Below are 60948 nucleotides of genomic sequence, written 5' to 3'. Positions count from 1 at the left end.
CAGGTCTCCAAACTTTTTGAATCTGCGAGCACTTTTGGAATGGGCACAACCACAAAATGGCTGCCACAAGAGGCACTGTATCGGCAGCTGCAACAGCAATGGAGAAACCATGCAAGCCTACAAATACACTAAATCAGAATTTTCAACTCTTCTTTTCAAAGGCAGTTTAGGCTGGCAAAAGAAAGATAAAAATTGTGAAGCTGCACATATTTTCATAAATTTTTATGTCTTCTCTCTGTATAAGGGTCAACAAAATACACGTGTATCAAATTTCAAGCATTTGGTGTAAAAATAGGGTTTTTTGTAAGGTTCAATATTACAATGGTATTAGATACCATACTTTTACTTACCAGACTTTTTTTTTATAACTTCATACTACTAGAGCAAAAAGGCAAAAATTATGAAGTGACATTTCAGAACCAACAGTTCTACTTGTCAGAAAACCTTCTGAGTTCTTTACTCCAACTTTTATAAATTCAGAGATGTGGGCTTATTCACAGTAGATATATTTGGGTATGGCTGAAGTCCCATCTGCTTGTTGTCTTTCAGTTTTTGCACTATAATTTTAGCAACTTCCTCTCCTTGGCTATCTGTAGTATCGAGCAGTTGCCTGACCCTTGATGTCCTTGTAGGTTTGGTGCTGATAAGTTCATAATCCTCTTTCAGGATTAAATCCCTTGATAAGAGGGCATCCAGGCACTGGTTAAGACAAGCTTCAGTCATCTGGTCGACAATTTCCTCTCTTTTATTTAGAATCCACTGATGAGCAATACCATGGCGCACAGTCCTCAGTATAAGATCTAACAAAAGAGTTAACACAAATGAAGGTCTGCAACAATACAAGTAACACTAAAAGCCAATAAGCTACTTGAACAGAACTGTCTACTTTTCAGAATTTTAAATGCTACTGTACAGTTATGGGTTGGATCCAATGGATCTGTTCTGCTAATAATGCTTTCTTTTGGCACAAGGGATTTTCCATTTGTTGTTGCATCACAGGAAGGCTCGTTGAGTGGGAGGGAAAAGGTCCAGAACAGATCCACAGGATTCAACCCTTTATTCTTAAAGTGAACCAATCTGCTTTTTAGATTAAAATGAGCTCCAGAGTAGATTCTCATTTAGATCTTTATGTGACAATTAACAGTACTTCCTTCAAAGAGAGTTTGCCTTTGTTTATCTGTCAGGTTCTCAAAGAGAAATCTTGACCGGCCAGTAATTTTGCAATGATATGCAAAGTGCTGCAGTGCACATTTGAATCTATGTAAGGGCCAAACTACACATAGTGTTGGGAGTTACGATGGAGTTGCTGACATCCTAACCCTAAATTTGTGCCAAGCCTTGGTATGTACTGGAGCTGTAGAGCTGGTCAAGGAGAATCAACTCTTCATGCCCCTTGTCATTTTCCAGTCAACCCCCACACCCCAAGGAAAAAAGACAGGAACCTGTAATGTATCAGTCATTTTGCTACAGGTCAAAGCAATTTGGGGAGGAATTTTGTATTCTTTTGGAAGAAACCCCCCTCATAGCACTACAGCTCATATCTACATTGTCCCTCTTCCCCACTGCCACTTACAGCCAAAAAAAAATGTTGAGAGATCAATAGTATGCTCCTAAGCAGAGTTACACCTTCTACAACTGACTTCGATGGACACAGAAAAGTTAACGCTGCTTAGGATTGTACTGCAAGTCATGTGTTGCTTGGCCCTACAAGTTCTACTGAGAGCTCCAGAATAAGCTAAGGGAGAAAAAGGAAATGTTCAGGAAATGGAGAGAAGGACAGACCTCTAAGGAGGAGTATATGAGGGTTACTAGGTACTGCAGATCAGCCATCAGAGAGGCCAAAGCTCAGTATGAGCTGCGTCTGGCCAGGAGGGCTCGCTACAACAAGAAAAAACTTCTACAGATATGTGAGAAGCAAACGCAAGGTAAAAGAGGCAATTGGACCACTGTTGGGAGTAGATGGAGAAACTCTGATGCAGGACAGAGAAAAAGCAGACAGGCTTAATGACTTTTTTGCCTCTGTTTTCTCCCTGAAGAACTCAGGCACATCTAGAGATAGTAGAAAATGTGGCAGGACACCTGAGTGGCTAATTGACATTGACAGAGAAGTAGTGGAGAGGCATCTGGCTGCACTGGATGAATACAAATCCCATGGGCCAGATGGGGTGCACCCAAGAGTGCTGAAAGAACTTTCCAGAGAACTTGCAGAACCCCTGTCCATCATCTTCAAGGCCTCCTGGAGGACTGGGGATGTGCCACAAGATTGGAGAAGAGCGAATGTTATCCCAATCTTTAAGAAAGGGAGGAAGGATGACCCGGGAAACTACAGGCCAGTCAGTCTGACTTCTGTTGCTGGGAAGATGATAGAACAGATTTTAAAGGGATCAATCTGTAAGCATCTGAAGGACCGCTCAGTGATCCGGGGAAGTCAGCATGGTTTTGTTCCTAACAGATCCTGCCAGACCAACCTGGTTTCCTTCTTTGATCAAGTGACCAGCTTACTGAATCGGGGGAACTCTGTTGACGTGATTTATCTGGATTTCAGTAAAGCTTTTGATAAGGTCCCCCATGACATTCTGATGGGCAAACTGGAAGACTGTGGAGTAGACTATAGGACAGTTCGGTGGATAGGGAACTGGTTGGAGGACCGCACTCAAAGAGTGGTGGTCAACAGCGTTTCATCAGATTGGAGGGGGGTGTCCAGTGGAGTGCCGCAGGGCTCGGTTTTGGGCCCGGTACTTTTCAATATTTTTATCAATGATCTGGATGAAGGAGTGGAAGGGCTGCTCATTAAATTTGCTGATTATACCAAATTGGGAGCGGTAGCAAACACCCAAGAAGATAGAATTAAAATTCAAGAAGACCTGAATACTCTGGAGAAGTGGGCAGCTGTGAATAGGATGCAATTCAACAAAGACAAGTGCACAGTATTACATCTGGGCCACAAATATGAGAAGCACAAATACTGGATGGGGGATACACTTCTGGGCAGTAGTATATGTGAAAGGGATCTTGGGGTAAGAGCGGACAGTAAACTGAATATGAGCAGTCAGTGTGATGCGGTGGCAAAAAAGGCTAATTCAATCCCGGGTTGTATCAAAGGGGCCATAGCATCGAAATCGCAGGAGGTCATAGCCCCTCTCTATACTGCCTTGGTCAGGCCACACCTGGAGTATTGTGTGCAGTTCTGGAGGCCTCACTTCAAAAAGGATGTGGACAAAATCGAGAGGGTGCAGAAGAGAGCGACGAGGATGATCAGGGGTCTGGAGACTGAGCCCTACGAGGAAAGGCTGAGGGCCTTGGGAATGTTTCGTTTGGAGAAGAGGAGGTTGAGGGGGGACATGATTGCTCTCTTTAAATATTTGAAAGGCTGTCATTTGGAGGAGGGCAAAGAGCTGTTCCAGTTGGCAGCAGAGGGTAGGACGTGAAGCAATGGGCTAAAACTACATGCACAAAGGTACCAACTGGATATTAGGAAAACCTTTTTCACGGTCAGAGTAGTTCAAAAGTGGAATCAGCTGCCTAGGGAGGTGGTGAGCTCCCCCTCACTGGCAGTTTTCAAGAAGAGGCTGGATGAATACTTGTCAGAGATGCTTTAGGCTGATCCTGCACTGGGCAGGGGGTTGGACTAGATGGTCTGTATGGCCCCTTCTAACTCTATGATTCTATGATTCTACTGTGTTCAGCGTGACTACCTTTCACTGAACCATGACTTTAGGATGATTAAGAGCTTGTTCCCACATCCCAATCATTACATTCCCATTTTTAGAATTCTTACAAGTGGGGGACCTGCAAGGACTTGTGGGGGACATCTCATGTTTTCTTCCTGCACTATGTCTTCTCTCCCTCCACTGCCAACCATAGCCTCTTCCTGCTTCCGTTTCTCCTTTCCACCCACCTTAGTCTGTTCCTGTTTTCACCTTTCCCCTTCCACTCCTGGCAGCTTCTCCCCAGGCCCAGTTGCAGGGTGGGGAACCTGCAAGGATTTGCAGTGGGTATTTCACTTTTCCCTGTATCCCCTTCCTCACACTATTTCCCCTTTCTGTCTTCCTGGCAACCCCCATATTCTCACCTTTCCCTATCCTTCATAAACCCTATCCTTCACAAACCCACTAAACATCTTACAAAACATCTTACTTTTATCTATACCATCTTCATCTATATTTTCTAATTTACTTAATTTACATACTGCCTTTCTCCACAATGGGAACCCAAAGCAGCTTACAGCATGCTTCTTGCCTCCATATTATCCTCACAACACCTCGAGAAGTAGGTTAGGCTGTGTGACTGGATCAAAGTCACCCACTGAACTTCCACAGCAGAATGGTGACTCCAACCTGGGTCTCCCCCATGTTACTCTGTAACTCTAACAACTACACTACACTGGCTTTAGAGGTGGCTGCTGCTGAACAATAGCAAGCAACTAGGCCTGGATGAGTCATGCAAGTCATGAGGCATCAAGTCATGTGGTAATTGTTTCTGGGTCTGGTCCCAGTCCCAATGACTTCGCCATCAACGGCCAAATCAACCTTGGAAAGGGCCCTGCCCCCTCCCCTTTGCCTTTCCCTCACACAAACCACGCCTGGAATAGTAGCTAAGCTATTATGGTTGCTTAGCAACAGACACCCAGGACATCTGGTTAAAGCTACAGGAGACCCTTTAATAATTTTTTTAAAAACCAACATTTTATTTTATTTTTTAGATTTCAGATTCTTCTGCAAATTCTGGGGTATTTTTCAGGGGTGCAGGAAGATCTATCTTGTCCTTTCATGTCTCCCATCTCCAGATTTAAGTCTCCACAGATCAGACCACTTCATTATTAGTACATAAGACTGCTTTAAGCTGCCTTGCAGATATTTGTACAGATAGTTGGGATATCAAATTTTTAATAAGTACACTGATTTTTTAAATCAGAATGTGGTTTGGTGTTCCTCGACATATCTGTCTGGTGCTTTTCGACAAGAAAACTTCACTGGTGTGTGTGCGTGTGGGAACCCTGCATAGTTATGTGAAATATGAATAATAGGTAAAGGTATTAATTTGTGCATTTTGTGTCAGTGGGTAGATCCTATCCCACCATTCCACTGAACAAATTTTATTTTTTAATTTATTTATTAAAATATTTAAGCCCCACATTTTCTTTTTGGCACCTGTTTGAAGCCTTCCTCCACATTAAGTGGCTCTTCCACTGGAGGAAGAACCACTTAAGTTGAAGGAATATTACTTGGAAGATGGTTAGATTTGTCCTATTAAGATACATCTATCATCTTACTAATAAATACTCAAATTGCTCATAATTAGTGGTATGAAAAAAATGCACCACTGTACCTGAATTAATTCCTGACGGCTGGAGCATTTGCAACGAAGAATTTGATGAGTTAGAACTGGCAGATGAGGAGCAGCTTTGTTGAGAGATGGAAGAATGAGTACTTGGGGACAGTGAGTTATTTTTCTTCAAGCTAACCAGAGAGCATGGCCCACCAGCAGGATCGTGACCACCTGTATGAAGAAGAAAAACTGTTCAAATAAAAACATGACAACCACCACCCCCTTCCTCCTCCCAACATGTTATTTTGCACATACGGGCTAGGAATCAAAGAGTATTGTTGACTTTCCATAAAAGTCTTGACTCTACTCAGGGGAACTGCTGACATCCTCAGACTGCTAGGTGGGAGGAAGTGGGGATAGGTTCTAATGGAGAACAATAAGCCTGGAGGCTCCTTTGGCTCATTTAACTAGTTTCATATTTCTTTGGATCTTGGCCACAATATGCCCTACATCCCTATTTTCTCACCATAAAATATGCACTGTTCACCAATCATTCTTAAAAAGGCGCTTTTTCTCTCTTTCTGTTAGTAGAATATTGCCAGGTAGGATTAATGTTATTGGTTGTACTCTCTTCTTGTAACAGAGTTTAGAGATATCCCTCCATGTGCCTCAAGAGTCAAAGGCTCAGAATATAATACAACTTAGGCTCTGAGTTATAGTACAACAAAGCAAAAACTCTAGCAGTCAGCCTGCAAAATCACCTACTCAGGTTCTTCTTTCCAGTCTCGGCCAGAAACCGGATAGTCCTTAGGCCCAACATTAACTCTTCATTAACCATATAATACTTTTGAACATTCTTTATTTCATTTTCCATTGAGGAGATGGAGGACAAGATGCTGAAGGGGAAAAGCAACAGCTTTGGCACGACAGTTTTAATTATTTTTTATGGCATAGTGGAACAATACCCCCTGCAAGACAGAGGACTTTGTTGAAGACTGATTGAGAAGATATTCGTTGTTGTGTTTCATGATGTATCTAGTAAACTACTACTGCTACAACTACTACTGCTGCTGCTACTACTATTACTGAGGTCTGCTAGGCATTGGGTGGCAAATGGTAGGAGGCTCAGAGGAACAGAAACACATGGGAATGGCATCACACTATCCCACAATGTCACTTGCGGGTTTTTGGCCAGAAATGATATTGCAGCATTACGTGACGCCACTCTCCCCTGACTGAGCACTGGCAAGGGGATGTGGAGTTCTGCCAGGGGTGCCCTTAACAGAAGTGGGAAACGGGCAACATCAGCACCACCACTACAACTACAGCCTGCTTTTGCCTCCAATTGTGACCCCAATTATTTTCCCCTCCTGTACCCTATCCTCACAACAACCTTATTAGGTAGTTTAGGCTGAGTGTCAGGAGCTCAATGTCATGTGATGAGCTTCCAAGGCCGAGTGAGTATCCAAACTTGGTTCTCCCAATTCCTAGTCTGACAGTCTTAACCTTTATTCTACACCAGCTTTATAGACTCTAGAATACTGAGCAGAAAGAGTAAGAAAAGCTGCTCGACTCTACCCAAGAAAACATCTTTCCCATTTTGAGAAAGCAGAACGGGGATTTCTGCCCTAGTTCAGGCCTTCTGATCTCTAATTCACTGACTGCAAGATGACTAAAACAGACACTCTTGCATTATAGTTGCATCAGATTGCACAGGAAAGCCCCTTTGTGAACATTACTTAAGGTTCCCTCATTCCAGGACTAAAGAGTCTGGAAAGGGTCAAACAGCTACAGAGCCCTTGTTCTCTGCTAGCTGTTTTTGCCTCAGGGTGAACAGGAACAAAACATCTTTGTGTTGGTATCCAGACCAAGAATCAGCACTAGTACAGTAGGGGCTTTTAATGCATGAATGGAAGCTGAAAGCAAAGAAGGGCATGTAGAAATGCTCTACCGGCTCCATGATGCTTGCAGAGTATGAGACAAGGGACGTATGGGACCCACACACATGCAAACACCCATACAAATGAATATTACATTAGGACCTCCCCCTTTCTCAAGCAAAGTATTAAGAAATACGTTTTGTAAACATGCATTTGTCCCGGGATAGTGTCCAGCAAAACTCCACAGTGGCACGTGGGAAGAGTATGGCATTCTGAAGACTAAGTTGCTGCTGATGGCCCAGACCCTTGTTCAAAAGGCTGGACGGAGAATCCAAGCCTGCACCCCAGCATCCCTTGTAGTCCAGGGTACATCTGCACGCTATTTTAATGATACCTCTTAAAATATTATGGCCTTAAGCTAGCACAGTCACATTCTAAATTTTTGGGGTTGAAGGAATGTTAAGAGTAAACCCTGTAGTTCTTTACGGGTGGTGGGTGTTTGCCATTCCTGAATCGCTTGTATTTTGGTTGGATCCATTTTTAAACCAGAACTCGACTGTTCTGACTGGGATTGTCTTGCATGAGGGCTCTGTCCAAAAGTCTCGGGTTAAGTCCTTGTTTGAACAGAATAATCTTGGTGGACTCCTCACACCTAGGGCACTTGGCTGCTAACTGCCGGAATTTTGTGAAACAGTCTCTTCCAGTGGGAATGCTGCCTGGGAACTGGTGCACCTGGGGAGAAAGCACTTAGACACTAGAAGCATTAGAAAATGGAGTCAGTACAGTTTAAGTATACACTGGACCTGACATTCTGCCCCCCTTAAAACAGATCCCCCCCTGGTTTATATGGGTAGCGAGTATGAAAAGCTTTGGTTAATCTAGGAGCATGAACATGTGCAGAGTTCACCCATTCATCGTAACCAGAATCAAAGTCCTTCCATCTAATGAGGTAAAAAAGCTGATTTCGCTTGAGTTTAGAGTCCAAAATTTGTTGTACCTCATAGTGTATTTGGTCGTCAATTAAAGTTGGAATGGGTGGAGCTTTGAGGTGCCATTTGTTGTCGGTGGGAGCCCTCTTTAAAAGACTGACATGGAACGTATCATGCACATGGCGCAGGTTCTTGGGTAAAGTTACAGCAACAGTCACTTTATTTATTATCTTGCGCACAGGAAAAGGTCCCAGGAACTTCAGAGCGGGTTTGCGGCTTGTCTGAGCTAGTTTCAGGTTCTTTGTGGAAATATACACATGATCTCCAGGTTGTAATTCCCATTCGGCCACACGATGGCGATCAGCATATTTTTTGTAATCCAGTTTGGCTTTTTCAAGGTGTTTCTTAATAAGAGTCCATTGATGCGCTGCCTCCCCCCACCATGAAGACACATCTGGTAATTTGGAGGAGTGGAGAGGGGGAGCGTCCAACGGGAAGGGATTGAAGTGGGTTCCATAGACAATTTTGAAAGGGGCCTCTCCCGTTGATGCGTGTACACTGTTGTTATATGAGAATTCGGCTAGATAATTGGTCCACCCAATTATCTTGTTGAAAATTAATGTAGCAACGAAGGAACTGTTCTAGTATCTGGTTTGTTTTTTCGGATTGTCCGTCGGTTTGTGGGTGGTGGCTTGAGCTGATACCTTGCTCAATATTCAACATTTTCCAAAGCTCCCGCCAGAAGTTGGCAACGAACTGTCCGCCGCGATCCGAAATCACCTTGGACGGAAAAGAATGTAATTTTACGATGTGTTTTAAAAACAAATCCGCTAGTTTCCGAGCGGAGGGTATAGCAGTACAGGGGATAAAATGAGCTTGTTTGGAGAACAGATCTACCACAACTAAAATACAATTATGTCCTTTGGAAATGGGTAGATCAGTGATAAAGTCCATAGATATTATTTCCCAGGGTCTGTTTGGCGTTTCCAATGGTTGCAGGAGACCCGGAGGTTTTCCTTTCCTGGTTTTGGCGCTGAGGCAAACGGGGCAGGAACTAACATATTGGGAAATGTCTTTGCGCATGCCCGGCCACCAGAATTGCCTTTGGATTAGATGCAAAGTTTTCAGATACCCATAATGACCGGCAGTGGGAGCATCATGACAGCGCTGCAAGACCTCCAGCCTGAGGCTGTCTGGGACATAAAATTTGCTCCCAGCTAGCCAATCCCCGTGTGGGGATTGGGTCAGTTTGTTTCGCGGAGCTTTATCCCCCTCCTTCTCCACTTCAGTTTTAAGTTTCGATTTCCACTCCTGGTTGGCCGGGAGGGGCGGCTTGGCACGACTGCGAGTAGTCACCACGCCCCCAAGTTGTGTAGGCGAGAAGACCGTGTCGACAGTCTCCTCCCGTTTGCTCTTATGTTGGGGCATGCGCGATAGGGCGTCCGCCAAAAAGTTAGTTTTGCCCGGGAGATAATTTAGAGTGAAGTTGAATTTGGAAAAGAATTCCGCCCATCGCAATTGCTTGGCATTCAGTCTGCGTGGGCTTCGGAGGGCCTCTGTCCAAACCTCGAAAGGGTATCGCGCCCCCTCCAGCCAATGTCTCCAGTTACTAAGGGCTGCTTTTACTGCAAAAGCCTCCTTCTCCCACACATTCCAATTTCTTTCCGCCTCCGAAAATTTCCTAGACAAGAATGCACAAGGCCGCAATCTTCCATCCTCCCCCTTCTGTAGTAAAACCCCCCCTATCGCCGTATCGCTGGCGTCGACTTGTACTACGAAAGGGGATTGTTCGTTGGGGTGGGAGAGGACGGGTTCCGTTACAAATTGCTTTTTTAGGCATTCGAAGGCAGTTTGGCAATCGGGGGTCCATTGCAGTTTGGAGGAGGGTTTTTTAGCTTGGTCCCCTTTATCTTTTGTTTTCAGCAATTCTGTTAAGGGGAGTGTGATTTGGGCGAAGTTTGCTATGAAGTCTCTATAGAAGTTGGCAAAACCCAGGAAGGATTGCAGTTCTTTACGGGTGGTGGGTGTTTGCCAGTCTTGGATCGCTTGTATTTTGGCTGGATCCATTTTTAGACCCTCTTGGGAGATACAATACCCGAGGTAAGTGAGTTCGGTTTTATGGAATTCACATTTGGACAACTTGATGGGCAGTTTATTCTTCATCAAGGTGGCCAGGACCTTTTGTACCATTTGAATATGTTCTTCCTCAGTATCCGAATAAATTAAAACATCATCAAGGTACACCACCACCCCTTTGTACAGAAATTCGTGTAGAACTTCGTTTATCATGGACATGAATACAGACGGGGCTCCCGTCAATCCAAAAGGCATAACTAAGTATTCATATTGTCCGAGGGGCGTATTAAACGCGGTTTTCCACTCATCCCCTGCCTTGATACGAACGTGGAAGTAAGCATCTTTTAGATCTAATTTCGTAAAGATCTTACCTTGGGCCACGACGTTGAGAAGGTCTCGGATGAGCGGTATAGGATAGGCGTTGTTGGTGGACACTGCATTCAGTCCTCGGAAATCCGTGCACAGTCGGAGTCCCCCATCCTTCTTTTTTACGAAGAGAACTGGAGCGGCGTGGGGGCTAGTGGCTGGACGGATGAACCCTCGTTGGAGGTTGGTGTCGATGAATTTCCGGAGCTCTTCGCGTTCATGGAGACTCATGGGGTAGAGTCGTCCTTTGGGCAGTGAGGCTCCGGGCAAAATTTCCACCGCACAGTCCGTTCGTCGGTGCGGGGGTAGAGTATCAGCTTCCTCCTCAGAGAAAGCATTTAGAAAAGGCCAGTACGGTTCGGGTATTTGGTTGACTTCTTCTTGGGTGAGAAGGGCCTTTTCATTATGAGTTGGATCTTCGCCCCAGTTTTGATTCCAACGGTGATTTGTACAGTTGGCATGACTGAAGGTAATACATCCTTGTGCCCAGTCTATGTAGGGATTGTGATCACATAGCCATTTGCTGCCTAGAATTAACGGGTACTTGGCAGTAGAGCTGATGACGAAGGACCTCTTCTCCCAATGTGGTCCCATGCCTGTAATCACTGGGATGGTTTCAGATGTGACAGGGTTCATGCTGGTACCATCCATTTGCTCAAAGATTACTGGATTTTGTAAATCCCGAGTTGGTAAAACTAGTCCATTGACTAGAGCTGGGGCGATGATGTCTCTCGAACAGCCTGAGTCAATAAGGGCTTGCACCCGTATGTGCATCTTCCTCTCTGGGTTGATTAGAGTCACTGGCATAAATAAGATGGACCCAGGCGGCCGGTTCCGTGCAGGAACTGGCTTGGGGCGGATCTGTCGCTTGGGCCCTTTTACGACAGATCCATCTCGTTTCCCGACTGGGGACTTTCTGGATTGACTTCTGCGGTTGGGGAAGCGGGGTCGTATTCCATAACTTCTTCCGCTTCTAGCCCTCTCTCTGAGGCTGGCCTTTGGGAAGCGCCGCGGCCTCTATTCGCTCGTGGTGCGGGAATCGGACGTTGGAGATTAGGAAACGGAGCAAGGGTTGGACGCCGTAGTTGAAGCGGAGGTCTTTGCACAGGCCGGTAGGGGCATTGTGCTGCAAAGTGACCAGCTTGTCCGCATTGCAAACACAGCCCTTGTTGCCATCTAGCATCTCTCGCTCCACGGGTGGCGTAGCCAGCTCCCCGTCCTCCCTTCTGTAAAGTCAAAGGTTTTCTTTGTCCCGTTTGTTGTTGTTGTTCAACCAAACGGACTTCTAAAATGCGATTCTCCACTTCGCACACAAGTTGGATCCAACCCAACAGCGTGGGGGGATTGTCTTGCATGAGGGCTCTGTCCAAAAGTCTCGGGTTAAGTCCTTGTTTGAACAGAATAATCTTGGTGGACTCCTCACACCTAGGGCACTTGGCTGCTAACTGCCGGAATTTTGTGACATAGTCTCTTGCTGACATGCTGCCTTGTTTGATGGCTTGTAATTCTGTTCGGGCCCGGGTTTCTTCTAAGGGGTCTTCATATTGTGCTCGGATAGCATCCACTAACCCCTGGAGAGTATCGAGTTCTGGGGCCCCAACGTTATATAGTCCTACATACCAATCTGCTGCCTTGCCCTGTAAGCGAGATCCAAGATGTTCAATTTGACTGGCCTCACTGCCGAAAAGGTGTCCCCACCGGTTGAAAAACTGTACCACTTGCACCAAGAAAAATCCCAGTTTGGAGGGATCCCCATCGAAGGTGGCTTCCAGTTTCACCCAGCCCATCGGGAGTTCTTGTCTCGGAGCAGGTGCTGGGTAGAAGTCCATCGGCAGTCTTAATTGCGCCTGGGGCGCGGGAGGAGGTAACTGGAGTCTCGGTTGGGGCAACGGTGGCGGCTGTACTGGCGGCGGTTGAACCGGCGGAGGTTGGGCCGGCGGTGCTGGCGGAGGTTGCCGTGGTTGAGCTGCCGGGGGTGGTCTCGGTTGGGCCGGAGGCTGCAGCAACGGTATGAGCTGCGGTCGAGGTGAGAGGGGCCGCAGCGGCGAGGGTTGGACGGGTGGAAGGCCGCGCGGGCTTGCCCCTGCGGGCGTCGTTATTCTGGGAAGTAAAGACTGGCTTCGTAGCGCTGGTAGACCGTCTCCCGAAGGTTGCCCGACGGGAACAGTTTCTTGCGGTTGACGAGGGGCTTCCTCCTCGGATGGAGCCGCGTGTGCTCCCGATTGGTCCGGCCGGACCGTTATAGAAGAAGTACGGGGGGGTATCACCGGTGTATCACTTGGCTTTTCTTCCCCTTCCGTAGGCCTCTCAACGGTCCAATCCAAGTCAGACTGTGGCTAACTAAGGCTCTCACTACAGGGTTCCCTTTAGAAGCAAACACAAGTCCATTGTTTGAAAAAGGAAACTTTACTGCAGAAAAGGTCCATTATAGTCCACTGTCCTGAATAGGAGACTCAGGATGGTACATGATCATTGTTACCAATGAAGAGCAAGCATAAGGTACAGAGTAACAATACCCATCTGGATTAGCCTCCCCCCCACAGTTCTCAAAACAACATCTCTCAGTCCTGGGAAGCTGCTCTCCTTCAAGGCCAATGCTTGGTGGAACGGTGTTAGACAAAACAGTCTCTTCCAGTGGGAATGCTGCCTGGGAACTGGTGCACCTGGGGAGAAAGCACTTAGACACTAGAAGCATTAGAAAATGGAGTCAGTACAGTTTAGGTATACACTGGACCTGACATTCTGCCCCCCTTAAAACAGATCCCCCCCTGGTTTATATGGGTAGCGAGTATGAAAAGCTTTGGTTAATCTAGGAGCATGAACATGTGCAGAGTTCACCCATTCATCGTAACCAGAATCAAAGTCCTTCCATCTAATGAGGTAAAAAAGCTGATTTCGCTTGAGTTTAGAGTCCAAAATTTGTTGTACCTCATAGTGTATTTGGTCGTCAAATAAAGTTGGAATGGGTGGAGCTTTGAGGTGCCATTTGTTGTCGGTGGGAGCCCTCTTTAAAAGACTGACATGGAACGTATCATGCACATGGCGCAGGTTCTTGGGTAAAGTTACAGCAACAGTCACTTTATTTATTATCTTGCGCACAGGAAAAGGTCCCAGGAACTTCAGAGCGGGTTTGCGGCTTGTCTGAGCTAGTTTCAGGTTCTTTGTGGAAATATACACATGATCTCCAGGTTGTAATTCCCATTCGGCCACACGATGGCGATCAGCGTATTTTTTGTAATCCAGTTTGGCTTTTTCAAGGTGTTTCTTAATAAGAGTCCATTGATGCGCTGCCTCCCCCCACCATGAAGACACATCTGGTAATTTGGAGGAGTGGAGAGGGGGAGCGTCCAACGGGAAGGGATTGAAGTGGGTTCCATAGACAATTTTGAAAGGGGCCTCTCCCGTTGATGCGTGTACACTGTTGTTATATGAGAATTCGGCTAGAGGGAGAAGGTCCACCCAATTATCTTGTTGAAAATTAATGTAGCAACGAAGGAACTGTTCTAGTATCTGGTTTGTTTTTTCGGATTGTCCGTCGGTTTGTGGGTGGTGGCTTGAGCTGATACCTTGCTCAATATTCAACATTTTCCAAAGCTCCCGCCAGAAGTTGGCAACGAACTGTCCGCCGCGATCCGAAATCACCTTGGACGGAAAAGAATGTAATTTTACGATGTGTTTTAAAAACAAATCCGCTAGTTTCCGAGCGGAGGGTATAGCAGTACAGGGGATAAAATGAGCTTGTTTGGAGAACAGATCTACCACAACTAAAATACAATTATGTCCTTTGGAAATGGGTAGATCAGTGATAAAGTCCATAGATATTATTTCCCAGGGTCTGTTTGGCGTTTCCAATGGTTGCAGGAGACCCGGAGGTTTTCCTTTCCTGGTTTTGGCGCTGAGGCAAACGGGGCAGGAACTAACATATTGGGAAATGTCTTTGCGCATGCCCGGCCACCAGAATTGCCTTTGGATTAGATGCAAAGTTTTCAGATACCCATAATGACCGGCAGTGGGAGCATCATGACAGCGCTGCAAGACCTCCAGCCTGAGGCTGTCTGGGACATAAAATTTGCTCCCAGCTAGCCAATCCCCGTGTGGGGATTGGGTCAGTTTGTTTCGCGGAGCTTTATCCCCCTCCTTCTCCACTTCAGTTTTAAGTTTCGATTTCCACTCCTGGTTGGCCGGGAGGGGCGGCTTGGCACGACTGCGAGTAGTCACCACGCCCCCAAGTTGCGTAGGCGAGAAGACCGTGTCGACAGTCTCCTCCCGTTTGCTCTTATGTTGGGGCATGCGCGATAGGGCGTCCGCCAAAAAGTTAGTTTTGCCCGGGAGATAATTTAGAGTGAAGTTGAATTTGGAAAAGAATTCCGCCCATCGCAATTGCTTGGCATTCAGTCTGCGTGGGCTTCGGAGGGCCTCTGTCCAAACCTCGAAAGGGTATCGCGCCCCCTCCAGCCAATGTCTCCAGTTACTAAGGGCTGCTTTTACTGCAAAAGCCTCCTTCTCCCACACATTCCAATTTCTTTCCGCCTCCGAAAATTTCCTAGACAAGAATGCACAAGGCCGCAATCTTCCATCCTCCCCCTTCTGTAGTAAAACCCCCCCTATCGCCGTATCGCTGGCGTCGACTTGTACTACGAAAGGGGATTGTTCGTTGGGGTGGGAGAGGACGGGTTCCGTTACAAATTGCTTTTTTAGGCATTCGAAGGCAGTTTGGCAATCGGGGGTCCATTGCAGTTTGGAGGAGGGTTTTTTAGCTTGGTCCCCTTTATCTTTTGTTTTCAGCAATTCTGTTAAGGGGAGTGTGATTTGGGCGAAGTTTGCTATGAAGTCTCTATAGAAGTTGGCAAAACCCAGGAAGGATTGCAGTTCTTTACGGGTGGTGGGTGTTTGCCAGTCTTGGATCGCTTGTATTTTGGCTGGATCCATTTTTAGACCCTCTTGGGAGATACAATACCCGAGGTAAGTGAGTTCGGTTTTATGGAATTCACATTTGGACAACTTGATGGGCAGTTTATTCTTCATCAAGGTGGCCAGGACCTTTTGTACCATTTGAATATGTTCTTCCTCAGTATCCGAATAAATTAAAACATCATCAAGGTACACCACCACCCCTTTGTACAGAAATTCGTGTAGAACTTCGTTTATCATGGACATGAATACAGACGGGGCTCCCGTCAATCCAAAAGGCATAACTAAGTATTCATATTGTCCGAGGGGCGTATTAAACGCGGTTTTCCACTCATCCCCTGCCTTGATACGAACGTGGAAGTAAGCATCTTTTAGATCTAATTTCGTAAAGATCTTACCTTGGGCCACGACGTTGAGGAGGTCTCGGATGAGCGGTATAGGATAGGCGTTGTTGGTGGACACTGCATTCAGTCCTCGGAAATCCGTGCACAGTCGGAGTCCCCCATCCTTCTTTTTTACGAAGAGAACTGGAGCGGCGTGGGGGCTAGTGGCTGGACGGATGAACCCTCGTTGGAGGTTGGTGTCGATGAATTTCCGGAGCTCTTCGCGTTCATGGAGACTCATGGGGTAGAGTCGTCCTTTGGGCAGTGAGGCTCCGGGCAAAATTTCCACCGCACAGTCCGTTCGTCGGTGCGGGGGTAGAGTATCAGCTTCCTCCTCAGAGAAAGCATTTAGAAAAGGCCAGTACGGTTCGGGTATTTGGTTGACTTCTTCTTGGGTGAGAAGGGCCTTTTCATTATGAGTTGGATCTTCGCCCCAGTTTTGATTCCAACGGTGATTTGTACAGTTGGCATGACTGAAGGTAATACATCTTTGTGCCCAGTCTATGTAGGGATTGTGATCACATAGCCATTTGCTGCCTAGAATTAACGGGTACTTGGCAGTAGAGCTGATGACGAAGGACCTCTTCTCCCAATGTGGTCCCATGCCTGTAATCACTGGGATGGTTTCAGTTGTGACAGGGTTCATGCTGGTACCATCCATTTGCTCAAAGATTACTGGATTTTGTAAATCCCGAGTTGGTAAAACTAGTCCATTGACTAGAGCTGGGGCGATGATGTCTCTCGAACAGCCTGAGTCAATAAGGGCTTGCACCCGTATGTGCATCTTCCTCTCTGGGTTGATTAGAGTCACTGGCATAAATAAGATGGACCCAGGCGGCCGGTTCCGTGCAGGAACTGGCTTGGGGCGGATCTGTCGCTTGGGCCCTTTTACGACAGATCCATCTCGTTTCCCGACTGGGGACTTTCTGGATTGACTTCTGCGGTTGGGGAAGCGGGGTCGTATTCCATAACTTCTTCCGCTTCTAGCCCTCTCTCTGAGGCTGGCCTTTGGGAAGCGCCGCGGCCTCTATTCGCTCGTGGTGCGGGAATCGGACGTTGGAGATTAGGAAACGGAGCAAGGGTTGGACGCCGTAGTTGAAGCGGAGGTCTTTGCACAGGCCGGTAGGGGCATTGTGCTGCAAAGTGACCAGCTTGTCCGCATTGCAAACACAGCCCTTGTTGCCATCTAGCATCTCTCGCTCCACGGGTGGCGTAGCCAGCTCCCCGTCCTCCCTTCTGTAAAGTCAAAGGTTTTCTTTGTCCCGTTTGTTGTTGTTGTTCAACCAAACGGACTTCTAAAATGCGATTCTCCACTTCGCACACAAGTTGGATCCAACCCAACAGCGTGGGGGGATTGTCTTGCATGAGGGCTCTGTCCAAAAGTCTCGGGTTAAGTCCTTGTTTGAACAGAATAATCTTGGTGGACTCCTCACACCTAGGGCACTTGGCTGCTAACTGCCGGAATTTTGTGACATAGTCTCTTGCTGACATGCTGCCTTGTTTGATGGCTTGTAATTCTGTTCGGGCCCGGGTTTCTTCTAAGGGGTCTTCATATTGTGCTCGGATAGCATCCACTAACCCCTGGAGAGTATCGAGTTCTGGGGCCCCAACGTTATATAGTCCTACATACCAATCTGCTGCCTTGCCCTGTAAGCGAGATCCAAGATGTTCAATTTGACTGGCCTCACTGCCGAAAAGGTGTCCCCACCGGTTGAAAAACTGTACCACTTGCACCAAGAAAAATCCCAGTTTGGAGGGATCCCCATCGAAGGTGGCTTCCAGTTTCACCCAGCCCATCGGGAGTTCTTGTCTCGGAGCAGGTGCTGGGTAGAAGTCCATCGGCAGTCTTAATTGCGCCTGGGGCGCGGGAGGAGGTAACTGGAGTCTCGGTTGGGGCAACGGTGGCGGCTGTACTGGCGGCGGTTGAACCGGCGGAGGTTGGGCCGGCGGTGCTGGCGGAGGTTGCCGTGGTTGAGCTGCCGGGGGTGGTCTCGGTTGGGCCGGAGGCTGCAGTGGCGGGCGAGCAGGTGGCGGCAGCCTTGGTCGGGCTGGTAACACGGGAGGCGTTGGCGGTAGCTGTCGAGGTGGAGGAGGCTGGGGTGGTTGAGTGGAGATCGGCCGCTGAGGAGGGGGTTGGAGGTGTCGTAGTGGTGCAGGCCTTCCCGGTTGATTCGGGGGTGGTAAGGCGGGCTGGTCCTGTGGCTGCTGCAACGGTATGAGCTGCGGTCGAGGTGAGAGGGGCCGCAGCGGCGAGGGTCGGACGGGTGGAAGGCCGCGCGGGCTTGCCCCTGCGGGCGTCGTTATTCTGGGAAGTAAAGACTGGCTTCGTAGCGCTGGTAGACCGTCTCCCGAAGGTTGCCCGACGGGAACAGTTTCTTGCGGTTGACGAGGGGCTTCCTCCTCGGATGGAGCCGCGTGTGCTCCCGATTGGTCCGGCCGGACCGTTATAGAAGAAGTACGGGGGGGTATCACCGGTGTATCACTTGGCTTTTCTTCCCCTTCCGTAGGCCTCTCAACGGGAGTCTCGTCTGGCGGTACATCCCCTCCCGAGTTAGGGGGTTCGGTGGGAGTCCCTCCGGGTGGCTCAACCGGGTTATCGCCTCTCGGTGGAATTTCCTGCTGTTTGGGAAATTCCTTGGGTTGTTCTTCCAATGCGCCAGAGTCGGTACCCCCCTCGCCGGTAGGTGACGACCGTTGCTGGACTTCCTCCACCGGATAGGAGATGACACTTTGGAGGGTAGCTATCTGTATCGCCATCTCTTCAGGAGACAGTCTCTCTCCTGCTCCCATTGCAGAAATTAAATGAATGGCATGAGCCAAACTTTCTTCCATATCCATCAGTTTAGCTTCTAACTGTTGCATCCGACTTGGCCCCGGTTGCTCGCTCATGGAACCTCCATTCGTTGCACTCACCGGGGAAAAGGGGCCCCAAGGAGGAGGGTCCCCTTGAACGACTCGCGATCTCGCAGCTAGGATTCCCTTGGCCATACCCGTCACTGCCGAGATGCTGGTATCTACCGCATAGGTGCGACCTTGTATCTGCTCCCAACTTTGTTCAGGAACTTCCGTTGGCTCTTTCCACGGAGCAAGTTCGGAATAATCCCAGCTCAGGACGCCGTGGCGGGACGTGTCCCCCTCCGTCTGCTCGAACGTCCTGTTCCAATATCGCCATGGTTGGCTGCTATCTAGCTCAGGGACGGTTTCCAGGCTTCGGCGTCCGTCCATCGAAGCTCGCGGATGTAGTCCACCTGCCCGGCGCTCTCTCGTTTCTCGGGGTCTGGCTCCCCACTCCGACGGGGTGGGTACCGAGATCAAGGGGAGAGCGGTCGCTTTCGGCCTTGCCCCGAGGTCGCCTTCGGTCTCGCCCCGAGCACTGAGGTCGATGAGAGGCGGGGTAGAAGTGGAGGCTCCGGTCCCGTTCCCGGCTGCTCCCAGCTCCTGGGAGTCTTGGGCTTGCACAGGTTGATTGTCGGGAGACGCATACGGATCAAACAAAGGATCCCTGTCCGGGACAACCTTGGATTCCGCTGGGCCCGACTCAGACATGATTGGTAACAAAATGTCAGACTGTGGCTAAATAAGGCTCTCACTACAGGGTTCCCTTTAGAAGCAAACACAAGTCCATTGTTTGAAAAAGGAAACTTTACTGCAGAAAAGGTCCATTATAGTCCACTGTCCTGAATAGGAGACTCAGGATGGTACATGATCATTGTTACCAATGAAGAGCAAGCATAAGGTACAGAGTAACAATACCCATCTGGATTAGCCTCCCCCCCACAGTTCTCAAAACAACATCTCTCAGTCCTGGGAAGCTGCTCTCCTTCAAGGCCAATGCTTGGTGGAACGGTGTTAGACAAAACAGTCTCTTCCAGTGGGAATGCTGCCTGGGAACTGGTGCACCTGGGGAGAAAGCACTTAGACACTAGAAGCATTAGAAAATGGAGTCAGTACAGTTTAGGTATACACTGGACCTGACATTTAGATGCACTGTAATGAAACCTGATCCATATAACTCAAGAGGTAAACAGACAGGTCAAGCCTGCTTACCATCCCCTCAGGGCCCCTAAAGTTTTCCCTTGAACTTCCACCCTTGTTTAACCAGTTTGTATGCTTTTATTCATTGCTTCCTATGCACTTACCCCCTTCAGGATAATGAACTAATGTCCCTTTGTGCTATGCTTCACGAATTTGGCTCAGTGCACCTATTCACTATTCATATGTATTTATTCAGCACAAATAGACTAGGCTTGAGAATATTAACTCAAACAGAGCACAGAATATTTCAGATTGCCTGCCCCGTAGGCCTGCAATCTGAAAGAGCAATTATCCTGAACAGGCCTATGCAGAAATCTGCTCAGGTCTATTCTGTGAGGCTTGCTCTCAAGAAAATGTTCCTAGGTTGGCACCGTAAGTAACTTATCCTGATCTGCATGCTGCACGTTCATCCCTTCTTTTTTTCTTCCTTTGGTTAATTTCCTACTATCAATTCTATCCAAAGTTCCATAGGCTAAGAATTTAGTTACCTATTTAGAAATTTTTTAATGCTGGCTCTCTAAACCTGACTGAGATTGCTCACAACTAAAACAACAAAGCAAAAACCAATCAAGACAATAAAAAGAATAAAACAAGTCAAGCCAAGTAAATTAATGAATAAAAACTAGACAAAAAACAAGGTTGCCATTTGCCTCACACCTGCAGGCAGAGGCACAGAGAGCAGGGCTTAAGGAAACACCTTAACTCATGAGCTGGACAATATGGAAAGAAGCAGTCCTTTAGGTACATCACTGCCCTTCACATCTGTTTAAGCATTTATAGGTATGAACCTGCCCTGAAACAGAGGGACAGCCAGAAACATTTCAGAAAGTAAGCAAGATATGTGTCCAAAGCACCATGTTCTTATGAAGTTTGCTGGGTGATCCTGGGTTTCTCCCCCAGACTAGCTTACATCACAAGGTAAATTGTGGAAATAAAATGGAGTTAAAGAGAACTGGGTACCCTGCCATGAGATCCTTGTGGAAGTTCAGGGTAAATGTGTATTTAATGGACAGAGAGAGAGCCATTTAATACGTAACACACAGAAGGCACACTAAAGACAACTATGCAACTTAATTTTCAAGGAAATGATCAGCAATAACTGAAGTGTCAAGAGAGTATTACCTTCTGAGAGAATATTGTACTGTGATGTAGGGTAAAATTCTGACGTTTCTGGGGAAATGGTTCGAAGAGAACGTCCATCATTTTGGTATAAAGAATCACATCCTTCCTGTAACAAATGTAATCATACACACACTTAATAATGCCTGATGCATCTTTCCCCAGTGGGAGCTTCGAGTGTGTGTTGGAGCATGTTGCTCTCTGCACTGTGTATCTCTTTTTTCTGAATGTAGATTTGATAACAAAATTTCACTTTATTCTTTCTCCTACTTACAGGAGGTCCAACTGAAGAGAATAAAATGTCTGAAAAGCAATGGTTTATATTCAAGTGCTCTTGAGTATATCTCAGCCCCATGAAAAGGAGAGAGACGGTGCATGTTAAGTACTTTAGAGGATTCCAAATGCTAAATAAAGGCTAAAATGTTACTGCAGTTATTAATAACAAATGAAAATGCTGCTTTACCTGTAGTGAACTAGGATTCACTGGGATATTAAGAGATATTGACCCATCACTGGACATTTTGCTTGGTAAGTGAACACATCGCCACTCATATTGTGCCTGAAAGAAACATTAGCAGGCTTGCATCAAACACCCCAACGTTCTGAAGACACACTCTCTGTGTATGTAATTTTAAACTTCAGTTATATGGTAATCATATTTCTTTTAATGGACAGATAGTTCTCAGATATTGTTGTTAAGTTACAATTGTTAGGTTGTTAGCTTTTCTTGTTAGGTTATAATTAAAGCTTACTTACTTTGGCTCTCTTTAATTGTAACACTGCCTGAAGCATAGGTATCTCATCAAATGTTCTCAATACTGGTTCAAGCTCTATTAAGCATTCTAAACAAGAAAAAAAAGGACCCTCAGTTCAACAGGAATAGATCTGGAACAGTAATTACTGCACTATCAAAATGCACTGCTGAAAAATACTTAAGAACGAGTCTGCTGTGAAGATTTCAACAGTACAATCCTAAACAGACTTACTCCCTTGGAAGCACATTGACTTCAATGGACTTAGAAGGATGCAAGAACCCCTACACCAGTACAAGCAGCCGTGCCCCCGCCCCCAGAACTGCATGTACTAATTAAAACCTCTATATCCCACATATTCTTGGACAAATTTGGTTCTTGAAGAGGTTCCCAAATCCAAGTAAAACAACACACAGAATTATCAATTATCATGAGAATACTAAGGACATACAGGTTAGTAACTCTCTTAAAAGGCAATGAAGGAATGAGTATAGAGAAAAGACAATTTCCTAAAATCAGTAAAGAATGTCTATGGAAGATATAAATCAATATAATACATGGGAAATAGATATGTCTTTATCTGGCACAACAAATTTAAAAGACTTGGTGTCAGATGGATAGATATGGAGAGGACTTTCCAAAACTAGAATACCAAATCTGAGGTATCAACAAGTTATGCAACCATCAAGTTTATCAGGTTAATTTTCCTTTTTTAAAAAACAACTTGTAGGAAAAGTTTGTGTCTTATGGTCTGCTTCTGGCGCTTTCAAATCCACCAGTATGGACAACTTCATACTAAGGCAAAAGGAAAACTCAAAGGGAAGTAAATCCCTTCAGATACTAAAAGCTTTTAGGTCATTGTTCAAGCTATGTCAGCTCAGTCAAGGTACATGTGGTACAACACCTTACTTGTTTTTGCCATATTCCTATCTAACAAAGGATATGCCAGTGACACCAGCCTGTAACTTAACGAAGTTTCCTCCTCTCATATAATGCCTCACATTCTGATCAGGACTATCCCTAATACACCTTTCACTGCCTCGAGCCTTCCTCTCATCTGGCAGTTTTCCCATACGTCAGGGGAATTCCTGACACCGTATCTCCAACCCTGAACTTATCTCCTCCCTGTCTTAAATCTGGAAAAATCAAGTACTTTATTTATGCTTATTAAAATATTTATAGTCTACCTTTCCTTATAGCTCAAAGCAGTTTACAAATTACAGTTGAAAACAGCACAATTTGAAACATATGAAAAAACCCTCCCTAAATAACCCCCTTTCCTCTGTACAATACCTGCAGTCTATACAACTTTGGTAAATAAAAGGGTTTTATAGCACTGCCTGAAGATGTCTAGCAATAGCAGCCCCCCCTCCCCCATCAGTGAATTCATTATACAGTGGGAGCTATAAAAGAAAAGGAACAGACTCTTGTTGATACCAGGTGGGCTACCTTAAATGGGATAACAGCCGGTGTGTGGCAGCCTGAGGACTATAGTTGGTGCAAAGGGATGTACAGGAAGAGACAGTTCTTTATATATGTATATCCTATGCTAAGAAGCTTTTTTTTGTTTCTTATTATTTTCAGCTTCTATGTCAAGATGTCATCATGATCATGATCTTGTATACTAATAGCCAAGTGGCCCGGATCTGAGGATACTTAAATCTGGAGACTGAAGCCATGAAAGGACAAGACAGATCTTCCTACACACCTGAAAAATGCCCCAGGTTTGCAGAAAAATTTGAAATTAAAAAAAAAAAAACTATTTCCAAGGGTTAAAAAAACCCATAATGATAAAGGGGGTGCCTGTAGCTTTAACCAGATGCCTTCAGTGGCTGTGGCTGTTGTTAAGCAACCATAACAGTTTAGTCAGTATTCTAGGTTTGGTAGCTGTCAGTAAGAGGCAGGGCCCTTTCAAGGGCTGTTTTAGCCTTTGAGGGAGAACTGGTGGCAGCAATCTATCCAGAGAGTATAAGAGAAAGATTAAAGGCACCCTCCTCTTAGCCCACCCCCCTACCCCTGCTGTATTGTGGGGATAATAATAAAACTGACTTTGTTCACTGCTCTGAGTGGGGCACTAACCTGTCTAGAGGAGCGGTATGTATGTAAGTGCAGTTATTATTTTTATCCAGGGGAAAATGAGGTACCTCCTACAAGTCCTTATGGGTTCCCCACCATGCAACTGTACCATAATTCTCTCAGTGGCTGGCTCTATGAAACTGTACCATAATTCTCCCCTCTGCCAGGGGGAGGGATGGAGGGAAAGCTGAAGGTGGAAGGGCAGATAAAAGTAGGTTGGCTGATGGGTTAGAAGAAGAGAATGAAGCAGGAAAAAGTTATGGGGGCTTTCAGGGAAAGGAAAGAGGAAATAGTGGGGAGAGGAATATTAGATGTCCACCATAAGTCCTTGCAGGTCCCCCACATAATTCTCCAATTGTGTACTCAGTAATCAGATCTTGCTGCATTTCATTCTGCCGTGTAACCTGAATGTCCTAGCTGTGCTCCGTTTCCCCCTTGCATGACTACTTCCACTTCCTTTTCCATTTCTCTTTTCCACATCTTTTCCTTGGATTTTTACTGGGATTTGCTTGCTTAGCACCTGCACACTGGGCTCTGGCTAGCTCCCTCTGGGAACTCCGAATCTTACAATTTGTTTAAGTGTAAAGACTGTCAGCTGCCTAGATGCTCAGGGTCTCTTCAGACAACTATAATATAGGTAGATTAGATGGAATACTATACTTTCAAAATTGACCTTTAGACTGAACAACCTATAAGGCATACCAGCGAGTCCCCTTTTCAGAAAGACATTGTGTGGAGCCAACTGCCCAGATACCATCCAGCATATAATTTTGGAATGCCATTTATATGATAAGTTGCGAAGAATGCTGTTTGAGAGGTTGCCAAAATGTACTGAACACCAGAACAATTTATCTTTTTGTCATTTTCTGTTGAAGGATAATGATACAGCGATTTCTAAAGTGGTTGCGGAGTTTTGAGTGGGTGTGCTTAAGATTCATACAAGTTTTGTATAAATATATTGACTTCTGATATTTTATGTAATTTTATAGTACTTGTTTGCTGTCTTAGATCTTTGTATGCCATTAAAGGTATTTGAATTGAATTTACTATAAGGCACAGTGCTGATGCAATGTTTCTTCTCATTTCTTTAAGGCTCATGTAGGGCAACAGGAATGATTCCATGACAGTGACAGAAATTACAGAACACCAGGCCTTTTCAAGATGTTTGCCAAGCTCTCAACCCTTTGCAGAAATGTGGAACTGACGTGAAAAAGAAGGTCTTTCATCTGGATTTTGTGCCCAGCTACTTTCCATTAATGACTTCATCATTGCTCGGTGAGGAACGTCAAGTGGTAAGTATTCTTCACTAGAGTCTGGACGCTTTCCTTGCATCACAGTATACATAATCTGCAAGGGGTTTATAACATCTGTCAAAGTAGATATTATGCATTTATTAGAATTTCATGCATTTATAAGAAATTCATTCATTCATCCAGTAGAAAAAAATCACAACTGAATATAATATCAATATTTGGCATTTTCAATTATACTATACTGCTACTAAAATAATTGCAATTATTAATAAATAAATGATCACTAGGGGAAAACCAAAACTCGTGTCTCCACCTCCCAGATTTCCATGGTGTCATTACATATAGAGCAAATTAAAATTTAGAGGAAAAACAGAAGGAAAGCATTGGTCATCTAAAAAGTTGTAATGTATACTTTTTAACAAGGCAATTTCTTACATATTGTTCTTAAACTGCCACATCTTAACACAACTGTTGCTCGTTTAAAGAATTCTAGAATGAAGAAAAGAATCTGACCTTCAAAAGGCTGTCTTCTTGACATCACTTCCCACATAATAATGGCAAAACTGTTCAAAGTAAAAGTATATATTAGTAAAGATCTATCCCATGGTTTACGGCTACAACAAATAATCTCTACAAGAAACCAGATATCCTACTATCATTCCACAAGGTTTGTATCACTAAGTCAGTCTGCTGTAGTGGTTAAGAACAGCAGGATTCTAATCTGGAGAACCAGGTTTGATTCCCCACTCAGCCCCACCCACCTCACAGGGTGATTGTTGTTGCAGGGATAATAATAACATATTTGGTAAACTGCTTTGAGTGGGCGTTAAGTTGTCCTGAAGGGCGGTATATAAATCAAATGTCATTATTATTTTATATTATTATCTATGCTTGCTTAACACAAGCTGGTCTGTTTTGTTATTTCACTTAAATTTCTACTGAAATTAATGAGGAAAATATTATGTCAAATATTCAAGCGTGACTTTCTACACGTTTGTGTCTAACGATGTTTGACCTATCTGGTATGTTAAAGACTGTACCTTGAGACCTTCTTATGGCCAATTTCAAGTCATAATGTACATGATCAGATATTGTGAGCACACAGAAACAGAATGCAACCACTTCACACATATGATGATGGCCCACAAACTCTTGGGGCTTTAAAGAGACTTTTTTGCTTTTTTTACATAAGGAAAACTGTTAGAATGAACAATTCACATTATGTGTCACAACTGCAGATTTCTCCAAATAACTCCTTTTGATCTAACTTTTTGATCTGTGTGCTCTTTCAGAACTTCCAAAAGCACAGCAGCATGTACGGAAGTTCCTGACCTCTCCCCTCCCACGATAAGATTGTTTAAATCCCAGTTTAGTGTAATGTCTGAATGCAAACACCGCATTCTGATATACAATATTTGTAATGCCCAATAGAGATGGGTAGTGCCACCAAGTCATAGCTGACTCATGGCAACCCCTGCTTGGATTTTCAAGACAAAGAGGCTAACAGAGGTGGTTTGCCATTGTCGGCTACTGCAACCTTGGTCTTTTTTTTTTTTTAAAGTCTCCCATCCAATTACTAACCAAGGCTGATCCTGCTTTGCTCCCAAGAACTGATGAAATCAGGCTTGCCTGGTTTATCCAGGTTGGACTAATGTTCAATAGGAAAAGGTTATTTTTGAAATGCGACAATATATTCTTCCATTAATTCTATCATCATCGTTGTCATCCTAGTAGTAGTACCTGTATATATCATGCTTCACGCTCGTACGTGTTTTTTGATTAGGGTTATAATCTTCAGGTGGCATATAGATAATTGTCCCTCCCTCGGACATAGTTTTCTCTCCTCCTGACTGTGATATGGACACCATGCGCCATTTTGACAAGCCAAAATCTGCGATCTGGAAGGAACAAAACCTCAGGTCAATTTAAGAATAAAGGACTGGTCAGCTTTTAATCAGATACAGTAGCATGGTTCACAGAAGGACAAGACTATCATTTGGGTGCTGTAAGAATGATCCCAGGGAGTCCTAGGGCTCATGTACTACCTCCAGTGAGTGTGGCTTGGCAATGAAATACTTGCTGCCAACCCTTACTAGTCCTTATCTCCCTGTCCCCCCTTCCCCTGCAACAGGATTCTAAGCTGTGGAAGGAAGAACAAAAATTTTCATTTATGCCTGTGCTGAAGGGGAATCTCAAGGATTGCTTAAGCTTATTCCTGGAACAGCCAACCCAGAGCACAATTTCAAAGGTGAGAAATATAAGCAAGGAATAGAATTAGTGGTCATGATTTTGCTCCCCCTTCTACCTGCATTGCCAATACATGATAAGAATGTATGTATGGACACTAAACATTCAAAGGAAAAGCTATGTAGTGATTTAAAAAATGTTTTTAAATGATAAAATCTGATCTAGGAAAAAAGAAATTTCACTGAAGTTTCAAAGAAGCCCCCAAGTGCCTATAGTAGCTAACTATTCTCAATAAATATTTCTCCTAAGGATGAGGCATCCATACTCATTGCCCACAGGGTCCAGCAGAAGGAAATGTGGGGTGGTGGAAGGGTCACGCACTAGTGTCAGGCCCGCACAGTTAGATCTCTTCCAGTAAAAAGCAGAAGTGACATGAGGACAATCTAGCATTTTACAAAACATTTGTGGTAAAACCACAGAGCTTTTGTAAATCCTACAGCATCTAAAGGCAGCATTTCTGGTTCTAACTGGAGGTGCTATTAGCACACCAATGTGATACCGGCACACGAGGCCCCAACCCCAATTCTTCCTAGGGGTTGCCAGCTATGGTCTGTCAACCCTAATTTCTCCCCTTTGTTTTCAGTACTTCTGTGGAAAAGTACAACAGGAAAATATTAGCTGCATTTAAAAGTGCCTTTGTGCATAAACTGTCACTCCAGTCATTCTGAAAATATTATTCAGCAAGAGATATATGTAACACATGCTTGCGTAATTCTTCGACAGCTTTGTTGCTTCCCTTTAAAAAGACAACAGTGCATTCTCACTCCCTTTTGATTTCTCTCCATCACCCTTAAGCAGCATTATTTTCTGCATACCTGACAGATCATAAGACTAGTCTGAACTCTACCCCTCCAAATAAAAAATATAGTGAACAAATCTTCTTAAAAATACGTTGAGGATTTCTGCTTTATAATTATATATAGCCAAATCTAATAGCCTATAGAAATATTTAGTCATAAAATGAAAAATATTGCTAGCCCAGATAGTGTATATTTTGAAGCTGTCTTCATGCCAAGACATGCACTGTTATCCAGCTATGTGTATTCTGCAACATGCCTTTCTACAAATACAGCATTCATATCTTAGAAAACTAAGTTTCTAGACGCTAATGTTTAAACAATAGCCTTAGAAAAGGGTGCAGTAATCCCCAATTAAAATATCAGCACCTATTAAGAAGAGAGCTTAACCTTAACTTGTAGTGCTCAGATGACCTCCTTAGAGCTGTGCCTTTTTACAGAACTACCAGAAGCAAAATAAATGCTATAATTCCATCTTGGTGCACAATTTAAATTAATTATCGTGGTGCAAAATCATGGAGCTGCATGCTTCAGAATAGTTGCAACCTCTCTACCTGTAGCAAAATGGTACATGGAAGTTCAGGAAAACAGCATACCTGGACTGTGCCCAATAGCATCCCATTGTGAAATTATCATGCATGCTTGTGTCACAAGTAACTATTACATCTGCGCATAAGCACCAACTCTTGTGGATCTGTCCAACCCAGACTGAGACAATGGAAAAGTAAGGTCATTCTAGGTATTTGTGAGCTTACCCTGTCATCTTTGGGGAAAGCTGGGAAGTTGGTTTACATTAAAAAGTATTTTTTGGAATGATATTGTATCTTGTTCCATAAGTTTGAGTCTACCTGGCTTTCTTATTCACAAATAAGAATTGGAGAAGTTGAAAGGGAAGAATTTATTGTTTATGCCAATCTTCTGCAGAAAGGACAAGAAACTGTACTGAGGTAATAATGCAAGATGGGTAGCCATATTAGTCTGTCTGTAGCAGTAGAAAAGAGCAAGAGTCCAGTAGCACCTATAAGACTATCAAAATTTGTGGTAGGGTATGAACTTTGGTGAGTCACACGAAAGCTCATACCCTACCACACATTTTGTTAGTCTTATAAATGATACTGGACTCTTGCTCTTTTCTACTGAGATAATTCAGAGATACTTTTCAATCAGACTCCAAAGATCCTTAATGTTTTAGTCCAGTGACACTGTAAAGACCAACAAGATTTTCAGGGTAAACGCTTTTGAGAGTCAAAGCTCCCTTCTTCAGATAAGAAAGCTCATACCCTGAAAATCTTGTTAGCAGGGTTCACTTCGAGGGGGAACATGCCTGAACACAGTTCAGTTCCCCTTTCCGGCAGTTCCCCAAAGAGGTCAAATGTCAGGTGGCCCTGCTCACCTGACTCTCAGCCATTTTGGACCCGTTTAAACCTGGATTGGGGCCGATACAGCCCGGATCAGGCCTCTGACAGGTGGTGGATCACTCTCCCACTCAGCAGCAGCCCGATCCTGACCATTTTGGGCCCAATTTTGGTTCTGAATGACCAGGATTGGGTCCAAAACAGCCAGGATAGGTGATGTCAGGGGGGCGTGGCATATACAAATCAGTTATGCTAATGACACACTTCTGGTGATGTCAAGGGGCGTGGCATGTGCTGATGAGTTATGCTAATGAGTTCATTCAGCTCTTTTTCTACGAAATGATCCCTGCTTGTTAGTCTTTAAGGTGTCACTGGTCTTAAATCTTACTGTTTTACTGCAGACCAACATAGCTACCCACTTGAAACTATAAGATCTTTAAGTATAGTCACAGTAATGTTTAACTCAACCTAAGTATGCTGAATGACAGGAAGAAAGTTGATTCATTTGAAATATGGGGCTAGAGTTTTACAGATACCATGGATGGTTAAAAAGACAATTAAGTGGGTTCTAAATCAAATCAAGCCTGAATTCTCCCTAGGAAAAGTTGAAAGCAGTAAGAAAAAAGGAAGACCCAAAATGAGATGGCTGGAACCAATAAAGGAAGCCATGTCCACTGCTTTGCAAGATCTGTTAACAGCAAGGCTGTTAATGATAGGATATGCTGGAGGTCTTTCATTCATAGGGTTGCTATAAGTCAGAACAGACTTGGTGGCATACAACACACAATTTTTTCAACAGCCTTCATGAAGAGTGCGATCACAAGCAGAGTTACAGCTTTGTAAGGCTGTTGACTTCAACAAACTCAGAAGTTTGTATCTCTGCTCAGGATTGCACTGTAAAGCCACTTTCCCCAAAGGGTGAAGTCTGATGAAAGTCCCACTGTCAAACTAGTGGAATAACAACAACAACATTCGATTCATATACTGCCCTTCAGGACAAATTAATGCCCACTCAGAGTGGTTTACAAAGTATGTTATTATTATTCCTGTAAAAATCACCCTGTGAGGTGGGTGGGGCTGAGAGATTTCTGGAAGAGCTGTGATTAGCCCAAGGTCATCCAGATGGCTTCAAGTGGAGGAGTGGAGAATCAAACCCGGTTGTCCAGATTAGAGCCTCACTGCTCTTAACCACTATACCAAACTGGCTCTCCTTAACCTCTGTACCAAACTGGTTCCTTTTGAATCCCAATGCCTCAGTGGTCCGATTTCTGCACCTCCAGTTAAAAGATTTCAAGGAGGAGGTGCCAGGAAATATTTGTTCTTTCCCAGAGACCTACTGTAAGTCAGAACAGAAAATAGGACATTGTGCTGGACTCCTAAACCATATTTGAAAAAAGAGTCTCATTTTTACAAACAGCATGTGCTTTATACTTTAGGATCTGTAAACTTAAGTAATCCATTTCCTTTGCTGGGATACTTCCTCTTTTCTGCAAAACAACAGACCTCAGCTCCCGTTTAGAGCAACAGAGACACTAAAGAGAAAGACAGCACATACCTTCACATGAAATTCATTGTCAAGTAAAATATTCTGTGTCTTCAAATCATGGTGCAAAAGTGGGGGACTCATGTTATGAAGATAATTTACTCCCAAAGCTATTTCATACAGCATGCGAAACCTCAGGGACCAAGCAATGTCAGGATATATATTTTTCTTTTAAAAAAAGAAAGGGAACAATGATTAAAACCCAAGTATGTTATTTATTTTATAGCTAAGGAATGATAAGGCAATAAAACTGAAATGCGTACCCACAAAATGCTTATCCAGTTTTAAAAGTCTTTCTGTGCTTCTTAAAAATAAACAGGGTTTGGTGAACCTCTGAAAGATAGTTCCAAGCGGAAGAACAGCCATTGAAAATGCCTCTCTGAGGATGCATAATTGATCATTCAAGCGATAACTTATCACTGTGTATCTATAGCTACCTGATAAGCTGGTAGTATGGCAATCATCCTCTCAAATGAGTAGAACTTCTGTGAATTCTCAGGAATCCAGAGAAACAGCAGAGTGGTAAGATTCTAGTCAAGCCCGTCATTTGCATCTGCTTTCTCAAGTGATAACATGCACACAGTGGTAAGCAGAGATGGACACGAACCAGAAAAAAAAGAACCATGTGGTTCGTGGTTCATCATGTTTCACAAACCATGAACTTTCACGAACCTGCCACAGTTTAACACGAATCAGTTCATGAAAATGCCACTTCCGGGTCAGTAGAAAGTCAGTTCCGGGTCATCAGAAGGTCTGCCGGAAGTCCATCCCCTGTTGCCTAGGAAACTGATTGATTGGCGCCAGGCTATCTGCAGTGATGAACTGAAAAACGAACCAAACGAACCAGCCTAAACTTCGTGGTGGTTCATCAGAAATGGGATCTGACTTATTGTTGGTTCACGAACCACGAACCAGCCTGGTTCGTCACAAATTTTGGTTCGTATTTTGGTTCGTGTCCATCTCTAGTAGTAAGTCATCACTAGGTAAATGGCTGTATACTTGTCCTCAGATGACAAAGAATTATCAACCACCAGGATGAGCAGAGATGTTCAAGAGCAGACTGGCATATCTGCTATTTGCCACAGTAGGGAAGCCAGGCCCTCACTGGGGGTGGGGAATCCTCCACACCCAGCTTTCACTTACTGCTGCTGCTCAGCTGGCCAGTGGAAGGAAAGAAAATGGGGAACCTGAGGGGAGGCCAGGAAACATGTTGACATGATGACATCCCTCCCTGTGCACTTGGAAGTGACCTCATCATATGCATGGGTGAAGCACTGGTATTTGGGCAAAACCCAGAGTTTTGCCCAAATACCACAGAGGTTCTGGTAGACCCAGTGTCAAGATGATGTCACTTCCAGGAGTAATGTCGTTGTGTGATGAGACCTCTGTGAAGACCCCCATGCTTGGTAACTCTCCCCCTGTTCCCTGCCAGTTGCCAGGGCGGAGTTGCCAACCCTACGCAACAGACACCTCACATAGTTATGGAGTCAAGTACAATTTACAAATGTAGGGGAAGATAAACTTACTTCTCAAGATCAAATCACCTGAATAAAGTTCAGAAGGACCAAGATTCATGTTCTAAGAAGGGAGCACTTGACAACTATAATGGTGTTTTCTACTCTACCAATAATTCATGCCTAACAATATAACATGTTAGGAAAAACAATTTTAAAAAGTAAGTAACATGGAATTATGAATTCATGTAACATATAAAATATTATAATAGCTAGGAACTGTAGATATTTGTGTTTATTTTAATTTTAGCAGCCTTAACCCCCAAATCACTGACTGCTGTATATATTCTGCAGTATTATAAAAAGAAATTTACTATCTGATTTTTAAAATAGCATTGTGTTCCCTTCAGTTCCCCATGCAAACCTTCAAACAAAAGTGCTTCATTTTAAAACAGTGAAATATTAACAATGCTTGGATGGGGGCAAGGAAGCGAGGCCTTGACAAACATGCTACAAAAAACGTTCATACTTACTCCATGTAAAAGTTGGTTTAATGACCCATTTGGCATATATTCTGTCACTATTCCCAGAAATTCAGGCTCATTGCAAATTCCCAGGATTGGCAGAATGTAACTGAATCTTGCTTGGTGCAAAATTTCAGCTTCTTTTAAGAGACTCTTTCTATCACTGCAACAAACCAAAAGGCAATGTTACTACTTCAGGGCCTAGAAATACGGAAGTGTAAATTAAACTTGTTATCTAGGCTACTATATATTGTAATCTACATTGTACTGTAATCTAGTGCTTATTATTTTTGTCAGAAATGTAAACTGAAGTCCTATTGTGGTAAGACAACACACACTAAAAATAGACAAGAGATTTCAAGTAGTTACATTGGTTCAAAACACCCACAGGAACAGGGTTTTTTTTGAAGTACAGGGGAATGAAACTAGAGTGAAAGGATGTCAGAGATGTAAATTTCTGGAAATTTTGAATCAGAGTGGGTGTGGAAGGGGTTTTCCCCAGATTTTGGGGTGGGGTTGAGATATATGTAATGCTTACTTTCTTAGCAACCGAAATATACTTTGCGACTTTAACAACATAAAACACATCAGATATAACTTAGGTAGCATATAAAATTGTACTATTTGACTTATTTATAGAGTATAAATGCCTTCGTCTCATACAAGCAAAACTTCAAATATACCTAATAGCGACAGAGATAGATATGCAAACTGCTGTACCTCATTATCTTTACATATATATATTTTAGTTTTTGCAACCTGAGAGGTAGGGGGGAAAGATGAAAATAGAAAGCAAATTTTGTAGTAAAGAAAAAAGTGCATTATTTGAAAAGAAACAGCTTATCTGTTCCTTTAGGACTCTCAGCATATTTGGATATCAAGTTAAAGCACTGAAAGTATTACTCTGCTGAAATAGTGTATTATTATCGTTATAGAAGATTAACAGTGAACATTTAAACAATTAACATATACATTTAAAAATATGTCTATAGCATATTCAGGAGTTATCATTATCTAATGCTGTAATTGTCTTAGTCAAAAAATTACTTGGAACAAATTCTGAGTAAAACGTTATCTCTAAAAGTATTTACTCATTCCAAAAACTTTTTTAAAATTATAGGAGTTTTTTCAGTGTTCTCCAAGATCTGGATAAAAGTATCTTCAGAACAAAATAAGACAAAGGCAGCCGCCCCCCCATTCCCCCTTCCCTCGAGCCTTCACATCTCTAAAGGAAAGTCATGAAAGGGTATGAATATGACAACATTGTATTCGTTCTTTTTCAGGTTCTACATTTAATAAAGACTTCCAACATAGATTTATCTTGCCACATATATGCCCTTTAACTATGAGCGAGTGAGTCCTACTTATGACACAGTGAGGCTCATGGTAGGTGAGACTTTTACCATGATATAGTAACTGGATGATCCTCTTTCCAGCCCTCAAAGCACACATTTCATGGGTGCTCATTGTTCCAAATTCACACAATAGTAAAAAACACTTCTTTAATCAAGTAGTTGGCCCTGTTACAATCATAAACTGGTAACTCAGAGGTGGGCATGATACATGCCCATATGCCCCCCACTATTGAAGGCCTGCAATTCCTTGAACATAGGGGTAGAGGAAAATAAACAGTGGATATATTATTTGTGTTCTTCACACTGGCATTTATCCTCTCCTTTTAAAAACTTGCTTCAATGTCATATTTATGCCTTAATTTTGCAAACTTATATTACACAGCTAAGAAGTCTTGCAGTTTTAAAATAAGTTAATGTGTCAGGATGTCAGTTCTCTAGCCAGAGTTACGCCATGTTAACTTGTGTTATAATCAGTAGTTGTCTAGTTTTCCTCCCTCCAGGCCCATGTGTCGTCCAGGCCGCTCATACCCACGGGAGCGAAGAGTCCTTATTTATCCAGTCCAGGCAATGACCTTGATGTCCTCGTCTTCTCTTGCCTTCGCAGACGGGACTGGGGGGAGGCTGGGAATGGGTGTTTGAAGTATTGTAACTTTCGCTTTGCATGCCATTCTCAACAAAGCTTTCGTTCAGCCAAGGGCCTCATCAGCCTTTGGATTATAGACACCTGTATCATGAGCATAGTCTTTCAATAAACCTTTTGGAATCAAGAAACCTTGTGCTTCTTGCAAGAGGGGGGAGACGAACTCTAGATAACTGGGATTCCATATTCTGACATAATGTGTAAATAAGGAAAATATAATAGGAGTTTGGTGATGAAGAGTACCCTCATGTCATAGCTATCTTATAGCAACCCCTGGTGGGGTTTTGATGGCGAGAGACTAACAGAGGTGGTTTGCCATTACCTCCCTCTATAACCCTGGTCTTCAGTGGAAGTCTCCCCTCAAATTACTAACCGAGGCTGACCCTGCTTAGCTGCTGCTGCTGCTTCTTTTTTGGTAATAGAAATTTTATTTACAAAGATGTGATAATAGAAAGTGCATAAAAACCTTATACAAACAGCACATTGAGATTAATATGAGACTTATATTAACTTATACAGATAGAACATTTAAAATTAGGTTACAATTTAGACAAGTGTTACATTTACAATTGAATTAGACTTATAAAAAATAACAGTCAAACATTTTTTGATAGCAGAACTTAATTGTATAATAACACTCCTCTCTCCTTGGTTACTTATACTGACTTTAATATAAACTATTTTTATTAATCATTTCCCAGTGTTTTAGCATCTTATCTTTGTAGTGAGTTACCTTAATTAATCTTAGTTCTGGCCTATGTAGTCAAAGAAATCCTTCTATTTCCCCCAAAATTCAGCTATTGGTCTATTACGTACATAAATAGTTAGTTTGGCCATTGATGTATATTCACAGACCTTGGATTCAACTCAAATCTGATTTTGAAAATCTTCTACTTAGCTTCTGAGATTTGATGTGATCAGGCTCACCTGGGCTATCCAGGACAGGCAATAATAGGAGTTTAGTGGCATCTTAAAGACTAACAAACACTGCAATCCTAAGCAGAGTGGCTCCAGTCTTAGACCACTGATTCAATGGGCTTAGACTGGTGTAACTGCTTAGGATTGCACTGAAAATGTATTCCAGTATAAGCTTTCATGAGTCAGATACATGTAGTATACATTAGGTCGATGCCTTTAACAGAAAGATGGAGGAAGAGGTTACAAAGTCAGACTGGTTTAAAACGAGATACAATCCAAACTATATTCAATTCACTCAGAGTGGGTGTGGGCTACTCCCAGCTATGATTAGATAGATAAAGCAAGATTAACATAAAATCTAATCTAGGAAAGTGCAGGAGGAAACAAGCAGATCCAAAAGGTATACTTGAATGAATAAACATCTGTAAGTGTGGGATGTGCTAAGATGTTAACATCTACTGTGAGTGAGAAATGTCAAGTCCTTGTTAAAACCTAGTGTCATGATAATTCTGAATTTCATGATGAATGTTAATTTAGCAATTTCCCATTGAATTCTCCTTTTGAAGTTATTTTGTCAGTGAATACAGACTTTTAGATAAACAACACAAAGCCTTGGAAAACTGAATTTTTTAACCAGATATCTTTATTACGGTCATAGACCACACAATAATAGCATACCACCTACAGTCAGGGTAAGTCATATTATTTACAAATCTATTCACTAAAATTTCAGGGTACAGATTCTTAAATATTTAAAACCTTAAAACCTGAGTGCCTAAGACCAAATTATTAAATATTTAAATCCTTAACATTATAAAATATTTAAATATTTCCCCCTGTAAAATACTTCCTAATCCGTATGGCTTGCACGGCAAAATTTGCCACCTTTAATGTAATTTCATGGTCCTTATCGGCTAAAAGCTTATCTAGATAGAATCTATCATTTCTACCTGGGAACTGATTACAAATTGGAGTTATGACGATTGCCCTAATATTTTGATAAAGCTCACACTCGAAGAGTACGTGTCCCCTAGTTTCTATCTTTCCAGCCCCGCATATACATACTCTTTTCTCGAGTGGTTGTTTTGCATATCTGCCCTCCATGACCGCTGATGGTAACGTGTCCATTCTAAGGAGGGTAACTGCTCTTCTATAATTTTTAACCAATGGTTTCCAAATATTGCAATTTTAATTATGAAATAAAAAGGAATCTTATGGCACCTTAAATACTAACAAGTTTATTGTAGCATAAGCTTTCATGAATTATAGCATGCTTCATCAGATGCATAAATGGAAACCGCAGTATGCAGATATATAAATATACATGGTGGAAGGGCGAATTGTGAACAGCATCTGTTGAGGAAATGGAATCTAACCTACCAAAGCCTATGCATTCATAAACCTGTTAGTCTTCAAGATGCTACAAGATTGTAATTTTGCTGTAATATACAGCCACAGCAATCCCACTAGAATGTGTAAATGAGAAATCTGCATCTTACAAATTCTCCCCCCCACACACACACACCTTAGAAGATTCCATCCAAGATTCCATCCTAGGCAATATGTTAATGGCGAGATGAGAATTTCTTTTACTGGATACCAGGGGTCATTTCATAGAAAAACAGCTGGAGGAACTCATTAGCATATGCCACGCCTCTTGCTATCACTGGAAGTGTGTCATTAGTATAATTGATTTGCATATGCCACACCCCCTGACATCACCTATTCTGGCTGTTTTGGACCCAATCCTGGCCATTCAGGGCTGAAATTGGGCCCAAAATGGCAAAAGGGGCTGAAAATGGCTGAAAACGGGCCCAAAATGGTCAGGATCAGGCTGCTGATGAGCAGGAGAGTGATCCACCACCCGTCAGAGGCCCAATTCAGGCCATTTTGGCCCCAATCCAGGGCGAAACGGGCCCAAAATGGCCGAGAGCCAGGTGGGCGGGGCCACCTGACATGTGACCTCTTTGGGGAACTGCCAGGACTACGTACCTGTGCGTTCCCCCTTGAAATGAGCCCTGCTGGATACAATTATAGAACATTAAAGAGCTAGAGCTCTTCAGTTCTATAAAAAGATAAGATGATGCGTTTAATGAAAGTAAAGATCTGCAAGAAATTTTGGGTAGGATGCACCTTCACCCTTTGGTACTGCTCACTTGACTGGCAGGGAGGGAAAAGAAGGGGATAGGCAGGCTGGGAGCCACCAAAGTATGTGGTGAATTGGAGCTCATGTGCTCTGGAGGCCTTGATGTTACACTTAAACCAGAAGCAACAGGATCTCAGTGGGGCCAAATCAGTCCCAACCATAGCAAAAAGCTATATTTGGGGCCAATTTTGCCTCCGCTGAGATCCTGTCACTTCCGTTTTTCAACCAAAGTGGCATCATCAAGGCCTCCAGAACACCCATGCTTGAGGAAGCTGGATCGGGCCCCTGTGCCTACAATGTGACCCCCATCCCCTGCTTTGGTGGTAAGAGGGGGCTCGTAACCCTAGTAGGATGTAGCAGCCAATATAGGGGGACATGATACCAAAGACAAAACAACCGTTTGGGAAGATAAAATGGCCTTCCAACACAGACATCATAAAAATAATAAATTCTAACAACTGTATGAAACAGATGGCAAACCCCTGACCACAGGCAGGGGTTAGGCTTGTGAAGTGATATTGCGTTTGGGGGATTTATCCAGCACCTCAGACATTTTTCAACCCCACCCCCCAACCTGACCCGTAAGAGGAGTTCTCAGTTTAATTTCCATAAAGAAGTGAGCAGTGACTCATGAAAGCTCATATTGAAATAATGCCACTGGATTTTAGTTTTATTTTATTACAGAAGGCTAACAAGGCTACCCCTTTGCAATAATTTTTCAAGAAGGCCATTAAAAAGAGACAAACAGTGCAATCCTGAGAGAAGTTACTCAAGTTTAAGTCCATTTAAATCAATGGGCTTAGAATAGAGTAACTCTGTTTAGGATTGCACGGAAAGTTAATACCTCACGCTCAGTCTGGGATATTACTTATCTATTAGCAGTCTACTACTATCCTGTTTTAGCAAGGAAGATATGCAAGCAGAAGAAAGATTCAGCTAACAGGCAGCTGACAAAACCATGCATGCAGCTCTGTATCAGCGCTACAATAGTAATCTATGCTCTGCCAAAGATATGGTTGACATATCTTTGAATGTGGTAGAGGGACTACTCATTATTGCAGCTGAACACCATCAGCTTCAGGGACCTGGGCCCGTAACTGGAGCTCTCTTGTTTGCTTTTTGGCATCATTGTAGCATGTAATTTTGGCTGAATGGAGAGTAAAGTGAAGATTTAAAGCATAACGTTGTGCCAGAAAAAAGGAAGGAAACAGAAAAATTAGTCATTGCTGTTCACAACGTCCAGCACAGCAACACTGTAGTATCCTCTCTGAGGGCCAAAGTAAATGCTACATATGCCATAATCTAGGTTGGGCCTATTTGCCTTGCTGTGGGGCTCCACGTGCATCGACTGCCATTTCAGCTCCCCAAAATTTCCCAATTGAGATTTTTAAGGAAAAACCACATCACTGCTCCTGGCTTCCTTTGTCACCTGGGCATCCAGGGTCAATGAGACAGGCAAGAACATGCCTAAATTATAAATTTGCTCTTTCAGGAGAGTGCAGTTCCATTTAAGGCAAACTGAACACCTATTCCCAGATTAGTTTCACCCTCAACTAGTGATGCCAACATTATATACAATCATAATTCAAACTCTTTTACTGGCACAAAATTCCCTTTAGTGGCCTTATTTATTTATTATATTACATTTCTAAACCGCCCTCCCCGTCAGACGGGCTCAGGGCGGTGTAACAACATCCTTGACCCTCTCCATCCATCTCCTTCATTTATATGAGGCACCGCTGTGCTCATAATTTCCCCACTGATTTAATTTAATTTTATGTTTTTTATGGTCCACCTTTCTCATTGTGACTCAAGGTGGATTGCACAGTACAGTCGATTTCAAAGACAGTTCAATCAACAATGTAATAGGGTACATAAATGCAAATTTGCAAAGATTTAAAACCAGAAGAAATCCAATAGAGAGTCGAAGAAATGCTGAAACAGAGCATAAGCAGTTCTACGAATGACATATTAAATAACATAGAAACTACCCAGTAGGATCACACATACAGCAACAGACAGTACATAGTAGTAAAGTCTGTCGTCCCTATCCCTTTACCGATGCACATCTCTGAGACCACGTCCTTACAGTAGAGCCCTCCTATCTGAGCAATAAGCCCTCTTAAAGAATCCACTTTTACATAGTTTGTATTATTTACTCTGACACTGCTTTCACAATGCACAACATCAAGATTGAAATACAATTAAACTAGGAGCCCTCCAACCTAGTTAAATTATGATTACTTAAGAAACACACATTTTTTTCTTGGGAAAGGGCAATGTATTTCAAACAAATTTTTCATAATGAAAAATAAAACCATAGCGGTGCTCAGCGTGGACAAAAATCAATTTTAAAAAATCAATTTTTTAAATTTAAATTGGATTTTTTCATTTAAATTAGATTTTGTTTGATAAAATGCTTTTTGATGAAAGATACATTATACCCAAAGGGTTTCCATCATGAAATAAAGATTAATTTTTAATTACGTAGTATGAGACTTGCAATTTAAAAAAACTGTAAATGAATTCAATTAATTCATTAATTAGGCCCCCAATGTCATGCTTTCCAAGAGGTTTCTGTAAGATTATGGGTAATTTTTCTATCTAAAAGATACCATCACAGTTGCTTGCTTTTGCAGTCCTCAAAACAGAGAATTTGTGTCTGCAGAGATAACTAAGTGTGGGGAGGGAGGGGCAAGTAGTACGAAAGTGAAAATCTTTGAGCAGAATACTCTAGAAGTCTTGAGATCTTTGTGACTGTCGCCTCAGATTTATCATATTCTCTTCTTTATAGAGAAAACCTGTAACTGCAGCAGGCTGGTTTGGTATTAATAGGGTTGCCAGCTCCAAGTGGGGAGATTCCTGGAGATCTGAGGAGTGAAACCTGGAGAAAGTGGGGTTTGGGGAGGCAAAGGACCTCGGCATGGCATAATTCCATAGAGTCCACCCCCCCCAAGTAGCCATTTTCTCCAGGTGAACTGATCTCTGTGGCCTGGAGACCAGTTGTAATTCCGGGAGATCTCCAGCCACTACCTGGAGGCTAGCAACCCTAGGTATTAACCACGTTATTTAATAAACATGGATGCTTAAGAAAATACAAGAATACATATGCTATATAATATTACTATTGTAGTTAAATAAACGGTTATTGATTATTTTTCTCCTTCCAATAAAGTACAGCAGAAAGCTTGTCCAAATATAAATGACTTTTAAAATTCTTTGCCTTCTCTAGCTCAGTTGTATGTGAATCTACAAAAGCTTTCATAATCATCCTAAATTCCCCCTATGTTCACAAATTGTTTCACATGTTGGTCTTATTAATTCTAACAACCTTGTATGATAGGTCACTCTTTTCTTACCACAGAACTCAGAATACGAGATAGTGATCTGCCCAAAGCTATCCAAAGAGCCAATGCCTATAGTTAGATCTGAAGTAGGAATTTGCAGTTCCTAGCCTGTGCCCTGTGGAAACGCACACTTCTTTCTGTTGTGGTAATGCATGCAGTCCCCTTTTCAACACTCAGCACTAACAAGAGATATATGAGTCATTCATGCTCCTGTTTTCTTAACTCTCCACAAATGGCCAAAGCTCAAAATTCAGCTCTCTGTTAGCTGCTGAACAAACTGCCCACTAAATAACCATGAGGGCTGTCATTGTGTTGTAACCTGCAAGGAATGTTAAAGGTCACTCGAAGCAATGGTTTTAATTTATATTTAACACAGTGTTTAAATGGGTTTGTGGTTAATATTTGTATAACCTTTGTGTTACCTGTAGCCTACAGAGAATTACTAATATTCGCCTGATATACTACTACTAATAATAAACAATAAAAATATCAATCGGTACAGGTATGGCTCAAATGCACTTTTTAGTGCATCCCTGGCAGGCCTGCAATGGGAAGGTGACCATGATGGCTGATGGTATGGGAGAGGCGGTGGCAGCAGCTGAACCTCACAACAATCTTTATTGTTGTAAAAGCTATTTTGAAACTATGGTTGTTGTGGGTTTTCCGGGCTGTATTGCCGTGGTCTTGGCATTGTAGTTCCTGACGTTTCGCCAGCAGCTGTGGCTGGCATCTTCAGAGGTGTAGCACCAAAAGACAAAGATCTCTCAGTGTCACAGTGTGGAAAAGATGTTGGCAGGTCATTTATATCTACTCAGGAGGGGTGGGGTTGGGCTGAGTCATCCTGTAAGAGTTTCTCAGGGTGTGGAATGCTAATGGCGGGAGGCTTCACTGTATCCTGAGGAGTTTCTTTTGCATATGGATTGGTACTTGATGTGCTAATCTTCTCTGCAGGGCTATTGTCGGGTATAGAGTGTTTTGTTAGCCTGGTGTTTTTCAGAACTGGAAACCATGCTTTGTTCATTATTAAGGTTTCTTCTTAAGAACATGAAAGACACTGCAGACTTGGACAACCTGAAAAATCAGCAGTGGCTGAACATAGCCTAACTCAAACAGGGCACAGTATCTTATTCCAGGACACCAAAATACTGGACAATACTTCCAACTACTTTGTCAGACTGCACAGGGAAGCCATTGAAATTCACAAGCATAAGCAAAACTTCAACAAGAAAGAAGAAACCTTAAGAATGAACAAAGCATGGTTTCCAGTTCTGAAAAACACCAGGCTAACAAAACACTCTATACCCGACAATAGCCCTGCAGAGAAGATTAGCACATCAAGTACCAATCCATATGCAAAAGAACCTCCTCAGGATACAGTGAAGCCTCCCGCCATTAGCATTCCACACCCTGGGAAACTCTTACAGGATGACTCAGCTCAACCCCACCCCTCCTGAGTAGATATAAATGACCTGCCAACATCTTTTCCACACTGTGACACTGAGAGATCTTTGTCTTTTGGTGCTACACCTCTGAAGATGCCAGCCACAGCTGCTGGCGAAATGTCAGGAACTACAATGCCAAGACCACGGCAATACAGCCCGGAAAACCCACAACAACCATCGTTCTCCGGCCGTGAAAGCCTTCGACTATACATATTTTGAAACTGCTTGCTCCAGTATTATCCTGCTTGATGACTTAGGACATCTACTGAGACTCTATTACCGTTCTCCTGTCAATTAAATGGAAGTGGTATTTTTTTTGTTAAAAAAAATTAAAATAGTTGAAATCACAAATTTAATAATAGAGGTAACATCAAACTTTTGTAAATCTAAATGACATCTATATAACATAAACTCAACAAAAAGGAACCAGTGCTTTTGAAAGTTTCTGCATGCTTTCTTCCTCTTTAAAGACTAGCACGTTCCATCTGTTTCATCATATTCAAAGATGGTAAGATTGGATTATGCCACCATGCTATGGGAATTTTAACTGTCATAATCAAGTTCTGAATTAATTCAATATGGGGCAGGACCTTTCCAAGGTGGTGCCATGCTGTGGAACTCTTTCTAGAGAGACCTGCTTGGCATCATCCTTGTAGTAATTTTAGACTCAGGTCTATTGTCTGTTTGTAATTATGGTATGGCACGCCTGTCACTGGAAGAAGACTGGCAGCATTCCTGGCAATTTCCCCCTCCCACTACAGACCTCCAATGTCACCCCCAGTGATGTTCGTGAAGGTCTACTGACTCTTAGGAACAATATTTAGGGGAGACTGCAGTGTGAGGGGCAAGGACGAAAGCCAAACTGTGTAAGCCCCATCCTGCTTGTGGATCTCGTAAGAACAAATAATTGCTTATACAGTTGATGCATTTGTTTTGGACTATTCTTGGATGGAAAATGCAGTGAAAAACGAGCTTTTTACTGTTCCTGTAAAATTGGGATGATCTATTCTTATGTTATTGATATTTTAAGCTGCTTTTAATGTCGCAATATGCAATGTTCATCTGCTGCTGGTATTTAATCTGCTATTTATTTCCATTTTTTTAAAAAAATAAGTTGTTTATCTCCTTGGACAGCTTTTTCGAAAAGAGGAAATATACATATTTAAATCAGATTTTTCACACTGATGTGAACGTATTAAACAAGATGACATCCCATGTAGCATTATGATTCACTCTTCTCTAGTTTATCTCATAACAGACAGCCCGCAAAATGTTTGACTTGCTTTCCTTTGCCTTCCTGGCAACCATTGGCTAATACATCTCTGTAGGCTTTGGTACTGTTTCCTAAATCTATTTGGAGAAACAAAACATCTTTGATGGCAAAACTCCCACTAATGCCACCAGGCAGAATAATCAACATAGCATCACTTGAGTGAATTATCTACTTTGGTTTCATGAAGCAGCCTAATCCTATTTGCATTATTCATGGTACCACAGACTCCTGACAGGCAAACCTCTAGTTGCCACACCTAGCCTTACTGCAAGTACTTAGTGGCTGATTCTGCACACGTTGGATAATGCACTTTCAATGCACTTTATCAATTGTTTGAGGTAGGTTTTTTGTTCCACACTCAAAAAAACCCGTTCCAAATGATCTAGAAAGAGTATTGGAAGCGCATTATCCAACGTGTGCGGAATCACTCATTGTCTCAAGAGGTAAGATTTCAGGAAATGCAACTGGGCATGTGCAGCTTGCTGTATTATGTCTAAAGATGACTCAAGAATGAGGAGAGAAAGAGTATTATCTGCTCTGGCTCCTGGACAGTGTGTTGGAGAGGACAATGACATCATGAGGTGGCAGTAGGGGTGACAGCCGCATGTGGTACACTTGCCAAGCTACCCCTATTTACTAGGTCCTCAAGATGCCACAAGGGTACTTTGATGCCAGCTCATCTCCTCCAATTTCCAATACTATGAACCACTGTGGGAGGCTTGTATTATGAGGCATATGGTTCCTCGAGGCATAACTGTGGCCTCCAGATGAAAAGGAACACCAGACTTTTGATGTTGCAAGGAGATACAGCTTCGATGGTTGCTGTGGATTTTCCGGGCTGTATCTTCGTGGTCTTGGCATTGTAGTTCCTGGCGTTTCGCCGGCAGCTGTGACTGGCATCTTCAGAGGTGTAGCACCGAAAGACAGAGATCTCTCAGTGTCAAACTGAGAGACACTGAGAGATCTTTGTCTTTTGGTGCTACACCTCTGAAGATGCCAGTCACAGCTGCTGGCGAAACGTCAGGAACTACAATGCCAAGACCACGGCGATACAGCCTGGAAAATCCACAACAACCATCGTTCTCTGGCCATGAAAGCCTTCGACAATATATAGATACAGCTTCATTTCTAAAAAATATTTATTCGATAAAATAAAAAGATATACATAAAATAATAATAACTGCAGAAGCAATAACTCCGCTTATATACTGCTCTTCTAGACAGATTAGTGCCCCACTCAGAGCGGTGAACAAAGTTAGTGTTATTATTATCCCCACAATACAGCTGGGGAGCTAGGGCTGAGAGGAGTGGCTTACTCAATGCTACTTGCTGAGCTCATGGCAGTAGTGGGATTTGAACCAGCAAAGCGTTAGTTTACAACCCAACCACTTAACTAGTATACTGTCTACTGAAGCCATAAAAACCTTCTGAAATTAAGAACTCTCACACACGTTTTGCAGCAAGTTTCATTCTCTGCACACACACACACAAACACACACGCACACACATGCGCACGCATGCACACACACACACCATCTAATCTGGAAGTATCTGTTTTGTTGGTAGTAGTGTTAATTTCACCAGTGTGCAGGTCTCTTTTACTTCCCTCAGCCAGACATTAATTTGGGGGGCTTTTTTTTTTTTTTTGCTTTCAGTTCCTAGCACCAACCTGGCTGTGGTATTTATATGTAAAACTACTGCTTGAAGATTTTTACGTACATCAACTATACAATTTAACAGTAATATCTCTGGTTTATAGGGAATCCGTCTCTCTAATACCATGCTCCCTCATATTCCCCCACTGCACCAGAAAATGACATCATTTTCTAGTGTGAGAGAGGAGCCACGGGGTGCGCTGAAGCCCAGTTCAGTAAAAATCACCTCCACATGGGTGATTTTTACTGAACTGGGCTTCAGCACAACCTGCAGGTCCCCCATCATGCTGGAAAACAGAGGAGCCATAAGGAAGTCTTCCAGAGTGTGCTCCTGGACCCAATCTCCATGCCTTTCCCCCTCACTGGCCAGGGCATGGAGGCTGGGAGCGGGGAATCCCCTGCCTGCATTCTAACTATAATAAACATATGTTCAAAATCCACATTAACCACCAGAAATAAAATACAATTTACATAGCAAAACATTACAGGAACCAAGAAAATTACATGAAGGAATTGGCACCCAGTTTCTTACTGAGACCAACAAGAAACAATTCAGATGAACAAAACAGAAGACAACTGACCAAACAACAGTACTAATAGAAATACACAGCTATACTATTACAAATTTAAAAAAATTATTCCAGCATAGGTTTTTGCTAGTCAGAGGTCACTTCATCAGATGCACTGGAATATATATCCATTATATTCACAATGGAAACTAGGATAAAGTAGTAGTGAGTTAATTTGGAGTAGATAAGGGCCGTCCCCAAGTGGTGTGAGACAGGGAAAGTAGGAATAACATAAATCTAGTGTGAGATAAACAGATACAAGTTTCTGAGTGACCTGATTACTTTTTATTAGATCTCATTTTAAACCTCTCTTTTAAGCCTCTCTTTGTAATATCTCACCACCACTGCACCTTTCCCTCGAGAATATACAAGCATCAATCTAATACACACACTCCAATGTATAAGATGAAATGACTCATGAAAATCTTATGATGGAAAAAAATATATAGGTGCCAGTGGATTTGTTTTATTTCCTTGCTACAGACTGAAACAACTGCCCATCAGAAATTATCAGTTCAGATAAGGATTTAATATGCAATGTTTGTGCATCTATCTCCCACCAGACAGTACTTTATCTGCTCTAACTAGTTCACATCTGATCATCAAGACTGCTTCAGTTTATTACAGTCCCTCTCATCATAACTTATTCAGAGCTTCATTGTTTTCTTTCTTACATCATTAATAATATTAACATTCGATTTATATACCGCCCTTCAGGACAACTTAATGCCCACTCAGAGCAGTTTACAAAGTATGTTATTATTATCCCCAAAACAATGACTCTGTGAGGTGGGTGGAGCTGAGAGAGCTCCTAGAAGCTGTGACTGATCCAAGATCACCCAGCTGGCTTCAAGTGGAGGAGTGGGGAATCAAACCCAGTTCTCCAGATTAGAGTCCTGCTGCTCTTAATCACTACACCAAACTGGCTCTTGATGAAGTCTTAGCAAAACAAGAAAACTTCACCTTAAACATACCCAACAGCCCAAATCATTACTTTTTGTCCTTCCCTTTCCTTTCTTACTCCTTCTCCTTAAAGTTCTTTATCCTTAGTAAAACAGATACAAACTAAAGGGAAGATCCAGGGCCCAATTTAAAGGATTATAAGGGCGCATGTAATCAAGGCTCTCTCCATTTAATATGATTATGTGTTCTGACTGTAAAGCCATGTTATCAATAAAACATTAATGACAGATTAAGTCTTTCAGAAACATGCAAATACAAATCGTGGGTTGGATCTAGCCAGCTTTTTCTGTCTCACTTAAGTCCCCTCCTTACTCTGGAAGCCCCCTTCACACACGCCTTTTGTCCATGCAGGTTCCATGATCCCCACCATAGCATTTTTGGTGGTCAAAGGGGAACCACCACTACAGCGTAAAAGTTGTCTGAGTCCAACCCAGTGTAATCAGAAGGAAATGTATTGTACAAGTATGCAGAATGGCACAAATATTAAATGTGCAAATACAGTCATTTAAATTTTTTTTTGAAGGACCCTCTCATTCTCTATGTCCCTGTGTGCCAATTATGGTCTTTAGGCAGCCATCTGCAGGCGATACCACCTCTTTGGATGGTCTGTCTCACATTAACCAAGGCCTGGACCTTTTCCACTGTGGCCACTGCTCTCTGGAATGGGCTCCCTAAAGAAGTGAGACATTCAGGCGGCGCTGCAAGGCCTGTCTGTTTGACAGGGCTTTTAAGGGGGGGTTGAATGGCAGGTATTTTTAAAGGGGGGGAGGGATTTGTTGGTTGTTACACTATTTTAATCTACCTTGAACCACAAGTAAAGGTGGGGTAAAATGTTCAAATAAATAAATAAAATAATTCTAAGTCCCTGGTTTCTAGATCTGACAATTGGGTGCTGTCACATCATTTTACAGTTTGGTGCCAGTTAGCTGGGATTTAATTTGAATCAGAGCTTATTTGGAGGGGATTTATTTAAAATAGAGACCAAAATTGCTGTTAGAGCTGAAATGAAATTTTATTTTGTGTTTGCACAAAATTAAATACCTTGCTGACTCAAACAGAGTTCTACTGAAATTTGTGTGCATATTGAGTATTAAGTGGGGAAAATAAATTGTGGCATGAGAAAAGATAAAATATTACAAATGTGCCAAACATTTACAAAACTGGAGGCTCTAAACCTTTTCATGAAAAACTATGGATGGTGTTAAAAGAAATGGGTGCACAACACCATCTGATTGTGTTGATACCTAATCTGTACTCTGGAGAAGAGGCTACAGTTAGAAAAGAATATGGGGAACCAGAATGGTTTCAAACTGGCCAAGGATGTATATTATCTCCTCATCTGTTCAACCTATATGCAGAACATATCATAAGGAAAACTGGATTAGATTTAGATTACGGTGGTGTGAAAAGTGTCAAAACAGGATTACATCTGAACATCAAGGAGACAAAAGTAATGACTACCAAGGAATTGCACAATTCTAAGGTTGACAATGAACAGAAATTGTTAAAGATTTTCTATTCCTTCTATTCCTTCTCAATCAAAAGGGCAACTGTAAGCAAGAAATAAGGAGACAACTGAGACTTGGAAGGGCAGCCATAAAGGAATTAGAAGAGATCCGTAGGGGAAAGGATGTGTCTTTGGGGACCAAGATCAGGATAATTCGTACTATTGTATTCCCTATTACTATGTATGGATGTGAAAGTTGGACAGTGAAGAAAGCTTATGGGAAGAAAGTTGGTTAATCTGAAATGTGGTACTAGATGAAAGTTTTATAGATATCATTGATGGCCAAGAAGACAAATAAGTGGGTTCTAGGTCAAATCAAGCCCGAATTCTCCTGGATGCTAAAATGATAAAACTGAGGCTATCATATTTTGGTCACATCATGAGCATACAAGACTCACCAGAAAAGACAATAATGCTATGAAAGGTAGAAGGCAGTAGGAAAATAGGTAGAACTACAATGAGATGGCTTGACTCAATAAAGGAAGCCACAGCCTTCAATTTGCAAGATCTCTGCCAGGCTGTTAATGATAGAATGGTTTTGTTAATTCATAGGGTCACAGTAAGTCAGGAGAGACTTACAACTCTTAATAGAGGGCTGGAAGGGAGCCAAGTTAAATCTCAAGCTGATCTGGAGGTGCTCTTGGTTTGGAACAATTTTATAAATTGGTGCCAAAAGAATACATTTGGATAACTAACTATAAGAAGCCTGCCTCTGTATCTAAGGCAGAGAAAATTATGAATGGTATAGCAGCTGAAATGGGCAGTTATAAATTCACTAAGAAAACACCCACAGTAAAAAAGTGGGAAAACCTCACTCCCCAGAAACCCAGCACCGAGAAGCCCAAATGCAGTGGGAAACTTGAGAAGAAAGTATGTTTTCTCTGTGGAAAACCAGGTAATTTTAAAAAGGTTTTGTCCAAAACTAAGGAGAAAATTTACCCCAGAAATCTACTGCTACACTAGAATGAGAGTCACCTCTAGAAAAGCCCACCACTATCTGTTTTGTATGGAAAATGTTAGAAAATGCATCTGGTGATTTTTTTTGGAGAACATAAATGTAAATGGGCAGGACATAATTGCTCTCAGAGACTAAGAAGCAGAAATCACACAGGCAAAGCCAGAACTGATTCAACCCACTCAGATTATCCCTAACAAGCTAATTAGCCTTAAGGGAATGTGGGGGAGGGGCTGTATTCAAAGTGAAAAGAGGGAGAGGGGAATTTGAGGTAAGCATCTGTCCGGAAATTCCAGCCAATGAGTTAATTAGGAATGACCTGTATGGAAAAGTCCAGCATGTAAATGTTGTCACTAGAAGCCGGAGTGAAGCAGAGGCAGACAGAGTTCTTCCTGGGAAGAAAGAAAACAGTTCTAGCCGAGACTGGATACATGTTGCCAACTAAACTATTATTGCTAAACCAACACATAAAGCTGCCTTATACCCAGATCCTTGGTCCATCATAGTCAGTATGTTTACTCAGGGCCAAGCTACAAATGACAGATGACACTTGAACAGCAAGTGAACAGACTCGCATGTATTCCTCCCTGTTAACTTGTGCTCCATTCAATCACTAGTGGTCAAGTGGAGTGCAAGTGAACAGGGAGGAATACACATGAGTCTGTTCACTTGCCGTTCAAGTGTCATTTGTCACTTGTAGCTTGGCCCACAGACAGGCAGTGGGTGTCTAGGGTTTCAGGCAAGGTCTTTCACATCAACTACTACCTGATCCTTTTAACTGAAGATGATGAGGACTGAATCTATGACTTCCTCATGCCAAGCAGGTGCTCTGTTAATGAGCCATGGCTCCTCCCCTAAGAAGGAGAACTACCAGGGTAGGCAAACCTAGAAACAATTGAGTTTGTGAGAATCCAGCAGGCAGATCAGTTGCTGAGGCTGCTGGAACAAGCACAACAAGAAAGTCAAGGAGCATGTATCAGTGAGGAAGGCAGCCTATAAAGTAAATGCAATTAAAAATAAAAATAAATATCATGTTGTCTCCTCCCAGTCCTGCTTGATGATGTCTAGCAGCCCTCAAACTTTTCTGTCATACAGGAGCTCAAAAGGACTAAAGCCTGTACTTTCTTGAGGCACTTCTGTATAAGGAAAGAAAAGGCAGTAGGTGTTTACATCTGAGTTTTCTGGATGAGCACTGATGTACATGGCAGATGCAGTTGAAAGGGAACTAAAAGGAATGCTGGAACTGGGAGTCATAGTATTCTCAGAAGGTCCCTAGGCTGCACTTATCATTCTTGTTAAAAACCAAGTCAATCAATGAGGCTCTCCACTGATTTCAGGAAACTGAACGAGGTGACTGTACCAGACATGTACCAATGACCAGAGTGGATGAATTAATTATGGTGTCAGGGCAGTGTTTCCCAACCTTTTTCCCATGGATGAACCCCTAACTTAACTTTTCAAATCCTGAGGAACCCCTATCGATGAACAAGTTTAGTGGCCAGAAAAGGATGATGGTAGGGAGTGCAATTTAATTACTGCTAAATTAATGTCAAGAGAGTTTATTTGTAAAGAGCTGCTGTATCTATATCTACATCTACTTACATGGTAAGAAAAAATGAAGCATTTCCCTGTCTGTTGTTGTATTATCTAATCATTCTTTTGTGTATGAAGACCCAAAGCGAGATGGCTGGACTCAATAAAAGAAGCCACGTCCTCCAGTTTGCAAGATCTGAGCAAGTCTGTTAATAATAGGATGTTTTGGAGGGCTTTTATTCATAGGATTGCCATAGGTCTGAGGCGACTTGATGGCACACAACAACATACACAATCATTCTTTTAAAATATCAAAATACCAAATCAAAATAAAGTTTACTTGAACATTAAAATAAAGTTCCTATCCAAAGTCAATATTAGGTTTACTTTCAGTGTGATATCTGGGCTTGTTTATGTTTGCACAAAAGTTGAATTCTTGGCTGAATTAGGATATTTGGAATTTTGTTGTGGTATTTCCAAAATTTTATTTATTCCACTATTTCTTGTGGAACCCCTGATGATGTCCTGTGAAATCCCAGAGGTCTGAAGAAACTGTTTGGGAAACAGTATATTAGAGGCTGCTAATTTTCTGATTTTAATTTGACCAAGTCCCCATGATGGAGAATGGTCAGGCCAAAACTGTGTTTATAACCAAGGTGAGGCTTTTTGAATTTATAGTTGTACTTTTGGTCTCTAAAATGCCCCTGCCACATTCCAAAGCATGCTCAACAAACTGCTGACAGCAACAAACCTATTTGCATTAGTATGTATTGATGATGTGGGTGTGTTTAACAAACCTGGGGAAAACACCTAACAAACACAGATGTTGCAATGTATTGATTAGGCTGTGCTGAAAATAAACCTAAGAAATGCCAGGTAGGAATGAAACAAGTAAAATATTTGGGTCATATTGTATACAGCAGGACCATCCAACCTGAAAAACCAAAGGTAACTGTGAACTGGCTTATGCCTAAAACCAAGCAGTAGGTAAGATCAAAACAAAAGCCTTCAACAGTAGCATAGTTGCTCTTCTAACTGATCTGACCAAGAAAGCTATGCCCAATCAAGTAAACTGGACAGATAAAAGCCAGGAAGCCTTCCATCTCTTGAAAACTCCAATATCTTCAGGGCCTGTATTAATTGCTCAACATTGGATAAAAACTTTCACTGTAACTGGATGTTTCTAATATTGGCTTTGGGGTGGTTCTGAGTCAGGAGGAGCCAGGGGGACAAGCCAGAGGAAGATCATTGATAGGGAACAACTATAATACATAGAGAAGGAGTGTCTGTCAACAGTGTGACCCTTAAATAAATTAAAACCATATATGTGGGGAAGAAAATGGAACCTCCACTCTGACCACCTCCCTCTATGCTGGTTAAGCAATATTAAAGAGAACAATACAAAATTACTGGGGTGGAATCTAATGATCCAAGACTTTGATTTTAACATAGTGCACCTGAAAGATCATGAAAATGTGGTTACAGGTGCATTATCTAGACCTTGCTAAATCCAGGTCTAGAAAAGTGCACAGAACTGTACCAACTGAACTGTAGTTATCTAGGTAAAGGAAAATGGCTGTAACAGACTAATTTAATATTTTTAAATAGTGTAAGTATCTAAGTAATTGTAAACTAAGTAAGTAATTGTAAACTTTTAATGCTTTTTTGTTTACATAGCTCAGGTGAGACGTGAGTAATAGATGGTTTCAGGGGCTTCAGCCAATCAGTTTCAAATGGTGGACTAGAATGTTGAAAGGGGGGGAAGGAAAGGAGGAGTTTGTCAGTTTAACTGTTGGCCAACTGACAGAGTTGAGGGTAGTTTGACTTTGGTGGCAGAAGGGTTAGAAGGTCTGCTGGTTAAGCAGGAAATCTATTAGCGACTTTAGATATTCTGAAGATAGGCAGGTTTTGGGTAGGGATGTGGAATGGTATGGTATAGCCCAGTCTCATCAGATCTTGGAAGCTAAGCAGGGTCTGCCCTTGGATAGGGGACTACAAAGAAAGATTCTGCAGAGGAAGGCAATGGAAAACCTCCTCTGCTTCTCTCTTGCCTTTAAAGTCCCTTGCTGGGGTCACCATGAATCCACTTGACAGCACAGGTATACATACATGAAGTCTGGGTGCTGCTCCTGTCAAAAAGAGTTAAACGGGAAAATCTAGCTGCTGTGTTATATCTGCTCCTCAATGAGGACCCAAAGCCGTTTATATTGTTCTCCTATCCTCCATTTTATCCTTAGAACAACCCATGCGGGAAGTTAGGTTTAAAGTCTGTGATGGGCCCAAGATCACCGAGCAAGTTTCCATGGGAGGAACGAGGGATATGAAAGTGAGACTTCAAGATCCAAGTCCCCAATTCTAACTTCTACACCTCAGGTCTTTTTTCACCTTATTTATCCAAATGTGTGAATGAAGTCTTAGTCAAAATTAATCTTTGCTTTGTAGTGCCACTTAGAATTTTCCAGTTGCTTCAATGCCTTGTTCTTGTTTCAGGGGTCTTTGTGTGACCTTCTGTGTATTGCTTAAATGCATGTTGCTTGTCAGCCTGTTCAGATAAGGGTGAACAGGGCCACTAAACCTCACACTGCAGTTATCACCTGAATGTTTTCAAAGGTTACTAAAGTGGGTGGTTGCAGAAAGCTGAGAGGCAGACATGTGATCTTCAGCTAAATATGCCACATTCCTTGTCAACTTCATTGCCAATAGTTGAAAAGTAGAGAATCCTCAACAAATTGCAGGTTAAAGTGGAAGAAGCAAAATCAGAACATATTGTGTGCCACACAGAATGCAAAGAAGCACCAAATCAACATGCTGAATACGTGCTACAAATATGCACAGTATAACATCATCCTAAACTCACTTTGATTTCAGTCAGATGTACTTCTTGATCAGCATTCCTTTAGGATTGCAACCTGATCCTATGCATGTTGACTCTGAAGCTTGCAATCCTGTATGCATTTATTTGAGAGTATATTGCATGTAAGAAGCAGGAGTTACTTCTGAGTAGATATGGATAAGATCACACTTTGCTGCACTGTTTACTGAGAGCTTTAATTTCTAAGGGTATGAGGGAGTATTTAATTTTTTTTAAAAAAAGCACAAACTTTAATATATATTGAAAACAGGTCTATGAACAAACCTAAAAAGAAAGTGCAGTTGATCTTTGCATCTTGCCTACACTTGGGGGGTATCAACAGTATTCACTAGAATAACCATTAAAAAGTAAGTTTTTTAAAGGATACGTTAAGTGTGCAGTAGTGACAGAAACCTGAAGACTGGCCTCAAAGGAAGTGTTCTGTAATGGTTAGAACACCTGAGTTGGTCTGGGAGCCAAATTCCCATTGTGCTGCAAAGTTTCTTGGATGACCTGAGGCCTGTTACTGTCTCTCAGCCTAACTTCCTTCAAAACATAGAGCTGTTTGTGAAGCTGTTGTGACTGGCAGGATAAAATGTAAGCAGTAATTACACAGGGTTGGGGAGGAGGGGTTTTATAGCTGCAGAAGGAAGATGAAATGTGCCAGTTCTCAAAAGGACCAATGCGGCAGTGGTTCATATTCTGCGGAGAGTTCCCATTCACCTCAGAAGCCCCCCAAACCGTTACCTCTCTAGCAAAGGCCCCTGTAGACACTTGACAGCCACCGGGACCCTCCAGTCTGCGTGGCGCGCTGAAGACACGGTGCCGTAGGTCCCCCGGCTGATGAAGCGCAGGTCGGGGAGCTTGTTGGAGGAGATGGTGGGCAGCGTGCAGCTGATGGCGCAGGGTAAGCAACTGCTATCCCTGCCGCCGTGGCCTCCGCCGTTCACCCTCATGCCGCCGTCCGCAGCCATCAAGTCCGGCTCAATTTAGGTCGACGCCTCAAGAGAGCCCGTGATAATCCTCTGGGAGTAAAACAAGCCGCAGTGCCGCAACAGGCGAGGCGCCTCTCGGATGGCGGCCGCGTTTCGAACGATCCCCCCCAAGAATGAAAGCGAGAGCCCCGATCCCCTCCTCGCAACTCGCGCTTTGCATCACATCCCAAGCGCTTGGCTCTCCACGCGGCCCCGCCTCGGCGCGCTTCCTCTCCCTGTCGCCAGGCTTCCGTCTGCCTCGGGCTCTCCACCTTCTCTTCTAACTCTCCAGCGTCCAGTTCTCCCCTCTGCCTTCAGCCCCGACTTCTCCATTTACCGACTTCCCCTGCCGTTACGCCCAGCCTCTCCTCTCGTTCCCAAGCGTCTCTCACTAGTCATCCCGACTTGGGAGCCGGAGCCGTCCGCTCCCCGCTCCCAGCGGACTCACTCAGGCTCTTGATCTAGGCGGTTCCAAAGGCTTCCGTCCCGATCTTCAGGATCGACGGGCTTAAAATCCAACAGAAATTTCTCTTTGCTGTCAACTGGATGCAAATCTCCAAGAGCACCAAAACAAGCCGCTGCAGAGGAAGCCAAACCAGATCTCTCGTGCCTCTCCTGCTTCGAACCCCCCCCCCCCCCCAGTCTAACTAAGGCGACAGGGGTAGAAGCAATTTGCCGTTGAAAGCAGCCACCAGGAATTCTGCGCAATTTACACGGGCGCGATGGCGACGGGGAGTGACTAAGGGCGCAACGCACCCCAGGCGGGAGCGACAAACTGCGGCCGTTCCCGCTCCACCCTGATACTGGAGAAAGGAATGGGGAAAGGGGGAGGCGACGGAGACACCGCCCGCCCATTCCGGGAAAGCGGCTGCGTGCAGGCCGGAAAGTCTGGCCCGTATTGTGCGATGTGGGTCGCGGTTTCACGGGCGCATGTGGGCAGGCAGTGAATCTCTCGTTTGCTGAGTGGTGCCTTTCCGCTCCGTGGTAGTTAATTCGGAACAACTCCACAGCTCCCCGGCTCTCTGTTGCCGACCGTCGTTGGATTCTGGAATTCGCTGGCAACCAAGTTGGGAGAAAGGACGAACATTTCAACACCTTTTTTCTCCTCTCTGCAGGCTAGAGTTTAATGGACGCTCAGCTCGGGATTCCCAAAACAGACACCTTGTACAGTGCAGTGTACAAGCTTGGGGGTTCTCCAGAACTCTTCATTGGGCTGGTGGTTGAAAACTGTAAATAAATAACCCTTCCACGACACCCCCCCCCCAAGTCTGACGGAGATTTCTGGAGAACTTGCAAGCTTTGACGAAGAGAGCTTTAATTCTCGAAAGCTCATCCCTGGACTTTAAGGTGCTACTGGACCTGAATCTTGCTCTTCTACTGCAGACCCACACGGCTACCCACCTGAAACATTGTTTTGTGCTATATTTATTGGTCTCAAGAAAGGCCACGCAAGGAACCCGTTGCCTCTTTAACCGTTGTTTTTGCTGTGGAGAAATGCTCCTGCGGTTACCCCCCCCCTCCTACTATTTAAATCACTGGAATTTGCTTCCTCATAAGTACAACACTTTCATATAGCATCCCCATAAGCTTTGTACGTCCCCTGAGAGGATGCTCAAAGGGCTAATCTTACGCACGTTTAGGGAGGGCGTTTGGCTCGGCCCAAGAGCCTCTGCCTTGAAGCCCAGGTTCAGTCCCCGGCATCTCCGGTGAAAAGGGTAAGGTAGCAGGTGATGTAAAAGCCCTCAGACGGAGACCTTGGAGAGCCGCTGGCAGTCAGAGTAGGCAATACTGACCTTGACCGACCGATGGTCTGAGTCATTCATTGTAAGGTGGCTTCACGTGTTAGTGCGTGAGAACTATTTGTGAATAAGCCCAACTAATTTCAGTGACCATGACTTAAAAAGTATTTGCACAGGGTTGGGTTGTGCAAGCCTTCACGAGCTTTACTGATTCCAAAGAGTTGCAAACCGTCAGGCGGGGACTGGAGATCTCTCGGAATTACAAGTGACCTGCAAACAGTTTCCCTGGAGGTGCGTTGGAGATGGGGTTCGATGGCATTACACCCTGCTCTGCCCTGCCCTGCCCAGGCTCCACCCCTCAATCTCCAGGCATTTCCCAACCCCGAGTTGACGTTAATATGTTGCAGCCAAAAAAAGGGTTTTTGGGGGGAGGGGTAGGCACTTTAAAGACTAGCAGATTTATTGTAGCATAAACTAAATTTACGCTACAGTAAATCAGTCTGTACAGCGCCAGAAGATTCCTTTCCTACCACTATCACCTGATCGTGCTCGTTTTGTCTTGAGCCGAATTTTAAAAACCATCTTAAACGCCTCCTAATCGTTGAGACCCGCAAGACATTCCTGCTTAGAGAATTAAAAAATGTTCGGAGGGACGGCGTAAACGGCGCTCTTGCGCCAGTTCCCAGGCTGGTTTTGATCACGTGCACCACACATGCCGAGTCGGGGAGGGAGGCAGCCGCGGCAGCCTACCGGAACAAGCACACGCCCGACGCGGGCTGCAAGTTCAGAGGGAGCCACTGACGGCGAGAAGCGCCCGGAACGATCGATTCATTGACGACTCATCTGTCGGGACTTTCGATAGGGAAAGCCGGGCGTTCCAGAAATCTTCATGAGGCTCGCACGCGCCCCTGATTTTCCTGGGGTGTTGACTCTCCCCTCAGTACAGAATTATTGTTATAAGCCGCACCACTTCTCCCCAACGGTAATTTAGGGATGTTAACAGTGGGCAGTAGGGTGTCTTACCCCCCCCCCTCAAATATGAAGGATAAATAGGGCGTTGAGTGATCATAAACCAGCCTCTCCCTTAAGCCTCCTACTGTGCAAAGCGGGGGGGGGGGGCATAAGTAGTGGACTACACTACAGGGCTGTTGGCACACCTCTGTCTCTTTATTTGGACTCCTCCAAATGGAGAGAAAACATGGTAAGACACGCTTTCTTCACTTCCTAAGAATGTCTGTTTGTAATATGTGAAGATTCATACTGGCCTTACAGGAAACATTTTTCAGAATTTTTTTTATATCATGTTGTCCAGCTCATGAAGAGCTGAATGAATTTGGGATGAGGGAAAAGCCAGCGGATGGGTGCAAACGGGCATTAAACAAATAATGGTACCTAACCCCCCCACCCCTGCATACAGGCATAACCACTAAGTGTTAAAGACGCTGGAGAGAACAATACTTTAGAAACTGGAATATCAGTCTTATATGAATTTCCTTGGGAGGAGGGCACTATATATTCCTGACTTTTTCCATTGTCTTCTATGCTTTAGAGAAATAACCAGGAAATCCGATCTGCCGGGAGCTTTCATACCACGCCCAACTTTTCATGAGGTCCCTGCGACAGTTTAAAACTCTACTTTTTTTCAGTCTCCTCTTACCAACATCCGAAACATGAAATAATCAAGGCTCTCTTTCATTGAATGAAAGGAAGCCTGATCTAGAACAGGGATGAAGGGAGCTTTGGCTCTCAAAAGCTCATATACCCAGGAAATCTAGTTGGCCTTTAAGGTGCTACTGGATCCAAATCTTCCTGGTCTAGAACAGAATCTTATTTGTTGTGCAAATGCAACTGGCTGGCAATCCTATTCTCAGTTATTTGGCAGAAAGCCCCAATGAATTCCAAGGCATTTTCTTCTGAGTAAATATGAATAAGATCAGGCTGCATGATCTGTATATGTCAAGTCACTTTATGGTGGTTGGGGGTAGGGGGATGATGAGGGTTTCAAAAAAGCTAGGCAAGATTTGAGGCTGAGCAGAAAGATCCTGTCCCCTGCAACATGCCCAGGGCCCTGCCATTCCCAGCTCTGACATCGGAGGCAAAGGTCTGGACAAAAGAAACAGGAGTGGACTCAGCTCTGATTTCTCCAGGCTCTTCCATCCAAGATGTCTCAAAGTTAACCCAGTAGGGCAGAGTAGGAGTCAGTTGACTGCTTTGCACTCAGAATTGTTTCTGGGAAGAAATTTGAGCCTGGCTAGTAGAGCTTTGTAAAAAAACACACACACACACACACAACCCACAAAACCGGAAGATCTAGTAGAAACTGAAACATGAAGGCTTTGGCAAAACTAGAAGGGAGGGAGAGAGAAGCACTAAGAATGGAAGATTATATATTTAAGTAAGGGGGGAATGGGGAGAAAAGGAATAGGGTAGAAAGCAAAGGAAATGCAAATTAACGCTAGGACTATGGAGTGACTACAATGAGCAGGGAAGCTATGGCTGGTTTAGGAGTGCCTGGTGTAAAAGAAAGAAAGAAAAGCTACCTGGTGGAACATGGAAGTGAAAGGAAAAACAGGCAGCTAACACATGTAATTAGCTGCTTGATAGGTAGGGAATGCTACTTTGAAGTGGGGCTCACTGTGGCAATGATCATCCTGCTCCCAAACCCAGACCCCTTCCCCACACGGAGTCATTTCTCAACCAAGGTGCCCGAAGGAGAGTAAAAGAGAGAGACAAGACCCTCAAAATAGGCTTGGCCAAGCTATTGGAACTTCATCAATGGGGTAGGGGGAAATTTAGTCATCAGATTCTGCCTCACCACACTTGAAGCTACCCCTTTTATATCTTTTATCCCTCTACTTCTGTAGCCTTACTTGGTTGTTGCTAGGGTGCCTGGAGACATACAGCTCCTTATGATTGGATGTTTACCTTGATACAGGTATTTGCCATGGGGTCTGGGCCATTATAAGTTTGTGCCCACAGAACCTTCTATTTTGGTGACTTCCCCTTCCAGTCCTTTGGGTATTCTTCAGGTCCTTATATCCTTAGATTGAATCCTTGAAGACTTTGACATAAGATGGACTTCCCACCTTCTGTTGGCTTAGCTCCATCTAGGTTTATACTTTGGCCATTTGCTTTACCGTTGATATGTCCACTTTTAGATCTCTCCATTGAGGCAGGCCCGATTTCTTGTGTACTTAAAGCTACAAGGTTTCAGCTGCTCAGACCCGTTACACAAAATAAGCAGGCTGCTCATTACAGCTCTTTCCCCTATTAACATAGTGTGGTCAGCTAGACCCTGCAAGCTGTGCCAGTGCCTCTGTCAGGCCGGAAACATTTATTTGGAAACCTTATGCAGAGCAAGCTTGCCGTCTGCCAGCTGGCATCCTGTATAAGTAAGGACAGTTACTAAAAACATTGTCTGCTGTTTCTGCTTTTGTAGCTGGCAGTTCTTTGAAACATAGGCACGTCACACATGTGCAGGCTTTTAGCATTGTTCCAACTTAGAGGGTCTCAAGGACTCCTGAATTGGATTCTGCACATATCATACTGACTGTTAACCTATGGGGTACAGCTATTCTTCTAAGGGCTGTGCTCCTTTTATCCCTCGATTGTTCCATTTTGGAATTCAAGGTGGCACACACAAGTCCATAAGGAAAAAAAAAACCAGAAGTCTTGTGGCCACTTTAAAGATACACACAATTCTATTCTAAAACAAGGTTTCATGGGTTAAAGGCCACTTCTTAATGCAAATGTGATCATGAGATCATTCACCATCATGCTAGGTTACCCATCCAGCCACTGAACAGACACACCTACAGCCAGTATGTTATAGTGGTTACAGTGTCAGATTAGGATCTGGGAGACCTGGGTTTGAATCTTTGTTCTGCCATGGAAGCTTGCTGGGTGATTTTGGGCCAGTCACTAAAATATAGAAGAAGAATGTGAGCATCTTTGGGTCCCCATTGGGGAGAATGGCAGAGTATAAACGAAGTCAATAAATAAATACATATATAAATACTTCACTGGTTGCCTCCTGAACAAATCCTCAAAATTGAAGCCGTTTACCTATAAAACTGTGAAAGTGGTAAATTTTAATAAAATGAAAATTACTAC

At 43.3% G+C, this 60948-nt stretch overlaps 1 protein-coding gene across 1 annotated transcript; it reads right to left on the bottom strand.

The window, feature by feature from the left end:
- Positions 1–207: 207 nt before the first annotated feature.
- RIPK2 (receptor interacting serine/threonine kinase 2) lies at positions 208–55880 on the bottom strand. The gene is made up of 11 exons (XM_054984888.1): positions 54870–55880; positions 32978–33131; positions 31003–31158; positions 26789–26946; positions 25562–25611; positions 25001–25162; positions 21724–21809; positions 21431–21526; positions 20971–21076; positions 5329–5499; positions 208–800 (listed from the first exon to the last, which is right to left on the bottom strand). Exons 1-11 carry the CDS (start codon positions 55094–55096, stop codon positions 469–471), a joined length of 1698 nt encoding a protein of 565 aa, XP_054840863.1. The 5' UTR covers positions 55097–55880; the 3' UTR covers positions 208–468.
- Between the last annotated feature and the right edge of the window lie 5068 nt (positions 55881–60948).

Source organism: Eublepharis macularius, chromosome 7 (genome assembly GCF_028583425.1).
Source record: "Eublepharis macularius isolate TG4126 chromosome 7, MPM_Emac_v1.0, whole genome shotgun sequence".
Classification (NCBI taxonomy): Eukaryota; Metazoa; Chordata; class Lepidosauria; order Squamata; family Eublepharidae; genus Eublepharis; species Eublepharis macularius.
This window is presented reverse-complemented; position numbering and strand designations above follow the sequence as displayed.

Coding starts and splice junctions, on each gene's coding strand:
- RIPK2 (XM_054984888.1), bottom strand. CDS start 55,096: ATGGCTGCGGACGGCGGCATGAGGGTGAACGGCGGAGGCCACGGCGGC. Junction 25,612..26,788: donor GTGAAGCATGATATATACAG/GTACTACTACTA, acceptor TACTTTGAACAG/TTTTGCCATTATTATGTGGG. Junction 801..5,328: donor GCCGTCAGGAATTAATTCAG/GTACAGTGGTGC, acceptor CTCTTTTGTTAG/ATCTTATACTGAGGACTGTG.